General features: G+C 47.3%; 1 protein-coding gene across 3 annotated transcripts; it reads left to right on the top strand.

Annotated features, from left to right (window-relative positions):
• The first annotated feature begins 45,942 nt into the window (after positions 1–45,942).
• On the top strand, positions 45,943–68,972 carry LOC134965030 (pleckstrin homology-like domain family A member 2). Of its 3 annotated transcripts, XR_010188271.1 has the most exons (3): positions 45,944–47,006; positions 62,747–62,903; positions 68,404–68,972. XR_010188271.1 is itself a non-coding variant. In XM_063941618.1 (2 exons), exon 1 carries the CDS (start codon positions 46,579–46,581, stop codon positions 46,984–46,986), a length of 408 nt encoding a protein of 135 aa, XP_063797688.1. In that variant the 5' UTR covers positions 45,943–46,578; the 3' UTR covers positions 46,987–47,018; positions 68,404–68,972. The 3 variants fall into 3 exon arrangements, 2 of the variants coding, with proteins under 2 accessions (XP_063797688.1, XP_063797687.1); XM_063941618.1 differs by lacking the exon at positions 62,747–62,903 and having other exon boundaries at positions 45,943–47,018; XM_063941617.1 differs by lacking the exon at positions 62,747–62,903 and having other exon boundaries at positions 45,948–47,006.
• Positions 68,973–72,089: the final 3,117 nt, after the last annotated feature.

The following is a 72,089-nucleotide window of genomic DNA, read 5'->3' as shown; positions in this document are numbered from 1 at the left end:
GGTACGCTCGTTGCGTAACAATCGCTTAGCCGTGGTCGAGACGCTCAAGCGTCACGTTCGCTCACGGCCAAGAGATCACAGGCAGGCACGCTATTGGCTGCCGACTAACGTAATGGTTCACTATAGCGTAACGGACGCTGTATCGGGAGCGGGCTGCTCGAGCGATACAGACGCTCACGAGAATACGCTGTTGGTATCGGGCACACTTATAGGTGAGCGACTACCGTAATGCTACGCTATCAGCGCAGCGGACGCTCGAGACCACGAGGAGATCACGAGCGGCGCAGACGCTCACAATGTTAAACCTTTATATCTAAACCATAAACAATGTAATATGCTGTAAAACCTTTGTGTAGAGATAGGGTGTAGATGCAACCTAGTGTAACCTTATTAACTTAAAAGCTGTTTGAGCGTCACCGACGCTCTGAGAATACTTAACACTATAAGAAATACACAGATACCGTGCTTAGGGTCCAACGCCTAATATATATATTATGAATGTTATACTTGCAAAAGAATTAATACAATACAAGTCATACACTACAATATAACATAGACTACCTAACCAGATAACTACACAGGAAATACAATACAATACTATTACGTTTAAGAGACTACGAGAGTAAGAGGAGAAGAGAGAGAGAGAGAGATATGGCCCATAACAACAAGGAAAGACAATATGATTGCGGAGAAAACTTACGCACAAAGGAAACGATCGCATGCGCCTCTGGACATCCAGCTCCCGATTTTCAGCAATGATAACCGTTGAAGAGTGAGAGCTGGATGTGGTCGGCTTGTCTATTTATGCCCCACACACAATACAATTCAATGGTCCCTACAATCTCATTGTTCATTGGACACAGGAATTCCTCCTCGCATTATAACAAAAGGTCATAGGTTGATTCATACAGGTGGGCTGTGACTATTTCCAACAGCTCAGGTGGGAGGGAAACTGGGTTTCCCGCCGCATGGATAATTAAGTGCAAATAATAGTAAATGGACATAAACTTCTTATGTCCATAATTATTCGCACGAGCGATTAATCCGCTTCAAACCAACACCGGAATATTGCTAATTAGATACTCTTCCGATGGATACTAAACACCACTGTATTACTCCTGTCTGACCCTTCGTATCAAACAAAGGGGGATTTCTCTATCCATGAACATGCTACATTAACCAAACTTTCAGATTCTATCAAAGGGACCATGATCTACAAAATACATTATATAGTGAAAATATGTAACGATTGAGTCGCACGCTACGAACACATGAACTCTACCGTAAATGCACATACCGCGCGCCCGCGGGTGCCCGCAACAGCGAGTATGTGCACGCACGGGAGAGCGCACGCATGCGCAGCGCAGACCTGTGTGAGGTGCAAATATGGCAGTGTGCATTGTGATATTTTCTGACTTTGACAGTCCACCCTTTGGCAGTCAACAATAACTGCCACTTCCTAAAACATTTCAAAAAGAGAAAAATATATGTCAGGGGTTAATACATTTACATGGTTGGGTAGGGGAGGAGAGGAGAAGGTAGGAAAAGGGTATGACCTAGTGAGATAGCAGAAGCATGTGTGTATGAATCCGTGCTTGGGGGTCATGTATCATCGTGCCGTACGTGTTTTAAATCAAGCTTCGAGGTATTGCGAAGTATACATTTGAATTCCTTCTTATCCCGTGGTACGGGTCTGTGGATGGGCTGTCAAACTTTACCGAGCTCTTTTCGGATTTTAGTTGTAACAAAATGGGGAGCACATTTTAGTTGATGATACATGAATGGGGGAATATGTGATTGCTGATATCTGTGCCTGTATTCCCTATACTATGTGTGTAATTACCTGAAGGTTGTAGAGATGAAGAAAAGACATAATTACGGTAAATGCAGTGGTATTCTATGTCAGGTAAATGAACATTTGTCGGTTGAAGTCTTGTTCGGTGTCTGTTGAATGCAGTCTTCTTTGTGCTTTTGCCCATAAGGTGCGAGCAAAAGCTTTGTCAATGTCCATAGATTTACAAAAGTGTTGGGCTAGCGTAATTTTAAAATTTCTAGGGAAACTGGGGATCTATGGCAAAGTTCATCAAAAATCTGTGTATAAGGTTGTCAAAACTTCTTCTTTAATCCATCTGTTGTCTGTATATCGGCTCATCAAATTCCTCGTCCAAGTGGGTCTTTTTACCTTGGAGAAAACGGAAAAACAGGTGAAAGAAACGGACCGTAGAAATCGCATTTTCATCACATCATAGTTTCTACATTTGGGTCATAAATCAAATCCATTGGAATTACAGTTTCCTCACTCCTTAAACCCATCACCCTGGTACTTCGTTTGCACTTCGTTAAAGCCTGACCGCATCTAAATATCAAGCCAATCGTTATGATAACACCTAAGATACATAGGAGAAACTTCCCTACATCCATTATGATTCCTTGAGCCCATTCCCCTAAACCGGAGAACCAATTTCGCGGGTTCAACCATGACACCCAACCAGTCAGCTCATTACTCACAGCAGCAAGGGTGAGATTGTGTCTCCTGCGAAATTCCCACTTCAGTTGGAGAATATCGTCCATCTTTTGGTCTATGACCTCGACCGGGTCCTCTGTACTATTCGTTATATATGTGCAACATTTCACGCCGTACTGCGTTGCCAGTGTGACACAATATCCACCTGTTACTGCCGTGAGATAATTGAGAATCATTCTATGCTGAACTAGTTCTGTTTTATAAGCTTGAAGTTCTCTTCCAGTATACCTAAACGTGTCATCATACATTTCTGTGATATTGTCTAACAAATTTGCGAGCGCAGATATGTATTTATAATTCAACACTCCTCTGGCGGTGCGAGTGAAATCTAACGCGATTAGAACCTGAATCCCGGTGGATTCATGGATCATGTCAGAGGCCGGATGCTCTGTTCTTTCTATCAGGTGCCGTTTAACTACGTGCTCGTAATGGGTGTGAGTATAAGGAGCTTGGGCAACACGGTGTATATCTTTCATTTTGGCATGTGATACAGTCATTACTTCAGGCAATACTTTTCCAATATAACACAATCCTTCAGAGTTTGGGGCAAGCCACTTATACGCCTTCCTCCCGCATATGAAATATGCATCATCGGGGAGAACATATGGGACGGAGTAGGATATAACCATATTACACATCTTCCATGTGAAATCTCCTAACCCTAATTCTCCCATCTGTCTAGTACACGTATCAGCTTGTACGATATGTGCACAGTATCCTGGTGATACCTCTCCAACTCTCGTAATCCTATTTCCTAGGGTATACCTATATCGGAAAGATTTTCCTCTACTGGCTATGTGGCGTATAAGCTCTGTATCTGTCGGCATTCTATCTGCTCTATATGAAAAGGTCATGGTTTGGTTACTCCATGACACCTCCCAATTTCCCGGCTTTCGGGGATTGGAAATGTTAAAACATATGAGGGATCTATCCACATGATATTGGTGGAGCTTCAAACTAGGAGGACTGGAGATATTAAACCTCCTGTCCACCGGCCTCCCACCACTTAGCTCAAGTACCTCCCCTATCGTTAAAGGAAATGGTACTAGTCCTGATTTGCTATGACCTTGAGGTACTTGAGAGCATACCCAACAATCTGTTTGATTTAACACACTACCCACTAAAGAGTGATAGTCACTCAAGGGATGCCGGTCCATGTGGATATTAAAACTGGATTGGCATTTCTTGATGCACCCATCCTCAACTACGTTGTCACAGAGCCTACAGATACAGTTTTCCTCAGCTAACAATCCTTCACAATTCCTTCTATGGTCAATGCTATCGGATCGTTTTCTGATACTCGCCTTTGCTTGTTGGTTAAGTTGTTCTTGGAAAACTACGCCTCCATCTCTGTCATCAGAACCCATTCCAGAACCTCTCTCGAACTCCATGGTACTCTTGCCGGAACAGACTGCTCTGGTCAACATCATGGTCAACAGGAAAATCCGGATCACAGTCTCTTGAGGCAAGTCCATCTTAGGAGGAAACGAAGAAGAATGAGGAGGGGGAAAAATAATTTGAGGGAGAGGGGATGGGAAGTGGAGAAAAACAATAAAAGGGAACAGGGAATCGACAACTGCTTTTGATCTTGTGATTTTCAATGCTCAGGTGCTGCCTCAGTCCTCCTGGAACAGACACTCCAGTGATACAACGTCCTCTACCGTCTGTTCCTTATCACGGGACCTCTCTGGATCAGCAACCTTCTTACAGTGGGACGAATGAACCCAAGTCTCTCTCTCGGCAACCTTCAATGCTGTAGTGCTAGTCAATAAGACTTGGTATGGTCCTTCCCATCTGTCAATAAGGCAACCTGAGCGTAGAAAATTCCGTATCATTACATAATCCCCAGGTTCAATGTCATGACAATTACTATCTGGTAAATCAGGAACCACCAACTTCAAATTATCATTTTGATTCCTTAGCTGTTTACTCATGTTAATCAAGTACTTTACAGTCACTTCATTGTTACACTTCAAATCATCCTGAGGGTTAATCATAACATGCGGTTGTCGACCAAACAAGATTTCAAAGGGAGACAGATTAAGAGGGGACCTGGGAGTGGTTCTGATGCTGTACAGTACAATGGGTAAAGCTTCTGGCCATGTCAATCCTGTTTCTGCCATAACTTTGCTCAGTTTATTTTTAATAGTGCTGTTCACTCTTTCCACTTTCGCACTCGCCTGTGGACGGTATGGAGTGTGCAGCTTGCTATCAATTCCCATCAACTTACACATTCCTTGAAAGACATCACCTGTATAATGGGTACCCCTATCACTTTCAATTATTCTAGGGATACCATATCTACATACAAATTCCTGCACAATTTTCTTAGCAGTAAACATAGCGGTATTTGTGGCCGCAGGAAATGCTTCGACCCAATTTGAGAAAACATCTATACAAACAAGTACATATTTCAAATTTCGACAAGGGGGTAATTGAATGAAGTCAATCTGTATTACCTGGAAAGGGCCGCCTGCAGGTGGGATATGAGATGGTTCTGTTGGTATTGCCTTTCCGATGTTCTTTCTCAAACAGGTAAGGCATGACATTGCTCTCTTACCTGCATGAGATGAAAATCCTGGGGCGCACCAATATGCTCTTACCAATTTGCACATTCCTTCCTTGCCCAGATGAGTCAGCCCGTGAGCTGCCTCAGCTAAACATGGAAGATATGCTCTGGGGGCCACCGGTTTACCTTGTCCATCCGTCCAGAGTCCTGAGGACTCCTGGCCATATCCCTTTGCCTTCCAGACTGCCTTTTCCTGTGTGGAACACAAATTTTGCATCTCACACAACTTCTGTGTGTTGATGGTATTAAATACCATCAGTTGTGTGGTGTCTGTCTGTCTGGGGGTACCAGCTGCTAACTTAGCAGCTTCATCTGCTCGGCTGTTCCCAAGTGATACTGGGTCTTGGCTATATGTGTGTGCTTTACACTTGATAACAGCCACTCTGTTGGGTTCCTGTATCGCTGTTAGAAGCCTTTTGATGTGAGCTGCATGCGCTATCGGTGTACCAGCTGCCGTCATGAAATTTCTGAGGCGCCATAGGGCTCCGAAATCATGGACTACCCCGAATGCGTATCTAGAGTCGGTGTAGATATTGGCTGATTTGCCCTTAGCCAATTCACATGCTCTGGTTAGGGCGACCAGTTCAGCAACCTGGGCTGAGTGAGGTGGGCCTAGCAGTTCCGCTTCTATGGTGCCTTGGTCATCTACGACTGCGTATCCAGTACACAAGTCTCCCGAGTCTGACTGTCTGTGACAACTACGGTCCGTGTAGAAAGTTAGATCTACATCTTCCAGTGGGTTGTCACTGATGTCAGGCCTTGCGGTAAAATTTTGGGTCAAATATTCCATACAATCATGTGTGTCTTCCTTTGTGTTAAATTCTCCTTCCCCACCACTCTCATCCTCCACCCTTTGTGCCTGTCCAGGCACACCTGGGAGATATGTTGCAGGATTTAATGCACTGCATCTCCTTATGGTGATGTTTACGGGGGCCATTAGTGCCAATTCCCATCTTGTAAACCGCGCTGATGAGACGTGCCTGGTTTGGGCAGAATTTAGCAAGGCTGACACTGCATGAGGTGTATGAATTGTGAGGTTGTGGCCTAGCACTACATCTTCGCTTTTCGTTACTAGCAATGCTATCGCAGCAACGCTTCGCAAGCATGTGGGGAGGGATCGCGCTACCGTGTCTAGCTGAGCGCTGTAGTATGCTATTGGCCTGCTGGCATCACCGTGCTTTTGGGTTAAGACGCCTGCCGCGCAACCAGCACTTTCTGTTCCGTACAGCTCAAAGGGTTTCCCATAGTCTGGCATACCTAATGCTGGTGCCTGCGTTAGGCACTGTTTAAGTCTCTCAAATGCCATCTCGGACTCGTCTGTATGCGAAATCCGATCAGGTTTGTTTGAGGAAACCATCTCCTGCAAAGGTAACGCTAGAATGGAAAACCCTGGGATCCAGTTACGGCAATACCCACACATTCCTAAAAATGTTCTGATCTGTTGCTGGGTTTGTGGCAGAGTCATGTCTCTAATTGCTTGAATTCTATCAGCGGTCAGGTGTCTCAGTCCTTGTGTTAGACAGTGTCCCAAATATTTTACCTTAGTTTGGCATAATTGCAACTTGTCTTTGGAAACCTTGTGTCCTGTGTCTGAAAGATGAAACAGGAGCTGTTTGGTATCCTTCAGGGATGCTTCCAATGAATCAGAACACAGTAGTAGATCATCCACGTACTGTATTAATACTGATCCACTCTCTGGTTGGAAAGACTGTAAACAATCATGCAAAGCCTGGGAAAAGATACTTGGACTGTCTATGAAACCTTGTGGTAATCGAGTCCATGTGTATTGGACTCCTCTGTATGTGAATGCAAACAAATATTGGCTGTCAGGGTGCAGAGGTACCGAAAAGAAAGCGGAGCAGAGGTCAATAACAGTGAAAAATTTCGCAGTGGGAGGGATTTGCATAAGGATGACAGCTGGATTTGGCACTACGGGGAACTGACTCTCAACTATTTTGTTAATCCCCCTTAGATCCTGCACTAGCCGGTAACCCCTCCCCCCACTCTTTTTCACAGGGAAGATGGGACTATTGGCAGTGCTGGACGTTCTTACCAGAATGCCCTGTTGTAGCAAGCGCTCTATTACGGGATACACTCCTAACTCCACCTCTGGCTTCAGAGGGTACTGTGGGATTTTTGGAGCTATCCTACCATCTTTTACTTGTACAATTACCGGAGCTACGTTTGCCATTAATCCAGTGTCCTGTCCGTCTTTAGTCCAAAGTGACTCTGGTATCTGGGATGTAATTTCCTCTACTTGGGATGGAGTCCTATTTGTCATAATGGTATGTGACATTAATTTTGACGGGGAGTCTAACATGTCTCGCACTTCCTAAGCGTGATTCTCAGGTATGTCCAAGAATACACCTTCAGGAGTACAATAAATGACGCACCCCATTTTGCACAATAAGTCTCTTCCCAGGAGATTAGTCGGTGCCGATGCAGCCAGCAAAAAGGAATGCTTGGTATGTAACGGCCCTACTGTAATCTCGGCTGGTTTGCTAACAGGGTAGTGCTGGACTACTCCTGTTACTCCTATGGCTGGAATTGTCTTACCAGTGGTTCTCATGCCCACTGTCGAATTTATCACTGATTTGGCCGCCCCTGTGTCTACAAGAAAGTTTAATGATTTACCAGCTACATTGATTGCAATTTCTGGTTCACTCCCAAGACTTGCAATCAATTTTACTGGCTGCAGATTACAGGTATGGCCACACCCCTATTGGGTATGGTGACCTCCCTGAATCCCGCTGGCAGCAACTACTTGTGAAGGGGTTAAATGGGAACTACCAGTGGCTTGCCAGTCTCTGTTCGGGGGGTATCTTTTTGTTTCCCCTGTATGTGGCTCATAACTCCGTCTCTGCGGACCTTGCTCCCAATGTCGTGTGTCGTGTCGTTGTCTAGGGGGTTGGTATGATCTTTGCGAATTTTTCGCTCTACAGTCTCGTGCTATGTGTCCCTGTTTATGACAAAAATAACATGTTACCACCTTTGACTTACCCACAGGGTTTGGTGATATAAACACAGGCTGTTTTGTGGTCAGGGCCTGTATACTTACTGACATTAACTTATCACCTTGCGACTCCCTGTGTCTGGTGATATTCCGGTCGTGATCAATAGCAGCCTCTCTCAAAGTAGCCACCGACAGACCTCGCCAACATGGTTGTGTGGTCTGTACCCTGGTCTTTAATGCCTCTTTTAAACCATCCATTAGCACAGATACTGCTACTTCTTGATGATTTGCATTGGTCCTAATGTCCTCTATGCCAGTGTACTTTGCCATTGCTAATAATGCCCGGTGAAAATAATCAGCAGCTGTTTCTGACTCTTTTTGTTTAATGGAAAAAATTCTATTCCATTTGGCTACAGCTGGGAAATACTCCTTTAACTGTAAATTTATTCTTTTTACGTTATCTTTGTTGTACACATCTGTAAGAGGTACATCTTGATCCAGTCCACAGTCAGCTAAAAATTGAGCTGCGTCGACATTGGAGGGTAAACATGCCCTCAGCAATACCTGCCAATCTTTGTTATTGGGCTCTAAAGTGTTTCCTAGGTCTCTGATGTATTTTTGGCTAGCAACTAAGTCTTTTCTGGGGTCAGGGAATTCAGACACTATGGTCCTTAATTCCATTCGGGAAAACGGGCTGTACATGGCAATGTTCCTAACAGGAGTGACTCCTGAAGTGTCCGTTTTCCCATTTGGCACTACTATTACCTTAACAGGATTAATTCTAACAACATCATTCTGTGTAGATTCTACAGCCTGTGGTGAAATGGTTTCAGCATAGTGTATGGTGCCGTACTTACCCGTTGATACGACCTCACCTGTCCCTCCGCTAGGGGGCTTTGTTACTAATCTTATGGGTTGGGCCGTGCCTACTGTCGTTTCTGATATGGTGGCTGCTAGAGAGAGCGCCGATATTGTTGCCGATTCGTCTTCCTGATCACACTCCTGGGGAAAGTTCAAAACAGGGTACAACTTGCACGGGTTAATACTTGCATGGGTTAACTTATCAACATTATCCTTAACATTTATACAGTTGCTAAGTGCCTGTTTGTTACCCCCTGATGCGTCATTCTCCGCAACCAATTTCTCTCCTGATATGTATGGTGGCGGCGGGGCCGTGGCTATCAGTTTTCTGATAGGGCCAGATCCCGCCGCCTGAGCCAATCCTCTCTGTATTTCACCCTCCTGTTGCCATAGCTGCAAATAATCATAATGTTGGATTCGCCTCTTTGCTGATTTAATGAGACATATCCTTCTCCTTAAATTCGTTAACACTTCTGGGCTGAAGCTACCTACTCTTGGGAATTTCTCCCCGTCATGTACAGTCATTTTCTCCCATTCATCACATAAAATTTCTGTGTGCCTTCCGTATTTTTCACACATTACGTACCTTGCCGACCCGACTGGTCGGTTTACAGAATCAACCCGAACCGAGGTTGATTGCCCCCTTCTTGAACAACTGGCCCCCATAATTTGCAGGTGTTGCTAACCCTTACAAAAAACCAAAATATTCAAAGATAGGTTGACGGTGAAGTTTACCGAGCACCTCACTCACTCGCCCACGCCGACCAATATGCCCACACACTGATATAGTGCTGGCGTACTCGACCCAGGGCCCCTATTAACCTGAGTTTACTGGAACATGTGGGTGTGATCCGAAGAGCATTAACCCTTTCCAGTAAAGGTGGGGTTGTCGGATAATTCCTGAGTGACCAGAGAATTTCCCTTTTTGGTTAAAATAAAAAATTACACAAATCACGTTAGAATGTACAAATAGCGTTTATGACCGGGTTTGTACACAAATGGTACTGGTCAGGTTACTAACTAATGCACACAATTACGTGCGGTACAATCGTTCAGTACATAAGCAACTAATCTTATGTACGGAGCGACCAGTGGAATCGACATTCAGCAGCTGCGAATTCCTTCAGCCTGAGCTTTATTTTCCTATATGGGTGTCGCACCAACCCTTCTTTGGTGTTGTGCCTTGTCTCTATAGCGGACTTCCTTGTCTGCTGTACCTGGACCTCCTGGTCTGTTATGTGACCTCCTGGTCTGACCTCCTGGTCTGTTACAGTATGACCTCCTGGTCTGCTACACTCTAATGCTCAAATTTTATATATGTTTAACCAGAGATGCCTCCCTAGCCACCATGTATGTCACTTACACGTATGTACCTTCACGAGAACTCGATGATTTCTGTGGTTCAATCCCCAAAATTGTAAAAACAAAAACACTCACTCATCACATGTACACTTTTGTTTCTATTTCTATTTCTGCGCAGAAATTTTTCTTTAGACCAGATGTGTTGTAAATTTGGAGAAGGATCTGTTAATTTAAATTTCGGATTTAAAATAGATTTGCGCTATTTATCGCCTGATGCGCTATTTATCGCTTGTTGCGTTACTTATCTCCTGTTGCGTTACTTATCGCCTGTTGCGTTACTTAAAAATCAACACTATCGTGTGACTTGAGTTACATGGGCGTACCCAGACGCTCCGTTGCGTAATTTACGCTGCGTGCGTCGGCCTTTGCGTACGCGAGTCTCAGCCCTTTGTTAGAGACACGTATACACAAAGCCAATGTCCACCGTAACACAACTAACACGTTTATCAATGTAGATGATCCTCGATCGTCTACCGCGCAACACACCAATCTCTCCTTTTACCTTTAGGTAGAGCTGCGTGTATTTTACACTTTATCCCTTAACGCATTACTTTTATACTTTAACTATGAAATAGCGACAAATCTCTCTTAGCACGTTTTATCAATTATAAAATGGCAAACAGGAGAGTGATATATGAAAATACACGAATGAAAAGAAATGCAGATATGCGTGCGTGTGTACGCAAGACAGAAATAAACAGTTTTAAAAAGACACTATCGTTTTGTTCTTACCTCCGGTCCCGGATTCCTTCAGCACCCTTTACTAAGCGAAGCAGACGCTTATCCAAACAGCACTACGAGGAATATGACCTCCCGCCCTTTGCTGCTGGATAATGTCTGCTGAAATTACCTAGTGCAGATATGTGAAGGACGGGCGAGCCGCCAATTGATAAAGCTAAATATTTATCTTATATAAAACCCTTTATGAGGTCTAAGAACACTGTACGCTATTTACGTATGGAGTACCGTAAGGGTACGCTCGTTGCGTAACAATCGCTTAGCCGTGGTCGAGACGCTCAAGCGTCACGTTCGCTCACGGCCAAGAGATCACAGGCAGGCACGCTATTGGCTGCCGACTAACGTAATGGTTCACTATAGCGTAACGGACGCTGTATCGGGAGCGGGCTGCTCGAGCGATACAGACGCTCACGAGAATACGCTGTTGGTATCGGGCACACTTATAGGTGAGCGACTACCGTAATGCTACGCTATCAGCGCAGCGGACGCTCGAGACCACGAGGAGATCACGAGCGGCGCAGACGCTCACAATGTTAAACCTTTATATCTAAACCATAAACAATGTAATATGCTGTAAAACCTTTGTGTAGAGATAGGGTGTAGATGCAACCTAGTGTAACCTTATTAACTTAAAAGCTGTTTGAGCGTCACCGACGCTCTGAGAATACTTAACACTATAAGAAATACACAGATACCGTGCTTAGGGTCCAACGCCTAATATATATATTATGAATGTTATACTTGCAAAAGAATTAATACAATACAAGTCATACACTACAATATAACATAGACTACCTAACCAGATAACTACACAGGAAATACAATACTATTACGTTTAAGAGACTACGAGAGTAAGAGGAGAAGAGAGAGAGAGATATGGCCCATAACAACAAGGAAAGACAATATGATTGCGGAGAAAACTTACGCACAAAGGAAACGATCGCATGCGCCTCTGGACATCCAGCTCCCGATTTTCAGCAATGATAACCGTTGAAGAGTGAGAGCTGGATGTGGTCGGCTTGTCTATTTATGCCCCACACACAATACAATTCAATGGTCCCTACAATCTCATTGTTCATTGGACACAGGAATTCCTCCTCGCATTATAACAAAAGGTCATAGGTTGATTCATACAGGTGGGCTGTGACTATTTCCAACAGCTCAGGTGGGAGGGAAACTGGGTTTCCCGCCGCATGGATAATTAAGTGCAAATAATAGTAAATGGACATAAACTTCTTATGTCCATAATTATTCGCACGAGCGATTAATCCGCTTCAAACCAACACCGGAATATTGCTAATTAGATACTCTTCCGATGGATACTAAACACCACTGTATTACTCCTGTCTGACCCTTCGTATCAAACAAAGGGGGATTTCTCTGTCCATGAACATGCTACATTAACCAAACTTTCAGATTCTATCAAAGGGACCATGATCTACAAAATACATTATATAGTGAAAATATGTAACGATTGAGTCGCACGCTACGAACACATGAACTCTACCGTAAATGCACATACCGCGCGCCCGCGGGTGCCCGCAACAGCGAGTATGCGCACGCACGGGAGAGCGCACGCATGCGCAGCGCAGACCTGTGTGAGGTGCAAATATGGCAGTGTGCATCGTGATATTTTTCTGACTTTGACAATAGATAGATAGATAGATAGATAGATAGATAGATAGATAGATAGATAGATATGGGTTGTGTATGAGACCCTGGAGAACGGGAATGCTGCTGGCGGTCAGGATACAGACGACAGCATCCTGATGTTGAAGAGCCCAGCAGGGGTGAGTTAAGGCTTCTAACTCCCCTCCCTACTCCCCTAACCCTAACTCACCAGTTACCACAGCCTAACTCTAACTGTCCTTCCTTAGTGCCTAAACCTAACCCCCCCCCCCCAGTGGTGCCTAACCCTAACCCCTTCATCCCTGCAGCCTAACCCTAACCCCCCAGGTGGCGGATGAAGCTAGCCCCCCATTAGCCTCACCTTATCCGTTCCTGCTATACTTACCTTCGGGATTCCCGATGTCGGGATTATGTCGGCGGGATCCTAACCCTCTCTGAATTCCGGCGTCAGTGTTCTGACGGCAGTCAGAATTCCGGCATCTTTATTTCAGCTGCCAGGATTCCGACAGTCTTGAATGTAACATATATATAAATATACTATAAATATATATATATATATATATATATAAATATAAATACTAGTTAGTGTACATGGCAGGGACAAAACAGGTGAGGTTGTGAGAGTGTGCGGGCGCAGCGTAGTACGGAATGGGGCGCCGAGCGCTGTATGCGGTACGGGAATGTAGAGGAGCGGGGGGGCGTGCGGGCGGTTGATTTGGGGCGGACCGGATTTGCTAGGGTTACCAGAGTGATGCCACAGCCAATAATAAAAATCCAAGATGACAGGACGGACGCATGCCTTGGTGCTCCCTCCCCAAGCCGCCCCTGCCCAATCATAACATCCACAGTGACAGGGGCGTGCTTTCATTTGGGCTGAAAGCACGCCCCTGTGAAAGAGGCACTAATACCAGTGTCGCTTTCAGTGATTTTTTGAATGGGCTTCTACTGCCCGATGTTTGGCACCGCCCCCCGCTTCCACTCCTTTAGCATTGACAGCTGGAGGCACCGAGAGCGGTGCCTCCAAAACACTATTACAACCTGTTTTTGCAAAGGTAAAAACTATTAGAATAATATAAAGGATAAAACAGATACTTATGACACAGAATATGTGTCATAAATATCTTCTTTATATTATTTTAATCGTTAATGACAGGGGAGGTACTGCCTCCCCTGACTGCACGTCCCTGATATATATATATATATATATATATATACTGTAGATATATATTTGTATTGTGAACATCTCATTCATGGAGTCACTAATTATCAAACCACACCCGCCAACATCATTAAACAAAAAACTGGTACAATTTCTGAAAAGGCGTGGTCATGGTCAAAGGGGCGTGGCTGCACAGCACTGCCATAGGAAGCTATGGGACAAGGGAGACGCAGAAATCAGTGCAGTGCCCCTTTTGACGGGTACAGATCATAAAAAAACGGTACTGTACCGGCCAAAAAGGTACAGTTGGGGGGTATGTCATACCCAATGTTACAGGTTTTTTTTCCATCTTTCCATAATTGTCCCCCTGGATCTGTTTATCTCTCTTTTTGTCCTTTCTGTCCACACAGCCTGTTTCTCTCTGTCTCCCCCATCCCCCTTCCCCCGCTTGTCTCTCATCTCTCATCCCCACTTGTCTCACACTGATCAGGGCCAGATTAACAATGGTGCGAATGGAGCTACAGGTCCAGGACGCTACATAAAAATAGGCCCATCATCATGACGGTGTGATGATAACAAGAAAAATGCTGTTATTAAAAAAACGGTCTGTAACAAGGCAGTTAGGAGCTGATATGCTAGTACTTTATCTCTCTCCATGGCTTAGTAAATTAACCCCTTTATCTCTCTTATCTTTATATCTCTCCACAGGGGCAAATGCAGGATTTCCAAGGGGGGTTTCCGTATATATAAGTTCCCTGACAAAAATTATAATAAAACAGTTGAAACATTGGAAACCTAAAAGCTAGGGCTATATTACTTACAAGCCTGATGAATACCACCCTTACTATATGAAAGCTGTCTCCAGTTCTCCAGGAGGGCACTCAGGTAAGTAAGTAAGTAAGTAAGACTGTATGAATAGTGTATATATAATAGGATTTTAATTACCTACCGGAAAATCCTTTTCTCGTAGTCCATAGAGGATACTGGGGTCCATTTAGTAACATGGGGTATAGACGGGTCTACTAGAAGCCATGGGCACTTTAAGAATTTGATAGTGTGGGCTGGCTCTTCCCTCTATGCCCCTCCGACCAGACTCAGTATAGGAAACTGTGTCCGAGGAGACGGACATACTTCGTGAGAAGAATAGATAAGGATAGTGGTGAGATTTCGAACCAGCACACACAACAATAACAAAGCCAAGCTAACCAAACTTGAAACAGGAACAGCAATGGCTGAACCAACATTACTTAACCAAGTAACAGTGCAGAACGAAAATTAAACACTGGGCGGGCACCCAGTATCATCTATGGACTACGAGAAAAGGATTTACTGGTAGGTAATTAAAATCCCATTTTCTCTTACGTCCTAGAGGATACTGGGGTCCATTTAGTACCATGGGGATGTACCAAAGCTCCCAAACCGGGTGGGGGAGTGCTAAGGTTCCTGCAGAACTGATTGACTAAACTGAAGGTCCTCAGAGGGCAAAGTATCGAACTTGTAGAACTTAGCAAATGTGTTCGAAAATGACCAAGTAGCAGCTCGGCAGAGCTGTAAAGCCGAGACACCCCGGGCAGCAGCCCAGGAAAACCCACCGACCTGGTAGAGTGGGCCTGTACAGATTTTGGACATGGCAAACTTGCCGTGGAATAAGCATGCTGGATAGTAAGTCTGATCCAGCGTGCAATAGTCTGCTTTGAAGCAAGACACCCAATCTTATTGGGATCACAAAGAACAAACAGCGAGTCCATCTTTCTGTGACAAGCTGTTCTTTTCACATACGTCTTCAAAGCAGTCACAACATCCAAAGACTTTGAAGTAGCAGAGGTGTTGATGACAACCAGGCCCACAATAGGTTGGTTGATGTGAAACACAGACACCACCTTAGGAAGAAATTGCTGGCGAGTTCTGAGTTCAGTTCTGTTCTCATGGAAAATTAAATAGGGACTTTTGTGAGATAAAGCCCCCAGCTCCGACACACGCCTTGCTGAAGCCAAGGCCAATAGTGTGACGGTCTTCCACGTAAGATATTTTCTGCTCTCACACCAAGAGACGTATTTCTTTCAAATATGATGGTAATGCTTAGACGTTACCCCCTTTATGGCTTGGATCATAGTCGGGATAACCTTGTTAGGGATCCCTCTACTGGCTAGAATCAGCCGTTCAACTTCCATGCCGTCAAACGTAGCCGCGGTAAATTCTGATAGACGAACGGGCCCTGTTGCAGAAGATCCTTGTGAAGAGGTAGAGGCCACGGATCTTTGAGGAGCATCTCCAGAAGGTTCGTGTACCAGGCCCTTCTTGTCTATTCTGGAGCAATTAGAATTGCTTGAACCTTTTCCCTTTTTATTCTCTTTAGAATTCTTGGGATCAGAGGAAGTGGAGGAAACATGTACACCATCTGATAGACCCATGGAGTCGTCAGGGCGTCTACCGCCACCGCCTGTGGGTCTCTCGACCTGGAACAATACCGCCTGAGCTTCTTGTTGAGACGAGAGGCCATCATGTCGATCTGTGGATATTCCCATCGACTTGTTAAGCACCTGAACACTTCCGGGTGAAGGCCCCACTCCCTCGGATGCAGGTCATGTCTGCTGAGGAAGTCTGCTTCCCAGCTGTCTACTCCCGGAATAAAGACCACTGACAATGCCACAGCGTGTTTTTCTGCCCAGAGGAGAATTCTTGACACCTCTGACATTGCTGCTCTGCTTTTCGTTCCGCCCTGTTGGTTTATGTACGTTACTGCCTTCACATTGTCCGACTGGACCTGAATGGCCCGAGTTTGAAGAAGATGTGAGGCCTGCAGAAGGGCGTTGTATATGGCCCTGAGTTCCAGAATGTTGATTGGAAGGACGACTTCCTGACTGGACCATCTTCCTTGAAACTGCACCCGCTGAGTGACTGCTTCCCAACCTCTGAGGCTTGCATCTGTGGTTAGCGGAATCCAGTTCTGAATTCCGAACCTCGACGAGGTGGAAGTCTGTAGCCACCACAGAAGGGAGATCCTGGCTTTTGGTGACAGACGGATCCTCTTGTGCATGTGAAGATGCGATCTGGACCATTTGTCCAACAGATCTAGGTGGAAGGGTCTTGCATGAAACCTTCCGTATTGAAGAGCCTCATAAGAGGCCACCATTTTCCCCAGAAGGCGAATGCATAGATGCACCGATATCCGGGTTGGCTTCAGGACATCTCGAACCATCGACTAGATTACTAATGCCTTTTCCAACGGAAGGAACACCTTTTGCGACTCCGTATCCAGTGGCTCTAGGTGAGATTTCGGAAGTTTCAGAATCCACCCATGATCCTGGAGAAGTTTGGTTGAGAAAGCAATGCTGTCCAGTAACCTTTCCCTGGATGGTGCTTTTATCAGGAGATCTTCCAGGTATGAAATTATGTTCACTCCCTGTTTGCGGAGTAAAAGCATAATCTCTGCCATCACACCCTCAGTGCCGTGGAGAGGCCAAATGGCAGGGCCTGGAACTGGTAGTTACAGTCCTGCAGTGCAAACCGTAGATAAGCCTGATGAGGCGGCCAGATCGGAATGTGAAGGTATGCATCCTTGATATCCAGAGACACTAGGAATTCCCCTTCCTCCAGACCTGATATCACCGCTCTTAGAGACTCCATCTTGAATTTGAACACTCGTAAGTACGGGTTCAAAGGACTTGAGGTTCAAAATTGGTCTTACCGAACCGTCCGGTTTCGGTACTACAAACAAGTTGGAATAGTACCCCTTGTTCAGCTGATGAGGTGGAACTGGAACAATGACCTGAGTCTGTACAAGTTTTTGGATGGCATGTTGTAAAGTTACACTTGCCTCTTCTGAAACTAGCAAGCCTTATTTGAAGAATCTGTGAGGTGGGAGCTCTTGGAACTCCACTCTGTAGCACTGGGAAATAAGATTTATGACCCAGGGATCCTGGCACGAATTTGACAAGATTTGACTGAAGAATTGTAGGCGTGCTCCCATCGGACAGCCTTCCAGGCACTGCGGTCCACCGTCATGCTGAAGTCTTTGAGGAAGCAGAGCCTAAGCTCTGTTCCTGAGTACCTGCTGTTGCTCGTTTTCATGGTTTACCTCTTGCGCCGCTGGATTTGCCCTTGAACTTGGCCTCCGAAAGGACTGTTACTTAGAAGCTGAATAAGTCTTCTTGGTTAGGAGTGCTGCATAATGAAGATACGTAGACTTACCCGCAGTAGCTGTGGAGATCCATTTGTCTAATTCATCTCCGAACAAGGCCTCTCCTGTGAATGGTAGGCCTTCCACGCCTTTCCTGGAATCCGCGTCAGCAGTTCACTGGCGTAGCCACAAGCCCCTGCGTGCCGACACTGCCATAGCGGTGGTGCATGCGTTAAGAACGCCTATTTCCTTTATGGCTTCCACCATAAAGTTCGCAGAGTCCTGTATATGCTGCAGGAGTAAGACAACATCCCCCCTAGATAAGGAATCTAACCCCTCAATTAGGTTACCTGACCATTTAGCAATGGCTTTAGTGCTCCACGCACATGCAATAGTGGGTCTTTGGGCCACCCCAGCAGCTGTGTACAATGATTTGAGTGTAGTCTCAATTTTACGATCAGCCGTGTCTATCAGGGAGGCAGCACCAGGAACAGGCAATACAATTTTACGTGATAGCCTAGAGACTGATGCGTCCACTATCGGTGGATTTTCCCCATTTTTTCCTACCCTCCAGAGGAAAAGGAAAAGATGAGAGCAACCTTTTAGGGATCTGAAACTTCTTATCAGGATTAACCCATGATTCTTCAAACAGGGTATTCCATTCCTTTGATTCAGGAAAAGTGACTGAGGACTTCTTTTTTACATTAAAATAAGATTCCTCACACTCCTCTGACACCTTATCAGGAATATGCAGAACATCTCTGAGAGCTTCTGAGTCCACCTCCCCCTTTTCCATGTCTGACTTGTCAGAGTCAGACTGGGCCAGAGATTGCTTTTGCGGACAACTGGGAGGGGATTGAGACGCTGTCTTGGGGACTGAGTCTCTGTTCATAAACTCATCCACAGTCTGTTTTAAGTATTGCATCTCTTTCTCATTGCGGTACAATTTTGTAGAAAGAGTTGAGATCATTCCCTTAAGAGAATTAACCCATTCCGGTTCAGCCCCGCTAGCCTGTGAACCCTGAGTACCCAGTAGTGAGCCCCCTGGTGAAGAGGAACACTCTGCAGTACAAGAAACACACTCTTTGCCTGACATAATGTAAAAGTGACAGCACACACAGACACAGGAAAGGTTAAGCACAATTAACCCACAAAGAGCCCTTCAGGGAGACACAGAGTTGTTTGGAGTCAGCCCCCACTGCGCCCTTACCGCTAATGCCAAGCTTAGCCGGGTCACAGACTAAGTTCCCTGATAGGGGACTTAGTACACTAATAGTTGCTCCCCCCCTGCTATGACCCCCTGGTACCGCTGAGGTAATCTGGAGTCACACTGGAGTAGCTGCGTGTCCCTGTCCTGTCAGCGTCTGTGTCCACTGCAGAGGGAAATGGCGCTGGTGAGCTGCTGGATCCTCTCATAGTGAAGCCCCGCCCCTGCAATGGAGCGTGATCTTCCCGCTTTTTTTCTACTGGCTGAGGAATCTGGTGCTTAAAATGGAGAAAACCGTTTTAAGGCTGTTGTGCCAGTATGGGTACTGTGTACAGTGTACGGCTGTGTTTTTCAACCACTGTGCCGTGGCACACTAGTGTGCCCTGAGCAGTCTCCAGGTGTGCCGCCATAAAAACACAGCCAGGCCCGTCAGTGTTTTGCTGCTACTGAGGCCCTGGAACGATCAATACTGGTGGGTTTAGTGGTTGCAGAGCAAGTTCTAATTTTAGGCCAGCACAGTTTTGGGCTCTTCTGACTTACTCAGATGTGACTCAGGCTTTACCTATGGAGAGGCTGCGACATGACATCCTAGAACATGCAACTGCACCATTCATCACCATTATATTTGAATGTGCCATGGCAATATTAAAATCTTGTTCAGTGTGCCACAAGCTGTAAAAGGTTGAGAATCTCTGGTGTACGGGGACGCAGTTGTGTACTGTGTCCGGAGACGCATTCCACCCCGTGTAGAAGCCATGCATCTCCGTACCCTCATGCTGCCGTAATGTCCAGCGCCCTGCTAGCCGGGATGCCGGCGCAGTACTCACCACTCTTCAGTCTTCTGGCTCTGTTAGGGGTGGCGGCGTGCTGCGGGAATGTACGCTTGCCGTGGTGGGGCTTGCGAATAGTTCCCTCAGGAGCTCAGTGTCCCGTCAGCGGGGAATGGGACCATTAACCCTTCAAGAGGTTGGGCCATTCCCACCCCTAAGTCCCACGAAGCAGGCAAGCTGGTGCCACCCAGACCTGCCTGAAAATCACAAACATATAAAATAAATGCAGAAAACTCTTCAGTGCTCCCCCTGGGCACATTTTCTAAACTGAGTCTGGTAGGAGGGGCGTAGAGGGAGGAGCCAGCCCATACTATCAAATTCTTAAAGTGCCCATGGCTCCCAGTGGATCCGTCTATACCCCATGGTACTAAATGGACTTCAGTATCCTCTAGGACGTGAGAAATATATATATTTATATATATATATATATGTATATACATACACGTACTGCACATACACACACACATACAATATATATATATATATATATATATATGTGACACATACAACATATACCGACACACACACACACACACACACACACACACACACACACACACACACACACACACACACACACACACACACAGTGTCACATACACTTCCCCTTTGAAGAAGTCAGCTGTGACGAAACGCGTTGGGCTCCCTGTGGTGACCCCCCTGTGCCTATTTTAAAAGTTAAGTTATAATTCCATATTATTATTTTTACTGAGATTTTTTACTGAGACATTTGTAACCTCCGGATTTTACTAGTAGTTTTATGGTGTAAACCTACCTTTATGTGATTAATAAAACTTGTTTGTATCATTTTATAGTTTTTTGGCTTTTAAATCAATCTTTTAACAATTGCATTTTAAATTACACCAGTCGCCGGTACCCTTATTCCCCCCTTTTTATATATATATATATATATATATATATGTATATACATACACGTACTGCACATACACACACACATACAATATATATATATATATATATATATATGTGACACATACAACATATACCGACACACACACACACACACACACACACACACACACACACACACACACACACACACACACAGTGTCACATACACATAGCATACTTGCACACAGCATACATACACACACAGAGCAAATTCATGCAGCTTACATACACAGCACTCTTACAAACACAGGGTATACAAACAAATTATACATACACACAGAGCTTCCATCCTCCCTGACACTGCGGTGGTGCAGAACCTCCCGCTCTCTCCTTGCTCATAGTTGTGATCGCAGCGCACCGCCGTGCCACTGCCGTGTTCAGCTGTCAGTGCTCCCTCCGCATTAGACAGCATTGATATCGAAGCGACTTGATGCGGAATCGCTGAGAGATGAGCCGGCAGTGACCAGGAACCACTGATTGCGGCTGCGGGTCCGCGGCTTATGCAGAGACGTAGACAAGGCTGTCTCAGTCTCTGGAAAAAAAATTGATCCATCATGGGGGGTTTCTGGTACTCAGAAACCCCCCATGTGTGTGCTACTGCTCCAAGTGTTGACACATAAGCCCCTGTGTCTGGTTGTCAGACAGACAGTAAGAGTTGTGAGGGGGAGTGGGGGGCTCCCTCCGGCTCTCACAGTGCTTGTGCAAGACAGACACAGTTTCTGATTAGATAATCTCCTATATAATAGCCCAGATCTGTGACTTTGTGACTCATTTGCTAACGCTGGGCGGAGTCACAACACTGGGCGGAGTTAGTCAAATGAGTCACAGATCTGGGCAAATCTATAGGAGACTAGGAGCAGAAGCAGATAGTATGGGCATGGCACAGGCAGGGGTGCATACCTCCCAGCTTTCTTCGGGCAGACAGGGGTGCATACCTCCCAGCTTTCTTCAGGCAGAAGGAGGGACACACGCGTGGCAAAAAGGGGGAGTGGCCAACGAAAAAGGGCGTGGCTTCACGGGAGGGACCCCGTTTTTGTCAGTGAGGGGGCATGCCCAGCGCTCTGTGAGCTGCTGGCATGCCTCCGGGGCCGGATTATGAGTCCGGGGGCCCAGGGCACTTGAGACAGGGGAGCCCTATCTCATTGCTGTGCCTGCTGTGGGACTAGGGGCGTGGCCTAATCGCTGTCCGTGTGACCACACCCCCTTATGCAAATTCCGGGATTATTATTTTTTTATGGAATTTTGGCCCCTCAGCTAGGGCTAAATCCAGAGGAGGTGGTCGCTTTCCCCTACACACCCGCACAGGCAGAAGAAAGCAGGGAGACTGCTGCCTCCCTGCAACACCACAGACCTGCCAACACGCAGCAGCGTGTGCTGACTGTAGCACAATGCTGCCGCTGTTGCTGGCAGGACGGGGGAGCTTCTGAGCTTGGACAGAGCTACTCCAGCCGGGGGCCCCCTAAAACTGTGGGGCCCACGGTATGTACCCCCTGGCTCTCCCCCTTAATCCGGCTCTGCTGCCGGAACCTCGGGACAGTTGGGAGGTATGGGGGTGTGTGAGGGGGTATGCCGTACAGACAGATGGGCACCGGCTCACTGTGTGCTTGACCCCCCACATCAGCATACTCAGCAGGGTCTCTCTGGCGCGGAGGAGCATCACTTTCTAGCACGCTCCACACTACTTAGCTGCAGTTTTGTGGGGCACCTGCTGCTGTGCAGGTTCCATACTGCCTCTGTTATCCCCAGCCCCGGCAACCCCACCGCTAGCTGCAGCGCTGCCGCCCGCAGTGAGGTACGCTCCTTCACACACTTTAGCCAGCAGGGTAGCGCTGCAGAAGTCCGAGCTGCTTGCAGGCTCCGACCCCCTCCTCCCTCCAGCCGCAGCGTCTCCTGGGAGCTAACCAGTCACTCCCAGACTCCCCTTACCACAGTGCCCAGCAGCCGCGAGGTCTGCGCCGTGTGCATGCTATGCCCCCTCCTCCCTCCAGTCGCAGCATCTCCTGGGGGCTAACCAGTCACTCCCAGTCTCCCCTTACCACAGTGCCCGCCAGCTGCGCGAGGTCTGCGGTGTGTGACTGAGGAGGGGGGAGGGATGCTGACGGGCAGAGGAAGCAGGACTCCAGCCTGAGAGAGTCAGCCATGCCAAGTCTCCACCAGCAGCAGATCCCAACAGGTTGGAGTAGAACAACAGCAGCCAGCAGCAGTGACTCCGGTAAGATACATCTGTATGTCAACACTGTTTTGTCCCTAATACCAATCTCTCCCGTGCCCTGTGTTCTGTCATGTCCCTGTCACCACTGGCCTTGCCCTGTCACCCTTATCCTGGCCCTTTCACCCTTATGCTGGCCCTGTTACCCCTATCCTGGCCCTGTCACCCCTGTGCTTGCCCTGTCAACCCTATACTGGCCCTGTCACCCCTGTCCTGGTCCTGCCACCCCTACCCTGGCCCTGTCATCCCTATCCTGTCCATGTCATTTCTGTCCTAGCCCCGTCGCCCCTGTCCTGGCCCCGTCATCCCTGTCCTGGCCCCGTCATCCCTGTCCTGACCCTGTCACCCCTGTCCTGGCCCCGTCACCCCTGTCCTGGCCCCGTCACCCCTGTCCTGGCCCCGTCACCCCTGTTCTAACCCTGTCACTCCTGTCCTGGCCCTGTTACTGCATGCCCTCCAACTACATTTTTGGCAGGTACGGTACCCGCAGCGCCTCCAGACCCCTCCTCAATGCACCACACCTCCGCACCTTCCCCTCCACCACATGCGGCACTCCATCCCTCCCCCACACGCTGTGCCTCCAGACTCCCTACACCACCCGTGGCTCCCACTCCTCCGCCCCTCCACCACCCACAGCACCTCCAGACCCCCTCCACCATCCACCCCCATAAATGTCTCCCCCGACACCTGCCCCCCTCCACCCGCAGCATCTGCAGACACCCTCCTCCATCTGCAGTCCCCCCCCTCACCCAACCCTCCCCCACCCATGGCACACCCGCACCTGCCCCTTCACCACCTGCAGCGCCTCCGGACCCCCTTCCCCATCCGCCGCACCACCTGTACCTGCCCCTCCCCTAGCCACGGTGCTTCCGGACCCCCTACCCCACCCCGGCACCCCCGCCCCATTTCATCCCACAGCACCTACGGAACCCTTCACCCATCCGCAACATCCCCGCACCTGCCCCTCTGCCACTCCCCCACCTACAGTGCCTCCGGACCCCTCCCCCATCTGCAGCCCCCACTCCTCTGCCCCTCCCCCACCCGCAGCACCTCCCGACCCCGCTTCCACCCCCCCTCCACCCGCAGCATCTACAGACACCCTCCCCCATCCACAGTCCCCCCCCGCACCCGCTACATTCTGTACATCGTGCCCTGCAGGTGCTGTTCACGCCGTCGCAAGGGGCTTTGCCTCCTTCACCATCGCACGCCCTTTCATTGTGCAATATTTAACCACTAACAAAGGAATGCAGGTAATACTCCATATAATACAAATATTGAACCCCAGAAAGGCATGCAAGGGTTGAGGGGGCGTAGCCCCTTGCGACGGTGTGAAGAGCGCCCGCAGGGCGCGATGAAGCACCTAGTATATAATATGAGCACACACACCCTTCAATAGTAATATAGTAATCTACAGTACCAGAAACACAAAATAAATGTTGTATAATGGTTGCTCCATTTTTCAAATGGTCAGAACGAGCACTGAACCCAAACGGAATAGTCTTGTATTTAACAAAAATTAGCCCTTAGTGTATTACTATATGCTAACTTTATAATGACAGGTTTTAGATTTAATGGTGATAAAATTCACATAAAGCACCAAATGGATGACCTTTTAAGTAATCATCAATCTTGTTGAAACCCTAAAGAGGGGGTACACACGGAGAGATCCGTGCTGAATTTCTAAGCAATCAGGGGGAGAGATGTGTGCTAGATCGCTCAGCACACATCTCCCCGTGTGTACGGGGCTTAGGCAGCTTGCGATACAGATTCAGTCCCGAATGGCGCTCCCGTGGGTCGGTATTGTAAGCCTAGATAGACTGTGCAGGCAATTCAATATTGACTATCTAGTTTACTATCTAGTACAAAATGGAGTCTAAAGTGGCACTTGGTCAAAATCGTATATAGACAAAATCTCAAGCACAGATAGTCAAAATCTGTACAATCTGTGCTATCTGGGCTGTGGGGGAGTTCAAGGGAAATCGCATAGTCAAAATCGGGCATAGCAAGAATCTCACTGTGTGTATGCACCTTAAGAAAGATCTTCCCTCTGCAGAGACAGTAAAATAAATCACAAGCAAACATAGGCCAATATACTGTAGTAATTTTCATCAAATTATTCTGAATTAAAACAACAACTGTTCACAAATTAAAGTGAGGAAAAATGTTTATCTTACCAGTCCAAGGGCAGCTGGAGATCTGGTGCCATATTGGTTTCAGCAAGCTCTGGGATTTTCCAAACGCAGAATCAAATCCCCTATGATTCTACAAACAAGACACACAACATGGAAAGGTTTCCTATGCGTTTCGTTGCATGGATTTCTGATGTCTATTAAATACTGATTACAAAATTATTGTTATATGGCCTATTTTCACATATACCCATTTGCACAAATTACACTTATTGAAATTGCACTTTACCTTACAAGTCTGTATCCCAGCACACCGGTTGGAAAGCACTGACTGACTGACTGACTGACTGACTGAACACAGACTAAGGGCCGAATTCAAATTCAAAACGTGTTTTTGCAGTAAAAAAACATGAAATTACTGTGATTGGTGAAACGCACCTTTTCAATTGTCCGCGAAAATGGATTCATGGTAATTTTACCACAAATTTCAATTCACCAACTCTGAGCAGATGATAAACTTTTAAAAAATCTGTATTTTAAGTTAAAAATGTTAGGATTTGGGGGGTAATTCAGATCTGATCGTAGCAGCAAATTTGTTAGCTAATGGGCAAAACCATGTGCACTGCAGGGGGGGGCAGATATAACATTTGCAGAGAGAGTTAGATGTGGGTGGGTTATAGTGTTTCTGTGCAGGATAAATACTTTATTTTTACACCCCACCCAAATCTAACTCTCTCTGCACATGTTACATCTGACCCCCCCTGCAGTGCACATGGTTTTGCCCATTAGCTAACAAATTTGCTAATGCGATCAGATCTGTATTAGGCTCTTGGTTCAGAACCCCTGGGACACACCCCTGAATTACTAATTAGGCACTTAAAGGTATTTAATTATTTTTAACTGGCCAATAATGACATTTCATTTTGGGGTAAAAAGTGCAAAATTATGGCTATTGGGGTACAAGGTATGGGACAGCTATATTGGGTTGCTTTATGAGTGGGGCAAGTGTTTTAAGACTTGCAGGTGGGAGTAATCGGTCTGATTCCATTTTTTTTTTAAGTTCCCTAAAATGACCCAAATATATACTTATGTCTTATACCCATTTTTATGCACCCCAAATGTAATGAGAGTACTTATTTTGCTGGAAAAAAAATAGCTTTCCATAATTTTTTACATTTAAACAAAAGATGCATATAACAGCCATTTTACTCAAGTTAAGTATCATAAATACTTTTCTTTTAACCAATAATAAACTTCTATACTGTTATCCGATGTTAGTTTAGCTTTTTTGGGGGGGTTACAGGCACATTTACAAATTATTCACTTTTCTCTTTCGGCACCAATTTTTGAGGTAATCCCGTTTTCGCTATTTTTCAATTGAATATGGAAATTGCGGGAGCGGGCATGCAGATTTTTTTGCGGCAAAAAAAGATGTGAATGTGGTCTGGAACTCTCATGGTCTATGGGTTACAAGAGATAGACCATTCTAATTTACTGGATTTCTTCTCTCTTTGTTCCTCAATGGGTAGTTAATTAGAAAATCCTAGGTGGAGCTTTGGTAAATATTGGAACTGTTCCTGTGGTGACACAGCACCGTTTCACCAGATTCCCTCAGGGCTTCAGATACAGTATGTTCTCTGTTGTAGGATGAAAAATGAAATTAATTGTCATGTATGCTATAATTTACTAAATGTCATTGCAAATGACACCGGTTCCTTCAAATGACAAAATGCCAAGCGCTTTGATGCGGGATTATGTGGGAAGCCTGGGAAAGTAGCTCTTATTTTTAGAGGGTTAACCACAGAAGGAAGTTAAGATCTTCTCTAAAGCCCTACATACTTGTAAAACGTGACTACATGACACCACACCTAAACTACTCTTCACTGGTACATACCACATCATACAGTCATTATCCTCCTAAGGAGAAATGTCAGATTATTGCAATAATACAGAAATAACAACAAATAAAAAAACATGAAGAATAAAAAGTAATAGAAGAAAGTTAAATAAAACCTATAACTACAGTAATAAATAATATAAAGAGCACGAAGAAGAGTATGATATATGAAGCACACATGGATGCAATTATGTTGCTGGCGGAATAAGCATTCGGGAGAAAACTGGCAATACATTTACCAGTAACTGTAATATATTTATAATGTGTGTTTTATATTTCTATCAATCTATCTATATAAAAAAAGTTCAAAAAGTCCCTCCGCAATTACTGTTTGCTAAGCAAGTCCCCCTGCAGACAATGTGTGCCAATTAATATGACAGTATAATTGTTTTTAAACACTTTAGTTACACTATATAAAAGAGAAATGCTCATTCTGCAGGGTCTCTGGTTGCTCTGCAATTTCTGCCCCTCTCTGACCTCCCACAGCTGCTGAGGAGATCGCAAGCCAGGGACAGCGCTCACTGTGGAGGGACTTTTTGAACTCCCTGTATATTGTCAATGGCAAAGACTAACAAGTCAGAAAGAAAAATCACTTTTTTTTTCTTCTTAAACAAATCAGCTGGGAAAAGACTCCCTGACTGCTTCTTTCAATTTATCAACCTTCATTTATTTACTGGCATTTACCATCTTCCATAAAAGTCTATGGGACAGCAAAATCAGCCAATTTAAGTGCACGCTTGCTAACACCATCCTAAATTGCCATTAGGGATTCAGCAATGGGTACAGGAATCCAGAGAGGCTGCCAGAAAACGAGAAAAGGAGTTCTGTCTTCAAATAATATTTGTGGGATATCCACATACTGTATATTAAGGATCCTCTGGATGTACTATGGAGGGACAGCAGCAGATATCTCTAATATCTCCAGCGGCATACCCTCCAACTCTACCTTTTTGGCCGGTACAGTACTATTTTGTATGGTCTATACCGGCCATAAGGGGCCTTATACCGATTTCAGCGTCTCCCTTGTCCTATAGATTCCTCTGACAGCGTCACATGGCCACACACCCTTTACCAGTGGCCATGCCCCTTTTCGAATTTGTACCAATTTTTTGTTTTAGGATGTTGGAGGGTGTGCAGTGGCCCCTCAATTTCTAACAGCAAAAGCAGCCCCTGTCTGTCAGATTTACCAATCTTTGGAAAGCAAGACTTTCTGGACCTTGGCCCTATTAGCTTACACCATCTTTACATGGCATTAGTCCCTTACAGCCCCTGGGCTACATTCGCAGAATTTTTCGGGTGAGGGCCCAGGAGCATGACTTCCCATTGCTGCCTGTTCGCACACAGTGGTGTCGAGAGAGGGAGGGGGAAAGGGTACAAATTAGGGAGGCCAATCCCGGGGTATTTTTTCAATCCCGGGATTCGGGATTGAAAAATGCTCAATCCCGGGATTCCCGGGATTGCAGTAGGGATCAGTGTAGGGAGCAGAGAGAGTAAATGTGGAGGGCAGCGAGGGAGGGAGGGTGGATGTAGGGAGCAAGGCAGGGTGGGTGTAGGGAGAATGTAAGGAGCAGGAAGGGAGGATGGGTGTAGGGAGCAGCGGGACAGTGGGTGTGTAGGGAGCATGTGAGGAGCAGGAAGGGAAGGTGGGTGTAGCGAGCAGGGAGGATGTCAGGAGTAGAGAGAGAGAGGGAGGATGTCTGGAGCAGTGAGGGAGTGTGGCTGTAGGTAGCGATAGTACTTACTAATTGGGCGGGCCGCGGGCAGCAGCCATGGACACACACACTGACCGCGCTGGCCGCATTTCAAATGTAGCGCTGGCCGCCAGCCAGTCAGAACTGGAAGTCCGGCAGCCAATCAGGAGCCACGGTTGCTGCCGCGGCCCTGATTGGCTGCCGGTCTGCCAGCTCTGATTGGCTGGCAGCCGGCGCTACATTTGAAATGCAGCCAGCGCGGTTAGTGTGTGTGTGGAACTACCTTGCTGACAGCCGGGCAGCGCTGAGCTATAGTGCTCAGTGCTGTCCGGTAAAAACTGCGCATGCGCACTCTAATCCCGTGAATCCCGGGATTGGAGGCTCCAATCCCGGGATTCAAATCCCGGCATTTTTGGGCCCAAATCCCGGGATCCCGCTGATCCCAATCCCGGATTGGCCTCCCTAGTACAAATTACCCGGGCCCAGGTTTGATGGAGGGGCCCAAAGAGGGCCCAGTGGGGGCCTCTGGCCCCCTCCCCCTTACATGGCAGCAGTAGCTGCAGCTCTTATCCTCAGTCCAGCACAAGCTGCTGTGTGCTGGGCTGCAGTGTGGCCATTGAGGCACTTAAAATACATTTTTTTTCTGTACTTTCTCTAAGGGTGCATGACCACGCCTGCTGTAATTAGGCAACACCCCCTGAAAAGTAACTGGGCCCGGCCAGGCTCTCTACTGCCCTGCTCGCACATGCACCACCGGGCGTCAGCTCATGCGATCACTTTACATCAACTGTAATAATACATTCAGGCGAATAAGTATTCCTTACAATTGGGGGCTGCATACATTAATAAATATGTCCCTATAAGAGAGAGGAGGTTGCTGAAAGAGGTGCAGATGTGTAACATGTGGTAGAGGAGGGATACAGTCAGGATCCTGGTGGTTGGGTTCCCGCCTGTCAAAAAAAATGACGCCGGAATCCCAGCACTGATCAGAATACCGGCGCCGGCATCCCGAATAGGATCACAATGCCAGCACCAGCATCCTGACAGCCGGGATCCCGATCGAGTGACTGCCGGGACGTAAGGTGTGTGTGTGTGTGTGTGTGTGTGTGTGTGTGTGTGTGTGTGTGGGGGGGGGGTTATGCTGCTCGGGGAGGGTTAGGTTTAGGCTACGTGGAAGGGAAGGGAGAGTTAGGGTTAGGCTGCGCAAGGGGAATAGGTTTAAGCTGCGGGGTGGGGGGTTAAGGTCAGGCACCACCGGGGAGGGTTAGGGTCAGGCACCCCCAGGGAGAGTTAGGGTTAGGCTGCATGGGGGGTTAGGTTTAGGCTGTGGGGAGGGGCTTAAGGTTAGGCACCACTGAGGAGGGTTAGGGTCGGGCACCCCCAGGGAGAGTTAGGGTTCGGCTGCATGAGAGGGTTAGGTTTAGGCTGCGGGGAGGGGGGAGAGTTAAGGTTAGGCACCACCGGGGAGGGTTAGGCTGTGGTGGGGTGGTGGTGGTGGTGGTGGGGGGGGGGGTTAGGCTGCAGTAAGGGAGGGTTAGGGGGTGAGAGGCAGCTTACTTCCCGACCACTGTTGGGATTCTAAACAGTGGGATGAGACAGTCAAAATTCTGACTGCCGATATTATCCCTCCTGCCGACAGTTCAGCCCCAAAGAGAGAGTTCTGTTTATGGTAGCTTACATATTGTACTTATATTACAAAGATCCTTTAATTAACAGTTAATATTACTGACCCTTAATTATTTACTTTTAGGTGAAATAAAGCTATTAACCTATCAATTATAACAAAAAAATATTTGAAATAGATGACTTTTTTTTTTTAGAATAGTTTAGCTAAACTAAATGATCTTTACTGCCCACAAATAGTTAATTAAAAAGTCCTAATAGCACATTTCCAAACACCTCAATAAAAATGTAATGATTTCTGTGATCAGCCTGTGCTGACGAAGGAGTACAGTAATTGTGAAATGCGTTTCTGGTAATGCTGCCTTGAGGAATTTCCCATTATATGACATACGTTATTAAGACTATCTTTATATTGTGCTCCCCAGGGAAGGATCCGGTATGATTTATTGTCAGCTTGCGAGCAGGGCCTTCCTACCTCTATGTCTGTCTGTTTTTACCCAGTTTGGTTCTATTACTGTTGTTCTAATTGTAAAGCGCAACGGAATATGCTGCACTATATTATTAACTGTTAATAAATAAATAATAAATAATTTACTGGCAGTCAGGAGACCGGCGCCAGAATCCCGACAGCTGGAATGCCGGCAGCGAGCGCAGCGAGTCCCCTCACTGGCTCACTGCGCTCGCCATGCATCAGGCCACACTATTATATTCCCCCTCGCGTGGTGTGGACCACCACCCAAGTAGGAATTCCAGGCTTCATCGGGATTCCGACTGCTGACATTTCACTGGCTGTCGGGATTCCGCCATTGGTATCCTCAAAGCCAGGATCCCGACACCCGGTAAATTAACCGCATCCCCTGGGAATTATTGGGTCTGTAAGCAAAACCATCTGAATCATATAAATTTTGGGAAAGTATATAAAAATACAGTAGATGAGATCAATTGATTGTAAGAACACTGAATCGATTGTGAACTTCCTTTTTATGAATTGATTGAAATTATGTTTATCTTTAACCTTTGCATGCAGAATATATTAAATTGCATTGACATTGTTATATGCCATATAAGGCTTTAAATATTTTTATTAAATACAACATTTATGAATAAGAATCTCATTTCTATTTTAGCAATTGTTTAATTTGTGAAAATTTGTCCAGCATACATTTAATGAGTTTCCATTTGTTTTTACTTTACTTTTTTATTTTACATACACTATACATCATACGACACTGTTTTATTCACTGAGGAACAGTACTAAGTGTGAATTTACTTGCTCCGTATTCTGGAATGAGGATACATCAGTCGTTGCAGCTGCTTCCTAGTCACCAAGTGTGGTTATACTATATTACATTTATTTGTAACTGTAATATTTTGGCGGCTTTCCCGAGAGCATGATCTGCATCGGATACCGGGAAGTAAATAGAATCTCCTGGCAGGATACAAATCTCTGCATTGTTGTAAAGAGGTCCTTTGATCTGCCAGGGGAATTCAGAGGCATGAGTACCCCAGAACTGCATGAACAAATACCTAAATCCTCAGAATATCACTATGTGTTATGCGGTGTGTACATCGTAGGTTTAAATAAATACCCCCCAAAAAAAGTAATAAACTGATAACACCAGTGAGTTTTCTATGAAACATTGGGGTAAATGTATGACCCTCTGTTATAGGGGAGAAGCGGTATTAGCACACGTTATGTGCACCGATACGGCTTCTCCCCCATGTATGACTCTGGCGAGGTGCGCTGTATGTCAGGGGCGTTGTGCTCTCCTGTCTATACCTGAACTGCTATCTATAATATAGCACACCAATATGCAGGGACAATGGGGCTAATTCAGATCTGATCGCTGGGCTGCGTTTTCTGCTGTCCTGCGATCAGATAGTCGCCACCTACAGTGGGCGTGTATTTTCGCCGTGCAAGTGTGCAATGCTACATGTACGCCGAGCTGCTAAACTTCTGTGTGTGCAGTCTCTGCGCAGCCCAGGACTTACTCTTCCAGTGCGATTGAATTCTGCTGATCGGGGCCAGAGCTGACGTCAAGACACCCTTCCTGAAAACGCTTGAGCCCGCCTGCGTTTTTCCGAACACTCCCTGTAAATGCTCAGTTGCCACCCATAAACAGCCTCTTCCTGTCAATCACCTTGCGAACGCCCATGCTATCGGATTTTTCGCACCATCCCGTCGCTGACTGACGATGCCCGTTGTTGTTGTCCGACACGCGTGCGCATTGCGGTACATACTAATGTGCTGTTATCACCTGATCGCCTGCTGTGCGAAAACGCACAGCAGCGATCAGATGTGAATTACCCCCAATGTATGAACGGCCAGTTGGACTGAGGTTCAGACACCTGCAGCTATATAGTTATGCAGCTGCAGGTGTCGTGGCCTATACACCACAGCAGGGACAGCGGTGTCCCTGGTTGTGGCGGCTGCAGGCTGCACAGGAGATCTTGCGAGACTTGCGAGATCTCACTCATGCCCACTGAGCCGGCCAGAGGAAAGACACAGCTTATCAGCAATACGCTGATCCACCACAGATGACAATTTGTACCGCTTTGAAGGTCTGATTCTCTTTGGACCATTATAGAAGCATCTGGATGGAAGGCGATTCTCAACCAAAGGTAAAGTTCAGCAAGCTGTCTTGTCCTGGCTTCATGCACTTGAGACTGGTTTCTTCTATGCTACGATAGATGCCTTGGTGTACCGTTGGAACAAATGCGTAGACAATTATGGGGACTATGTGGAAAAATAAGTATTCTTGTAACTGTCGATTCATCAGGAGAATATGCGCCTGATACATCTGGTCAGTAAAAAAAAAAAATACATTTAGGCTTCTTTAAATGGGTGGCAAATTAATTACTCAGTGTTCTCAATTTCCCTACTATATTGTGGCACTGAATGGGAAATGCATCAAGGATCTTAGGGGGCAGTTCTGAGTTGATCGCAGCAGCAACTTTATTAGCGGTTGGGTAAAACCATGTACACTGCAGGTGGGGGGGGGGGGGGGGGGGGGGCAGATATAACATGTGCAGAGCATACTTACCTACTCTCCCAGAAGCTGCGGGAGGCTCCCGTTTTTTGGGGTAGCCCCCCGCTCCCCCGGAAGAGTGGGCAGGTCTCCCGCATCCTGCTCGCACCCTAGTGATGCGGGCAGGATGGAGAGATAACCTCCCGCATTTGCGGGTCCGTCGGGTGGAGAAGGGGTTAAAATGACGCAAATCGCGGCATTTTAGCCCGCCCCCTTCCCGCGGACCCGCGAATTGCGGCATTTCCCGATGCGGGGGCGGGGATTAGTGATGTCACAGCCCCCCCCCCCCACCCCCCCCTGGTGCAGAGAGAGTTAGATTTGGGTGGGGTGTGTTCAAACTGAAATCTAAATTGCAGTGTAAAAATAAAGCAGCCAGTATTTACCCTGCACAGAAACAAAATAACCCACCCAAATCTAGCTCTCTCTGCAAATGTTATATCTGCACCCCCTGCAGTGCACATGGTCAGGGGAGTATCTAGGGGTCCAGGCGCCCCTGGCAAAGTAAGGGACTGGCGCCTCTCCATATCTGAAATATGGAAGGTGCATGTGCAAAAAAGGGACATGATCTTGTGGGAAAGGGGCATGACCGTACAATAGTTCCCCCAATTAAAATTATGCTACACAGTAGTAACTTTTATACACATCATGCCCACAAAGTAGCAGTTCCCTTTACACATTATGCCCACACAGTGATTCCTATAACACTGAGGAGACATCAGCAGTGCCTGGCCTGGCTGAGGAGGCAATGCCACCCAAGGCCAGGTAGTATAATCAAATAGTAGTGCAAAGAAGTGGAGCGCAGTGCACTACCAAGTGGTGCAAGCAGAAAAAAAATCTTAGTGGTACTATGTGCGTGTGCCAAAAAATGGGTGTGGCCACATGTCACATGAGGCATGGCCAATGAAAATGGGGGCGTGATACACATATGACCAATAGTGCAGTGCCAGATACACATATGCCCCCAATAGTGCCAGATACACATATGCCCCCACAGTGCCAGATACACACATGCCCCCACAGTGCCAGATACACATATGCCCCCACAGTGCCAGATATGCCACCACGGTGCTAGATATGACCCACAGTGCCAGATACACATATGCCCCTACAGTGCCAGATATGGGCTCACATTGCCAGATACACATGCCCCCACAGTGGTAGATATGCCCCCACAGTGCCAGATACACATATTCCCCCACGGTGCCAGATATGCCCTCACAGTGCCAGATACACATATTCCCCCACGGTGCCAGATATGCCCTCACAGTGCCAGATATGCCCCCAGCAGTACAACACACCATTGTTGATGCTGCTGCTGCCTGGGGCCAGCACTGTCTGCTGCTGCTATCGGCGTCGGCATCCTGTAGCTCAGATTCTGGCACCGGTTTGAGAGCCATTCAGAGCTCGCGGTCTGGCAGCAGGGGTTCCAGATTGCATGCCGGTCTGCAAGCTCTGATTGGCTCACGAACCGGTGTTTGAGTACACGCCGCCGCAGCCACCAGACTCAATGGGGGGAAAAAACCACCGGTCTACGGACTGCAGGGGGCAGGAGAGGAGAGGCGCATGCTGCGCTCTCCTCTCTCCATGGTGTCTGCAAGGTGGCGGCCTGGCGATACTGCGTAACGGCTGGAAATTTCTTACCAGTATGCAGTACCGCCATACTTGCAGCACTGGCATTACCTAACTCTCCTATTCAAATGTACATAGCTGTAGTACCCCCTCAGCACATAGCCATAGCCCCCACCAGAACACAGCACGTCATTATTTCCCCCCTCCCAGCACAGTCATAGTCCCCATCCCCCTCCCAGCACATAACCCTAGTCGCCGCCCAGTAAATAGCCATAGCCCCCACCTCTCTAAGCAATAGCCGTAGTCCCCCCAGCACATAGCCATAGTCTCCACTTCTCCCAACACAGTCATACAGTAGTCCCCACCCCCCACCCATCACATAACAATAGTTCCCTGCCAGCATAGATAGCCATAGTCCCTCATCCTTGCACATAGCCCCTCACCTTCCCAAGCACATAGCCATAGTACCCATCCCCCTTCCAGCACATAGATGTAGTCTGCCCTAAGCACATACTGTAGCAGTAGTCTCCCCCACTCCCAGCACATACATAGCCTCCCCACACAGCACATAGCCCTAGTCCCTACTTCACAACATCCCAGGAGATAGCCGTAGTGTCTGGCAATACCTGCTGTGCCGGGCTGCCTGGGATGGAGGACCGAGGATCACTCTGCAGACAGGAGCTGGCGCCAGTGTCCAGCACCGCACCAAACTACGTGAAGAAACTGAAAATAAACTACAGCTCCCAGCAGCCCTTGCCACAGGAGCTCCCAATAGCAAGGATTGCTGGGAGTTGTAGTTTATTTTCAGCAGGTATTTGCCCTCATTCCGAGTTGTTCGCTCGCTAGCTGCTTTTAGCAGCAGTGCACACGCTCTGGGAGTGTATCTTAGCTTAGCATAATTGCAAACAAAAGATTAGCAGTTCTGCTATTAAATATTTCCCTGCAGTTTCTGAGTAGCTCCAGACATACTCCCAGATTGCGATCACCTCAGTCCGTTTAGTTCCTGGTTTAACGTCACAAACCCGCCCTACGTTCGACCAGCCACTCCTGCGTTTTAGCCTGACACGCCTGCGTTTTTTAGCACACTCCCGGAAAACGCTCAGTTACCACCCAGAAACAACCACTTCCTGTCAATCACTCACCGATCAGCAACGCGACTGAAAAGCTTCGCTCGGACCTGTGTAAAATTGCATAGTTTTGTGTGAAAATACTTAGCGCGTGCGCCCTGCGGCCCATACGCATGTGCAGATTCGCCCATTTTTAGCCTCATCGCTATTCTGCTAAAAACGGCAGCGAGCAAACAACTCGGAATGACCACCATTGTCAGACACTACGGCTGAAGGGATTCCATCCATTGGCCGAGGGTGGTATCGTCGGGCGGCGCCCCCTGCTCGGCTGGTGCCCCTGACGAGTGCCATCCTGGCCAATGGGTAGATACGCCCCTGCACATGGGCCCTCATTCCGAGTTGTTCGCTCGGTATTTTTCATCGCATCGCAGTGAAAATCCGCTTAGTACGCATGCGCAATGTTCGCACTGCGACTGCGCCAAGTAACTTTACTATGAAGAAAGTAATTTTACTCACGGCTTTTTCTTCGCTCCGGCGATCGTAATGTGATTGACAGGAAATGGGTGTTACTGGGCGGAAACACGGCGTTTCAGGGGCGTGTGGCTGAAAACGCTACCGTTTCCGGAAAAAACGCAGGAGTGGCCGGGGAAACGGTGGGAGTGCCTGGCCGAACGCTGGGTGTGTTTGTGACGTCAACCAGGAACGACAAGCACTGAACTGATCGCACAGGCAGAGTAAGTCTGGAGCTACTCTGAAACTGCTAAGTAGTTAGTAATCGCAATATTGCGAATACATCGGTCGCAATTTTAAGAAGCTAAGATTCACTCCCAGTAGGCGGCGGCTTAGCGTGTGTAACTCTGCTAAATTCGCCTTGCGACCGATCAACTCGGAATGAGGGCCATGGTTTTGCCCAACTGCTAACAAATTTGCTGCTGCGATCAACTCTGAATTACCCCCTTTAGTGCTGTGTGCAAGAAATGACATCGGAGCCTCTATGTAAAACAGGGGCAGTGCGCGCCGTAGGCGCGCTCAAAAAATATAGGGGCTTGGCCACAAAATAATACCAATTCATATAACGGTGCACAGTAGTCTCCATTATTCAAATGACGCCGCACAGTAGCACCACTACACCAGGTAGAGCCCCTTTTACACATTACGGCGGACAGATTCCCCTTTTTACATATTACGGCAGACAGCGTCCCCTTTTTTACACATAACGGCAGACAGCGTCCCCATTTTTACACATTACGGCAGACAGCGTCCCCTTTTTACACATTACGGCAGACAGCGTCCCCTTTTTACACATTACGGCAGACAGCGTCCCCTTTTTACACATTACGGCAGACAGCGTCCCCTTTTTACACATTACGGCAGACAGCGTCCCCTTTTGTACACATTACGGCAGACAGTCCCTCTTTTTTTACACTTTACGGCAGACAGCGTCCCCTTTTTTACACATACGGCAGACAGCGCCCCCCCCCCTTTTTTACACATTACGGCAGACAGCGTCCCCCTTTTTTACACATTACGGCAGACAGCGTCCCCTTTTTTACACATAACGGCAGACAGCGTCCCCATTTTTACACATTACGGCAGACAGCGTCCCCTTTTTACACATTACGGCAGACAGCGTCCCCTTTTTACACATTACGGCAGACAGCGTCCCCTTTTGTACACATTACGGCAGACAGTCCCTCTTTTTTTACACTTTACGGCAGACAGCGTCCCCTTTTTTACACATTACGGCAGACAGCGTCCCCTTTTTTACACATTACGGCAGACAGCGTCCCCTTTTTACACATTACGGCAGACAGCGCCCCCCTTTTTTTACACATTACGGCAGACAGCGTCCCCCTTTTTTACACATTACGGCAGACAGCGTCCCCTTTTTTACACATAACGGCAGACAGCGTCCCCATTTTTACACATTACGGCAGACAGCGTCCCCTTTTACACATTAAGGCAGCCAGTCCCCCTTTTTACACATTGTGGCAGACAGACAGACAGACAGAATGAATGAATTATACTTACTGTCTCCGCTGGCAGTCAGGCTCCTCGGTGCAGCTTGATGGCGGAAGATGATCCCGGGCAGGGGAGAAGAAGGAGGAGGGAGCCGCAGCAGCGCAGTGTAATTGGTGAAGGCGCTACTGCTGCTGTCCCTCTCCTTCACCATAGGCTGCCCTTCGCCGCTGTGAATGCTGGGATGCGCTCACCCAGTGCAGTCACGCAGAGTGCCAAGAATAACGCAATGGCATCGTGACGCAACTGCGTCATTCTGTGGGAGACTCCAGGGTGATCACGGTAAGACCTACCACCTCTGCACCAATGCCCATATTGAGGAACACAAGCAGGGGTGCTAAGAGGGGGTTCCGGTATGAATGGTCAACCATGTTATGGTTGACAGTCATTAGGTCGACCACTATTGGTCGACAGTGGCATGGTTGACATGAACAAATGGTCGACACATGAAAATGGCCGACACATGAAAGGTCGACACATGAAAAGCTAGTCATGAGTTTTTTAACTTTTTTTGGTGTCTTTTTTTGCGTAAAGTGACGAGGAACCCCAATTAGTGCACCGCATCCCCTCGCATGGCTCGCTTCGCTCGCCATGCATCGGGCAAGGTGCCTCGCTCCGCTACCGTTGTGCTCAGCACAGATTACCGTTCCCAATTGTAGTCTACTTATTATCTGTCAGTGGCAGCATTCTCTTTCCCCAGCCCAGCAGTGGGTTCAGCAGTAGCTTCCTATGTCTGCATGATGTCAGTAGGGGGAGAAGGGGAGCGATCAGTGTGAACCCCCTAGATCTGCCCCTGCAGCATGTGCCACATAAGCCACCTTGTACTCTGCATTCTCATCAATACTGGCTCAGAACTGCGGTACTATAATCCTGCCACCTCTGCTTGCCCTGCACATATTGTTTCAAAAAATTTTTTTTATTGAAGCATTGCAGAAAGTGTGGGGGGGGGGGGTCCTCCTCTAGGGATCAGGTTCTAGACTGTGCACTTGAATTATATATTATACATATGTTACCTTATACTGCACAGGATTATGATGTATTCTCTACAGGGGTTGTCTTCAGTATGCCGAATGTCGGGATCCCGGCGCACAGTATACCGGCGCCGGGATCCCGACACCCGGCATACCGACAGCTATTCTCCCTCGAGGGGGTCCACGACCCCCCTGGAGGGAGAATAAATAGCGTGGCGAGCGCAGCGTGCCCGCAAGAGGCTCCTTTGCGCTCGCCACACTGTCGGTATGCCGGCGGTCGGGCTCCCAGCGCCGGTATGCTGGTCTCCAGGAGCCCGGCCGCCGGCACACCATACTACACCCCTCTACAGCACACTGCTGTCATTAATCTGGCACATTATCATGCATGCACTAGCATTAATTACTAGATAAACTAGGTGCTTCATCGCGCCCTACGGGCGCTCTTCACACCGTCGCAAGGGGCTACGCCCCCTTAACCCTTGCATGCCTTTCTGGGGTTCAATATTTGTATTATATCAAGTATTACCTGCATTCCTTTGTTAGTGGTTAAACATTGCACAATGAAAGGGCGTGCAATGGTGAAGGAGGCGCAGCCCCTTGCGACGGCGTGAACAGCACCTGCAGGGCACGATGTACAGAATGTAGCGGGTGCGGGGGGGACTGCGGATGGTGTCTGTAGATGCTGCAGGTGGAGGGGGGGCAGAAGTGGGGGTGGGGCCCGGATGGGGAAGAGTCGGGAGGTGCTGCGGGTGGGGGAGGGGCAGAGGAGTGGGGGATGCAGATTGGGGAGGGGTCCGGAGGCACTGCAGGTGGGGGAGGGGCAGGGGTGCCATGGGTGGGAGAGGGGCAGGTGTGGGGATGTTGTGGATGGGTGAAGGGTTCCGGAGGTGCTGTGGGATGGGAAGGGGCGGGAGTGCCGGGGGTGGGGTAGGGGTCCGCAGGCGCCATGGGTAGGGGAGGGGCAGGTACGGGTGGTGCGGCGCATAGGGAAGGAGGTCCGGAGATGCTGCTGATGGTGGAGGGGCAGGTGCGGTGGTGCCATTGGTGGGGGAGGGGTTGGTGAGGGGGGGACCACGGATGGAGGAGGGTGTCTGCAGATGCTGCGGGTGGAGGGGGGCAGGTGTGGGGAGAGACATATAAAGGGGGTGGATGGTGGAGGGGGCCTGGAGGTGCTGTGGGTGGTGAAGGGGCGGAGGAGTGGGAGCCGCGGGTGGTGTAGGGGGTCTGGAGGCACAGCGTGTGGGGGAGGGGTGGAGGGGAAGGTGCGGAGGTGTGGTGCATTGGGGAGAGGTCTGGAGGCGCTGCGGGTACTGTACCTGCCAAAAAGGTAGTTGGAGGGTATGCAGTAACAGGGCCAGGACAGGGGTGACAGGGTCAGAACAGGGTTGACGGGGCCAGGACAGGGGTGACAGGGTCAGAAAAGGGGTGACGGGGCCAGGACAGGGGCGACGGGGCCAGGACAGAAATGACAGGGACAGGATAGGGGTGACAGGCCAGGGTAGGGGTGGCAGGAACAGGACAGGGGTGACAGGGCCAGTATAGGGTTGACAGTGCAAGCACAGGGGTAACAGGGCCAGGATAGGAGTAACCGGGCCAGCATAAGGGTAACAGGGCCAGCATAAGGGTGACAGGGCCAGCATAAGGGTGACAGGGCCAGGATAAGGGTGACAGGGCCAAGATAAGGGTGACAGGGCAAGGCCAGGGGTGACAGGGACATGACAGAACACAGGGCACGGGAGAGATTGGTATTAGGGACAAAACAGTGGTGACAGACAGATGTGTCTTACCGGACTGCTGCTGTTCCACTCCAACCTGTTGGGATCTGCTGCTGGTGGAGACTTGGCATGGCTGACTCTCTTAGGCTGGAGTCCTGCTTCCTCTGCCCGTCCGCATCCCTCCCCCCCTCCTCAGTCACACACCGCAGACCTCGCGCAGCTGCCGGGCACTGTGGTAAGGGGAGACTGGGAGTGACTGGTTAGCCCCCAGGAGATGCTGCAGCTGGAGGGAGGAGGGGGTCGGAGCCTGCAAGCAGCTCGGACTTCTGCAGCGTTACCCGCCGGCTAAAGTGTGTGAAGGAGCTGGGCGCACCTCACTGTGGGTGGCAGCGCTGCAGCTAGCGGTGGGGTTGCTGGGGCTGGAGATAACAGAGGCAGTACGGAACCTGCACAGCGGCAGGTGCCCCACAAAACTGCAGCTAAGAAGCGTGGAGTGTGCCAGAAAGTGACGCTCCTCCGCGCCAGAGAGGGGGGGGGGGGTCAAGCACACAGTGAGACGATGCCCGTCTGTCTGTACGGCATACCCCCTCACACACCCCCATACCTCCTAAATGTCCCGATTTTCGCGGGACAGTCCCATTTTTTGGGGTCTGTCCCGCTGTCCCACCCGCGGGTCGCAGTGTCCCGCGGTAACGGGGGGGTCAGTTGGAAAGCTCCTGTACTCGCTGTTCTGCTTAGCAGAGCAGCGGTGAATAGTGGAGACAGAGGGAGAGGGGGCATCAGGGGGTATGGATTAAGGGGGGGGGTTCCAGCAGCAGAGCCGGATTAAGGGGGGGGGGCAGGGGGTACGTACCGTTGGCCCCACAGTTTTAGGGGGCCCCCCGGCTCTGTCCCAGCTTGTAAGCCCCCCCCCCCCCCCCGTCCTGCCAGCAACAACGGCAGCATTGTGCTACTGTCAGCACACGCTGCTGCGTGTTGGCAGGTCTGTGGTGTTGCAGGGAGGCAGCAGTCTCCCTGCTTTCTTCTGCCTGTGTGGGTGTGTAGGTGGGAGCGACCACCTCCTCTAAATTTACCCCTAGCCGAGTGGCCAAAATTCCATTAAAAAAAACACGGAATTTGCGTAAGGGGCGTGGCCTCACGTCCCGTGATTAGGCCACGCCCCCAACCCACAGCAGGCACAGCAATGAGATAGGGCTTCCCTGTCTCAAGTGCCCTGGCCCCCCCGGACTCATAATCAGCCCCTGGCAGTGGCGCACCCAGGGGGGGGGTTCCGAGTACCCAGAAACCCCCCTCCACTAAAAATAAAAAATATTTTTTTTTATTTTTTTTTGCTGTATGAGTATTATTAATGGCTGTCTAGCGTCCTCTGCAGCCTGCTGTCTTCCTGGTGGCACTTGTAAGTGCTTAATAAAAGTTTACTTTATTTTAATTATAGTACATATATGTCCATGTGCATACATATATACACATGTATATACATACATACATATAAACACGCACACATATGAGATATAAATATATATATATATATATATACATGTATATATACATGTACTGTATGTGTATGTATATATATATATATATATATACATATATATATATATATGTGTATGCATGTTTAATATGCTATGTATATGTGTATATATATATATATATATTTGTGTGTATATACAGTATATATATGTGTGGATATGTATACAGGTTGAGTATCCCTTATCCAAAATCCCACATTTTTGGTTGCCCTACTGAGAAAATGACACATATACATATATATTATATATCTATATAATACATCTATATATACACACAATATATAATATATATGTTATTTTCTCAGTAGGGGACCCAAAAATGGGGGATTTTGAATTTTGTATAAGGGATACTCAACCTGTGTCAATATGTGTGTATATATATATATATACACATATACACACACACACACACACACACACACACACACACACACACACACACTAGTTTTACGGACCCAGCATATACTGGGTCACCTCAGTCCCCACCCCTGTGATTTGCTCCACCCAGTTCTGGAAAAACCCCCATGCAAATCCTGCGTTTGCCACTGCCTAGGGGCATGCCAGCAGCTCACAGAGCACTGGGCATGCCCCCTCATTGACAAAAACAAGGCCCTCCCGTGAAGCCACGCCCCCTTTTCGCCGAGTGTGTGTCCCTCCTTCTGTCTGAAGAAAGCTCCTGCAGAAAGCTGGGAGGTATGCACCCCTGCCTGTGCCATGCCCATACTATCTGCTTCTGCTCCTAGTCTCCTGTAGATTTGGCCAGATCTGTGACTCATTTGACTAACTCCGCCCACTGTTGTGACTCCGCCCAGCGTTAGCAAATGAATCACAAAGTCACAGATCTGGGCTATTATATAGGAGATTATCAAGGAGTCCAGACCAGGTACTCCTTTGGAGGCTGTCCACACGTCTAATCATGGGCCCCTACCACTGCATACCCCCGGTGAGCCCTTCATGCTCCAGTCCGAAACTGGTTACATACAAATATAAAATTGAGCAGTACAACCAAAAACATGCTTATAAAAAAGAGGTTGTAAGCAGGATACTTAGCTATGGACATCAAAATAATTAAGCAAATAGTTAAATGAAATGAATTAATCAAGAAGTCAAGCCAAGATAAATAAAAGCAGAGAAACAAAAAAAAAAAAGAAAAGAAAGAAAAACGAAAAAGCAAATCCCCCCCCACACCCTAAATAAACCCAACTATTCCCACCACTCAGAGATGACTTTGGAGTCAAGAGCAATAGGCAGCTCATTATCTATCATGTGTAATAGGTACCAGGAGGTATTATGTAGACAGTGGTGGACTTGACGTGTCATCTCAATGGACAGTGTGATGATATTACTCTCCCACATACTAAAAAAATCGTTCCACCTCCGACTCCCTTTCCAAAGTCACTTCTACCCAGTCCATGCGGAACAAATACAAAAGCTTGGACCTAAGCAAGGACAATGATTGGAAAATCCATTCCTTTAGTATTGTTTTGCGTGAAACTACACTAATGGCCAGAAGTAATCACTTGCTCCATTTGCTTATTGGGGCAGTAGCAGATAGAAGACCAAACACCGCCTATTCTGCAGTGAAAGGAAGATAATTAATGAGGTGGTCTTCAGCATAGTGCTTGACCTGGAACCAGAACCATTTAACCAATGGACAGAGCCAAAAACAATTAAATAAATTCACATTGTCGCTCCACACCTATAGCATGTGATTGGAGGAGCGTCCCATGATGAAACTCCTATGTGGAGAAAGATACGCATGGTGGAAAATATTCAAAAACATTTCGGTATACATGGCAATGGGATTGTCTTACGGGAAACCTTCAGTGCAGCCAGCAAATCTTTAGGCAAATGTGAGGGAAACTGTGGTAACCATTAATCATCCCCTAGTATATCCACAGGGTTTTGCCAGTCATTAACCGAAAACTTAAGGACCACGGTATTAATATAGACCCAAATGTATTAAGCCTTATAAGTGATAAAGTGAAGAGTGATAAAGTACCAACAATCAGCTCTTAACGGTAATTTTTTAAACGCAATGGGGGAGATTCAAATGTTTGAAAAGTCAGTTGGTAGTCTGTTTTTTTCCTATCTAATAGACAGGAAAAAACAGACACCCAACCGACTTTTCAAACATTTGAATCTCCCACATTATGTAACTTGTTAGTTAGGAAGCTGATTGGCTAGTACTTTATCACTCTCCACTTCATCACTTTTTAAGGCTTAATACTTTTGGGTCATAGGGCCTAATTCAGACCTGTTCGCTCGCTAGGTTTTTTTTGCAGTCCTGCGTTCGCATAGTCGCCGCCCATAGGGGAGTGTATTTTAGCTTTGCAAGTGTGCAATCGCATGTGTAGCAGAGCTGTACAGACAGATCTTGTGCAATCTCTGCACAGCCCAGGACTTACTCAGCTGCTGCGATCACATCAGCCTGTCCGGGACGGGAATTGACGTCAGGAACCCTCCCTGCTGCAAACGCATGGACACGCCTGAGTTTTTCCAACCACTCCCTGAAAACGGTCATTTGCCACCCACAAATGCCCCTCTTCCTGTCAATCTCCTTGCGATCGCCCGTGCGAATGGATTCTTCGCACAAACCCATCGCTGAGCGTCGATCCGCTTTGTACCCGTGTGACGCGCCTGCGCATTGCAGTGCATACGCATGCGCCGTTTAGACCTGATCGCCCGCTGTATGAAAATGCAGCCTAGCGATCAGGCCTGAATTACCCCCATAGTGCTTAGCCACCCCGTACATTTTAATGTGTGAACGCAGTGCAAGCGATGCATTAAGATTACAGATATTTTCTTTCCAAATCATATTGTAGCAATGTTATTGACATGGTTCGCTCATTGGCCCTCATTCCGAGTTGTTCGCTCGCTAGCCGCTTTTCGCAGCAGTGCACATGCTAAGCCGCCGCCCTCTGGGAGTGAATCTTAGCTTAGCAGAATTGCGAACTAAGTATTCGCAATATTGCAAAAAGATTTTTCTTTGCAGTTTCTGAGTAGCTCGAGACTTACTCTTCCAGTGCGATCAGTTCAGTCAGTTTCGTTCCTGGTTTGACGTCACAAACACACCCAGCGTTCGCCCAGACACTCCCCCGTTTCTCCAGCCACTCCCGCGTTTTTCCCAGAAACGGCAGCGTTTTTTCACACACTCCCATAAAACGGCCAGTTTCCGCCCAGAAACACCCACTTCCTATCAATCACACTACGATCACCAGAACGAAGAAAAAACCTCGTAATGCCGTGAGTAAAATACCAAACTTCTTTGCAAATTTACTTGGCGCAGTCGCAGTGCGAACATTGCGCATGCGCAATTTAGCGGAAAATCGCTGCGATGCGAAGAAAATTAATGAGCGAACAACTCGGAATGAGGGCCATTGTCTTTTTCATATTAACCCTGATGCACAAAGTAATTAGAAAGAAATGAAAACCATTACCTAGAAGACACATGTACTTCTCTGTAAGTAGCATCTCCCACCTGTACAGATAATTGCTTATACACGGATCTGTTTCACAGCCTATGCTAAGACTACTTGTCAGTAGGCTCTAATAGAGTTAATCCTCTCTGTATTTTTTCTGCAGCCTGTGCCTTCCAAAAAGGAGGAGCCAGCAATCTCCCAGTCAGGGAATAGCTACAGTCATCCTATTAGACTCACCGGCCAGAGTGATTCTTGCAGCTGCATTTGTGTGAGCGTCTACCTAGCGAGTATTCAGTTCCACCCAAAAGCCTGGGGCATGTATGGGGAGAGAGGAGTCTCAGATCTATCCTGCATACAGCTGCCTCTCTGTGCACACAAGCAGCTCCGCAGTTTGCCCTGACAAGGGAAGATCTGCAAACTTCATTGCTTGCACTCCTGGGCTGTCACAGGATTGGTGCCCTGAGATATTGTCACTGGAATACTGTACATCCATTGTCACAGTCCTTTCACAAGCAGTGATGAAGAGGAGGCTGTGATATTATCTGCAACAGAACTGCTTTAAAGGTCGGTGCTCAGTCCAGTAAAGACATCTGCGAAAGAAAAGTCTAATCGGCGCAGTGGCGACATTTTAATTTCATTGAAAAAAGGACTTTTTAAAAAATTATTTTGTGGCCAATTTCCCAAGTTCTAAGCGCAGTGTTAAAGAATAATAAGTCGTGGCTTCTAAATCTATTTTTTTTTTGTTTTGTTGATTCTTTTTGGGACCTATGACTTATTTAAGTCAATTTTTTAGAGAAGCGGGTGGTTCTTTTTGAAGAGAACGCCTCGAATATAGAGACTCATGAATCGGTCTGGGATGGCATCGCCTGTGGCAATGAAAGAAGGCGACCTAGAGAAGCGCAGCGACAGCTTTCTTCAGCTATGGAAGAAGCGAAGGTGTGTGCTGACCGCCGATGCGTTGCATCTGTACGCAGACTCTCGGAAGCGAGGGAAGGCCAAAATCCTCCGCTTTGACTCGCTGGTCAAACTGGAGTGTGTGGAGAGGAAAGGGGAGCGGGTATATTTTACCCTGGTCACAATGGAAGGACAGGAGATAGACTTCCGCTGCAGGGAACGCAGCCGCTGGAATGCAGAAATCACCCTGGCCTTGGTGGGCTTCCAGAACAGTAGAGCGGTGCAAGAGCTCAGAGCGCGCAAGGAACACCAAGCCCGGGATTCAGGGGATCGTTTAAGAAGTTGGGGTCCATGATTGATCGACTGTTGAAAAAAGTGAGTTCTGTGGTAAGACGTGGGCAGTTTTCATTGGTTTTCGATTTGCATATCACATTTATAATGCTATTTAAAAACATCTACCACACTCTAATGAAAGGGTTTCAAACTTTAGTACTCACAAAATGGACTTACTATTTAGAGGTTCCCCCCCCAAAAAAAAAATATATATATATGAAAAGTGCCATTAGCATGCAACTTCTGTGTGCAGGCGGTGTACAGGAAACCATCCCTGGACCTTGGCGGGCATGGGTTGACTCTCGAGACTGGGGGCAGTCAATGCGATCCCCCTGGATCTGCCTCTGCAGCAGTATCCAGTCTCTAGGTCGACAGTAACTAGGTTGACAGTGTCTAGGTCGACCACTATTGGTTGACAGTAACTAGGTCAACATGTTCTAGGTCAACAGGTCAAAAGGTTGACATGAGTTTTCTTATTTTGAACTTTTTCATACTTAACGATCCACGCGGACTACGACTGGGAATAGTAACCTGTGCCGAGCGCAGCGGTAGCGGAGCGAGGCACCTGGCCCGAAGCATGGCAAACGAAGCAAGCCATGCGAGGGGACACGGTGCACTAATTGGGGTTCCCGGTCACTGTAGAGAAGACGACATCAAAAAAACATTTAAAAAACTCATGTCGACCATTTGACCTGTCGACATAGATCATGTTGACCTACAACCCCGGTCGACCTAGTTACTGTCGAACAATAGTGGTTGACCTAGACACTGTTGACCTTCCATACCACACCCCTCTGCAGCATGTGCCACATAAGGTAAGTAGTATACAGAATTAGTATTTGCACTACGGAACGCCCCGTAAAACTGACTTTTCCGTTTTTGGAGGACTTTTATGTTAATTGTATCCTTGTAATGCTTTGATTTGCACAAATACATTTTTATTTTAAGTTCTACATTATTTTTGTCACGTCTAGATAAGCCTAGCGTATAAAAGAAAACTTTTTACGTTTCACTTTATATTGATGCTGCACTTGAATGCCAGTAGCCTCCATGTCAATGATGAAATGAGAGCTGCATTATGTCACAGTGCAAAGTATGTTGTTATGTACTCGCAGTTGAGTTCTTAGGATGAGATACAGTAATCTGTTTTAATCTTCTGTACTATTTATCCCGGTCAGAGGGGTTAGCGATGTGTGGCTTTGTTCTGTAGGCTTAGCATTGCTCAATCAGCTATGGGGCAGCATCTTCCTGTCACTGGTATTTGGAGCCTTTTTCTTCTCACATGTGATTTCACAATTACGGTTTGAGCTTTGGAGATTTATTTGACATAATTGATAGGGAACGGAAAGTCAGGCCAAACCGGATCACAAGACTACAGCAGGGGGTGCAGTGTCTCAGTGTATTTCTCATTACAAGGTTTTAAAACATTCAACATGTTTCATCTCTATTGTTTTTGCTTTTCCAAGGTTTTCCTTAAATTCCATGTCAACGTCGGTTGCCAAGGCGACTAAAACTAGTGGCTTCTGGGTATAGTTTCATGCCATTAAGCTATTTTCTACAACAAAGGTTCTGGCACTTTGTCAGAGATGTTAAAATGAACCATAGTGTCTAAAAGATTTGTTTATTGTTTTAGGATTTAAAAAAAAATAATTTTAGGATGTTTTTTTAATTTCTTTTTTTACTTAAATTGAAACAAACTTAAAAATGTAAAAGCCAGGGGGGGCTCAAGTATGATTATATAAGTGTGTACAACACGACAAGTAGCGTGGTGGCCATTTTCCTGGCATTCCGTGCATGCGCGATGAGAAACTCACCGGGAAAATGTCCACTGTGCGATTTCCCTGGAGACCTGCGCATGCGCACTAGACTCGGGTACAGCGCAAGGGTCTCCTAGTGACTCTAGTGCTCACAGTGTACTGAGCTGCTGGCTTGAGGGGGGGGGGGGGGGGGGTCAGCGGTTCAGGCAAGCCTCCCCTATTTTTTGGGTAATCCCCCGCACTCTTGGAAGATTGGGTACTCTTCCTGCATCCCGCCCGCTTCAAGAATGGGTAGACTATTGCTAGAATTGCCCGTCAGTGTGGATGGGGCTAAATGAAGCTAAATGAATCTGCCCGGGACCCAGCTCACCATCCCCAGCCTGAAATCAGGCTCCAGAGATGGGCAGCCTAGATCCCCTGCCAGGGTTTCCTGCCCACCGAAGGTGATCCCTATGGAGCTCCAGAAAACCCTTCAGCTTGTTGGGAAGCTGAGCTGCTCCTCTCTTCCCATGCTAGTTCCATGTGGGAGGCTAGAGGGGAAGGCATTCCATTTTTGGGGAAAAGGACTGGAGGAATCCAACAGCCTGCCCAGCAATAGATTCCCCCCTCCTGGGACACAACCAAGTAAGTGCATTTCACTTTAAAATACATTTAGATACACTTTGTACATGTCTCTGTTTAAATACACTGAGCCTGTGCCCTGCACAGCTTTCACATACTTAGGCACTGCAGTGCCTCACAGCGCAATATATATTATTACATTTAAATACATTTTTTTTTTACAGACCGTGCCCAGCACTCAGCGCTGGGCTCCCTTATGCACAGCCAGCAGCCTCCGGAGCTTATCTGGGGCTGTGGCTCATCTCCCAGCGCCCTGATGCAGCCTGGCACTGGGATCCAGGGAGCGCCCCCCTCTAGTGCGGCACTTAAATCTTTGGCCTTGCCGCAGCATGCGGCGCACCCCCCTTCTGCAGCCTGGCAAACCGGGCCGTAGCTCTGTGCCTCTGAGGCGCCGGGACCCCAGTGCCCCACACCCTACACACACCTCCTCCACATAGGGAGCCGGCTAGCCCGGTCCCCCGTGAGTGGGGCACCCCGCTGTAGCCCAGGACACTCGTCGCTGAGGCAGGGGGAGCTGATCTCCCGGCTGCAGAGGATCTCCTCCCCACTGCAGACACTGGGAGCAGAGCTCCCGGACCCCGGCAGTCAGCACTGAGCGCTGCAGCGGGAGCTGATCTCCCAGCTGCAGCAGCTCCCCCTTCTACCCCGGCGCACACATATGCCAGCGTGCCGGGGGGCTATCACACACTGCCGCGGCCGCCGGAGAGGTCCGGGACTGCGGCGCAGCAAATAAAGTAAATTTTTTTCCATACTAAATAACCAGCGCCTAGCGCCCCAATACAATTAAAGATGGCGCCTAGCGCCAAGGTTCTTTTTAAAGGTGGCGCCAATCGCCTGTTGTCCAGTACAATGGCTATGGGCACTGAGGGTTAACCCCTTCGGTGCTGCGGCGGCCATTATCCATGTGGCCGATGGGGTCTCCGGCCACAGCGGCCTGTTGAGATATAACACTGAGCTCATTATGTTAATTACAATTTTGACAACCAATTAAGGCTGGTTTAGACTAAAGTGTATGCACCCTAAAGATAGTCAAACCAATCAATACCTGGATGAGAACCACATCTGAATTTATATGCTGTTGTCCAGTCTATAGCCAGATTAAGGCATTTATTTATTAATTATTGGGTCTGAGACCCGATAGTTATAATTTCTTTACCGTTATTCACAGTAATAAGAAATTATGATGACCCAAATGTATTAAAATACTACTTACACAGCCTAGGGATGGACTTCTGTCGGAATCTCTATCCCTGGGCTGTGTAAGTAGTGAAGGGATCGCATTCGACCATGCATGTGCCAGTTGTGATTGCTGGGGAAGGATCTCTCAGGTACTTTTTGCGAACGGTAGCCCATAGGCTACAACGGGCTAATACCATATTTTGATGGCGTTAGTGTTGGAAGAGAGGTTCACTATTGTGCGGACTCCAGTCTTACTGTTCTCCAGGAAGGCTTGAAGCCATAGCCCAAGATAGCCACCAAGATTACAGAGCATGTGTATAGTGACATGGGGCCGGATGTAATGGCTTACGAGACGTCCAAAGCTCCGAGACTCCGGCCAAACTTGTAAAAAAAAATTAAAGCGCCAAATGTTTCCAAGGCAAAACCAAACCATGTTTTGCCTTGTAAATGTTTGCTGCTTTAAAAAAACGTATGAGTTCGGCCGGAGTCTCGGAGCTCCAGACGTCTCGCAATCCATTACATCCAGCCCATGGTGAGAGACAGAAGTCTCCTTCTTAGCTCCTGAGAGGCCTGGTTAATACCTGCCATAAAGCAGTTCCAGCATTCCTGCACAGCTACCCGTTTGCAGTATACACTCAATGGCTGGTAATCTCTATGAAACCCAACTCCTCTCAATCACTGCTCCATCGCCACTGTACATGTAACAGGGAGTACGGCTGTACCTGCAATCTATCAGTAAACCAACACCACTGGTTAAGTAACTGGGCTGTTCATAGTTTGAGTTATCCATTGGAGGGGATGCGGTCAATATGCCGCCGGCCGGAATCCCGGCGGTCGAAATACCGACGCCGGAATCCTGACCGCCACAATCCCGACATATTCTCCCTCCGTGGGTGTCCACGACACCCATAGAGGGAGAATATAATAGTGTGCCGAGCGTAGCGAGGCACCGTGCCCGTAGCGTGGCGAGCGAAGCGAGCCCGCAAGGGGCTGCGTTCCGCTCGCCACCCCTGTCGGGATTGTGTGGTCGGGATTCCGGCGTCGGTATTTCGACCGCCGGGATTCCGTCCGGCGGCATTTAGTACTGATCCCCATTGGAGGGTGCCTATATAATGCTGCAATATTAACACCTGCACACACATCATTTCCAACAGTTGTTGATTTTGCGAGCGAAAACAGGAGACTGCAGCAGATATTTTTATTATCTGCTGCAGTCCCCGGCTACATTCATTCAGGAGATATTTTTTATTATTTGTGGGTACCCCCCCAAAAATTAAAAAAAATAAAATAAAATATTAAAATAAAAACAAAAACAAAAAACCCCCACACACCTGCAAATTATAAATGATAGATTCCTATGTATCTAGGTCTAGGGTGTTTTTAGAGCACACAGTGGTCATGTCACCTGACACACTGGATTAGACAGTGCATAGTGAACAGCTGGGATGAGGTTGGTGTGCTGTGTGGTGTCTTTAGGCCTGATTCTGAATTGGAAGCAATGCCAATGTTCACATAGTTGAGCAATATTTTTGAACTGCACTGCGTGAAATGGTATGTGCATACAGAGTCCTAGGATCGACTGAGGCACAGGACTCAGAAATGTATTGAAAATGTAAGCTGCGCAAAATTAGTGGGCATAGTCTAATAGGAAGTGACGCGATCATGACTCTTGCCCAATTTTTGTCACTGTGCGGGCATGCACTGGGTTCTGTGAGCTGCCGGCCATGGTCCCAGTTTCTGACTCCCAGTGGATAGATGCTGCACGCATGCACACAGCAAGCAAGAGGGGTCCTCCCAAACCTTCAACACCACAGCAGGACAGTGCCTGAAAAACAGGACTGTCCCGTCAAAATCGGGACAGTTGGAAGATATGGTAATGGTTGCAGACTCAGGCACACAGTAACGTATAGTGGAGGCCATACTCCAATTGAGAAGCTGCACCCAGCATGGAGACGGTGCAAGTTTTGATGATGTGACAGTACGGATGGTGAAATGGTAATCATTACTGCCTCACAGCACTGAGGTCATGGGTTCACTTCCTACCATGGCACTAACTGTGTGGAGTTTGTATATTCTCCCTGTACTTGCGTGGGTTTCCTCCGGGTGCTCCGGTTTCCTCCCACAATCCAAAAATATACTGGTAGGTTAATTGGCTCCTAAGAAAATTAACCCTAGTGTGTATGTGTGTGCGTGTATATGAGATAGGGAATATAGACTGTAAGCTCCACTGGGGCAGGGACTGATGTGAATGGCCAAATATTCTCTGTAAAGCGCTGCGGAATATGTGTGCGCTATATAAATAACTGGTAATAAATAATAATAAATAAATAAATGTGACCGATACGCCTTCCCGCCCTCTCTGGTCAGCCAATGACCGTCGCCTCCCATTCCACCATGGTCACTGCATCTCACGCTCGAATCCAAGATTCTGCCCATGTGCCCCCCTTAACTGGAACGAGCTCCATCAGGCTGTCCCTGACACTGTATAGCTTCAAATGCGCATCAATAACCCACCTGTTCATCAAAGGGTACCCTTATACCACACAACCTAAGGTCACTCGTTACACCCTCCTTCCTCAGTCATCTCTACCTCACCTACCTCCTGGCCTCAGGTCCCCATCCACTTGCTCGCCCCTCATGTCATCTGTCAGTCTCTCCTCTCCCCTAAATTGTAAGCTCCTAGGAGCAGGGTCCTCCTCCCTCTTGTTCTCACTGCCATCTTCTCTAACACTTCAATGACAGCCTTCACCTACTCAGTGCCGTAATCATTGGAGCCTGGTTCCACCCTTCACTGATTACTCCCTCACTCACCTTGCTTCCCAGCTGCATTGTGTACTGAGAATTGTGCTGCTAATTGTTACCTGTGCTCTGTTTATGTTTTGGTTACTGTTATGATATGCATTGTTCAGTTTACCCTGTACTGTCCTACTGTTGTCGTATGTACAGCGCTGCGGCCCACATGTGGCGCCTTATACATGAAATGTTATAACAATAATAAAAATAATAATAGATGCACCAAGAGTCTAAGCACAGAGTCACAGACACCACTACAGCACAAATGGATGCCGCTGCATCTGACTCAGAATAAGCCCCGTCCTGTTTACTTGGTGTTATTAGGATTGGTGCTTGTAGGCAGTGGAAACTGGGAGTTTTGGGTGCACAGAATGAACAATGGCGGTCATTCCGAGTTGATCACACGTAGCAACTTTTTGCTGCTCGTGCGATCAACTTGACGCCGCCTATGGGGGAGTGTATTTTAGCATAGCAGGGCTGCGATCGCTTGTGCAGCCCTGCTATGCTAAAAAAGCTTCCTGCCAAACAAGACCAGGGTCCGACCTACTCACCCTGTGCGACGGATCCAGCGATGAAGGTCCCGGGATTGATGTCAGACATCTGCCCTCCGGAAAACGGTGAGTAGACGCCCCGGAACGCCTCCCCGCTGTCAATCTTCTTGCGATCTTGCTAGCCGCTGCCGTCACCGTGCAACGACGCGCGTGCGCATAGCGTCCGCCACGCATGTGCAGTTCCAACCCGTTCGCACCGCAGTGAAGAACCGCTGCGTGCGAATGGGTCGGAATGACCCCCACTGAGTTGCCGTTTGCAACTTATTTAAATTATTTGCAGCAGATGCAATCTCTCTCTGAGTTACTGGCACAATAAAAGCTCTCATGCACAATCTCTTACTGATCTGGGGCGTTTTGTTAGCAGAGCGTTGTGGCTTCTCTTTGTACTTAGCATAATCAGCATCCGCACTACGTGCCAAGGTGTTTGTAGGATGGAAGAAATTGACACATTACTGCTAATGGGCAAGAAACATGTTGCTCAGTGATGCAAACAACAAGGCTTCACAGGCGTAAATTGTCATTCTTTAAAATGAATGTGTAGGGTGGTTTAGTGCTTTAATTTGTATGCCGCGGGGTTCTTGCTTTTTGATAAAGCTGGAGCCTGTTTTTATTTTGCGTTAAAAGGTTTGGAATCCATTAACGTGGGAGTGCATCACCAAGTATGTTTTCCTTTCTATGCAAAACACTTACAAAGGAACCATTAACATTAGGATGAGATGGGTTTAAATAACAGTAATCTTATAGCCTTTATGGAAAAAGAAGATGCTATTCATACATCGGTTTGGGACGCAGAATTCTAACCGCAGCATCCCAACTTGCAGAATCCCAACAGTGGAAGGTAAGTATAGTATACTTACCTTCTCCCGATGGTCCCCTAACTCTCCTTTCTTGCAGCCGAAACCTAACCCTCCTCCCTCCCCCGCAGCCTAACCCTAACCACCCCCACAGCCTAACCCTAAACCTCCCCCCCACCACCACCATGGCTATCCTGTTAGTCTGGTCGGCTGACGCTTGTTCGGGATCCCAGCGGTTGGGATACTGGCACCGGGCTTGTGACCCTATTCGGGATTTCGGCGTTCAGTATTTTGACTGCCAAGATTCTGACCGCCGGGATCCTGATCGCCATACATCTGCTATAAAACTTACCTAAAATGTAAAGATATATAATAAGATTTGGGCACAAGCCCCAAAGGTTTACTTTCCTTATTGCTGCATATTGATAGTTTTTTCAAGACAATATATCATGTGGCAGATTCTAGAACTTGGACTCCGATTGGAGCCCATTGAAGAGCCAGGTAAAGAGTAAAGTTAAATGTGACGCAACCACATGAATTCCTGTTATGGACTCAGTATATTTTATGCGCATGTGTAGCCATTGGGCCGCGCATGAGCAAGTGCAAAATACTGGAGAGAGATCCCTTTCTGAATAATAATGCAGAGATGTAACCTACAGGTAACAACAGCTAACACTCTCTAAGAATGGCTTTAGCTAACGAGGCCAAGCACTGAAACACTAAGCTTTCGGAGTTGTAACATAATATGGGGACGGCTTTGAAAGGGAACGCAGCATATATCACCAATACCCCTTTGTTATATTGGCCATACAGTAATATAGAGTAGTATCATAAGGGACCCTCCAGCATGCAGCCATCCCCAATTAAGAGACTCAGGGGGAGATGCATCAAACTTTGGAGAGAGAAAAAATGGAGAAAGAAAAAGTACCAGCTAATCAGCTTCTAATGGTCATTTTTTCAAACACAGCCTGTAACATGACAGAAGCTGGTTGGTGCTTTATCTCCTTCAAAAGTTTGATATATCTCCCCCTTAAACAGATAGCAGGATCAGTGTGCCCACTCTGGCTCCTTTCATTTCTGACATATCTGGGAACGTATTTTTATACGTCAATGTACCTGGATACTTATGCATATTGAATCTGGGTTTTAAAGTCTTATGCACCCCATACACTTGTGAGATATCAGGTACAATTCTTCGATTTCGACCGTGTCTGTGAGATAAATCGCAGGATTGTATGCACATTTTAGGTACCATGCGACGCGATGCGCGGGCACGCTGGTCGAATGTCGCGTCTCAAGATATTAAGTGCTGCACTTAATATTTATCGCATCGCAGTGTGATTGCATGTGTTTTTAAAAACAAATGCGATATATCGCACTGTGATGCGCAATGGACACCCACTCGGCAGTGACGTGCCCACCACGTGATTAACATGCGATCTATCGCATGGTGATCACTTTGGCAGTGAACTGCCGGTGTGATGCCCCGCAATGTCACATCGCGGGGCATCGCACAAGTGTATGGGCACCATTAGAAGCATATTCAATTATCCGCTGCACACATCAAGGATAAATATGGGAGAGCAACATCGGTCATTTTATGACGCGCCCCTGTGGCCATGTGAGGTAGAGTGATGTTGCGGTTGCCAAGTGCTTCCGTTACAAGCATTTTCATGGCGATATAACGGCACAGCACGCCAAACTGAAGCAGCTCATTAGTCACCTTGTAAAGAGATGAATAAAATGGTGGACATCAATACTGCCAGTACTTTGCTTTGGTTATCTGCCTTACATCACATGTCCACTTGGATGGTAACAATGAATGTTCCATATAAAGTCAGTATAAGTTGAAAGTAAACAATCTATTTATGAGTAATGGCGACAGGGCAACATTCTGTCTCCATAGCAACAGACTCTTCCCTGCGCCCTACACAGATGGAGCATGAGTGCTGTCCCTGGACTCCATCTTATCCATGGCTGCCTAACACCTGCTGTTGAAACACAATGTAATCATTTTATTATGGTGCCATAAACGGTGCACTAAATCCTCTGCAGCTCTGTCTATACTATAGAGATGCAGCACAAGATAAGTTGCCAGAAGTCTGTTTTATTCTAGTACAATTTGTCTGAAACTCCGGGTATTTGCAGCATGTTGGCCTGATGTTTAACCACAGCAGAGGCAGCCATTTTGTGTACTGAGCCAGTACAGCCTGTTTCCTAGCAGCAATGCCTTCTAAAGCGTTGCAAACAGTAACATGCGGTGAGGAAAAGCTGGGGAGGCACATATCGGGATGGGTCTGAATGCTGGGAGCCTGTCTCACCCTTTACTCACTGTAACTCTCCTCTCACTACACTTACAGTATACCCCTTTCAGACTAGCAAAAATTTCCCGGGTTATTGCATGTGAATGCGCATCAACAAGGGATTTTCCTTAGTCTGAATTGGTCCTAAAGCAATATCCCGGGTCTAGCGTCCCGGCATTTCATCCTAGGTTGCGACCCGGGATGCATGCAGTGTGAACGGGTAAGCCTGCATAATCTCCAAGTGCCGCCTCCGATAGCGTCAGCGGTGACGTCACCAACCCGGCTATGTAAGTATGAAAGGGGTATAAGCTACAGTGTCCATTGAGTCTCCTACCTGCAGCCCTGTGTCTTCTCTTGCTGCTGCTGACTGAGCTCCAAATACTTCCGAACACTACTTGAGCTCCAAGTGCACTTCCTGGTCACATGATACATCCGTGTCCATCAGAGCACAAATCCCGCCCCCACACTCAGAAGCATGCCTCTATTAGCTCCCCGTCTGTGCAGCGTTACTTGCCGTGGTATGGCCCCGTCCCCAGTCCTTCAAAGCAGTGTCTGACTGTAGGGATGGCCATCGGTGGCTTACCCATCAATGCTGTAAAACCATCTGCAAGGGAACCATCAAGGGTTTCACCCACCGATAGTCACCCCTGCTTTACAATTCAGTAAGCTGCGGACCAATGAGAGCCCAGGGGCGGAGCTTCGCAATGGCAAAAGTATTCAACATTGGTCATAAACCATCAATGTTTTTGAATCATCAGTGGTCGATGGTCATCCTTAATCTCTCATCTCCCTGCAGCTCCAGGGATCTCCATAAAGCTGGTGAGTGTAAAAGCCTGTACACACGGGGAGATGCGTGCTGAGCGACGTAGCACAGGCCGCTCAGCACACATCTCTCCCCCGCTCAGCACACAGGGCAATGTATGCTGAACAAGGTAGGGAGGGCGGGGGACGACAGGGGGGACGCTCACTTCACACAGCGGTGAAGTGAGCGATCGAGTGAGCAATCTAGTACCGGCGATAGTGCCGCGCATCACTATCACTATGGGGCTGTACCCGCCTTTAGCTAGAAAAAGGATTACAATCAACAAAGACAATGTTTATGTTATAAATATCTTATTTGTATTATTCTCATTATTTGTATATAAAATCTCAGGAGTTTAACAGGGGATGCGCAGCCTATCCTGACTGCATGTCCCTGTGGACAAATGGCGAAGTTACTTATAGCTACCAATCAACTTATAGTTAGCATGTATCAAGTGCATTCTATAAAATGATAGGTCAAAGCTTATTGGTTGCTATGGGCAACGTCTTAATTTCCCCACTCTTTAGAGATTTTGATACATCTTCCTCTGAGACATGCAACATGGATTGCATCATTTCCCCCGGTGAGATCTCCATCCAATTAGTAAATAGACCCCTTAATCTCTGTCCACCTTATTTCTCTCCAAGGCTTAGTAAATAGACCCCATTATATCTGCAGTTGCTTTCCAGCAGCTTATGTAACAAAGTTCTGTTACCATGACAATATGGGTGACATTTCCTCCTTTCTTACCTGTCTGCTGGAAAAACATACTGTATACTGTATATGGGTTGTTGTTTTTTTTGTTTTTTTTTATGGAATTGCATGTTGGTTCTGGATAGATTTCTAGTTACAGATTATAGATTTCTACCTTTTCAGAAGGTTTTCAAATTTGCACAATTTTGAAATGATACTTCACACTTCCAAGTTACCGCGAGGAGCTCTGCTAAACTATTTACAGAGTAATGGGATGGGATACGGTCGTTAGGTCGACCACTATGGGTCGACATGCAGAAGGTCGACAGGGTTGCTAGGTCGACATGGTCTATAGGTCGACATGAAAAAAGGTTGACATGAGTTTTTCACAATTTTTTCAACTTTTTCATACTTTACGATCCTCGTGGACTACAATTGGGAACGATAACCTGTGCCGAGCGCTGCGCTTGCTCGAAGCATGGTGAGAAAAGTGAGCCATGCGAGGGGACACGGTGCACTAATTGGGGTTCCAGTCACTCTACAAAGAAAACGACACAAAAAAAAGAAGACCGCATGTTGACATTTCATGTCGACTTATCACATGTCAACCTATAGACCATGTCGACCTAGCAACCCTGTCAACCAATAGTGATCGACCTAATGACTGTCGACCGATACCCAATGGGATGCAAGCAGTAATGTGGGAGAAGCCAAAAGTGACTTTTAAACATTATTCAGCATATTTTAGGCAGGGTGCTCCCTATATCAAAAAAATAAACCATTCTACTATAGAAAAATGAGCAAAGCAAAACACTGAAGGCTTCATCACGGGGGCACAGGAAAAGGGCCATTCCAACTGCAGGGCACAAAGACCTAAAAACGTACAAGGATCACTCATACCTGTAAATAAATACACACAAGGGGCCAGAATCAGAGTGGATACAGAAGCACTCACAGCACTTTTCCACAACATTCCTGATACTGTGAGTCTCGAACGCAACAGCGCCTGTATAACGCAGGCACCGTAGGTGTTTTTAGGGATTTTTGCGCATGAGCAGCTGCAAAATTTGTTTGACAACGTTAAATTGGTATTGCATATGGCTCTAAATCAGGCCCAAGGTATTTTTATGTACGTATAATAAAAGGAACAAAATGCTATATGCATGGTTAGACACAAGTAAGGGCAATACACACACATGACGTTTGCAGGTGCTTGTAAGAAAGGGATAAATTGACCAAAACATTGTGTATGTTCTATCACTGACATACAACGTAGGTGACAGATATCGGTATTTCGTCTCCCTCTGCCCTGTCCGATATGGAGAAATAAACATATTTGTTCTATATGTGAATGCCCAAAACAGCATTGGGCAAGGCAAAGTACATGTTGGTCATATGGAAGGGACCCCACTCTGTTGATTTCAGGTGTCAAATCTGTGGCCCAAGACTCATTAACCCTTGCAAAACTGAATGATCTGAATAAGAAGCTGGAGCTCGAATAAGAAGTGAATAAGAAGCTAGAGCTCGAATAAGAAGTGAATAAGAAGCTGGCCGAATAAGAAGCTAACTTCAGCCTCGTATGGACGGATCAGTGGCAAACTAGCATCCAGCAACCTGGGAAAAGTTATATAGGCTTTAATATATTACACACTGTGACATACATTAAGTGTTACGATGTTTCAAGTGAATAGTAAGAGCTATTTACATTACATTTTATTTCTTTATTTGAGAAAAAGCCTAAACTGGTGAATACTAGCAAGTCAGGCTCAGGTGGAGCATAGCAACATAGGGCAGAATCTGCCGGGATACAGAGGCATTTCCTCAGGAATGTCAGCTAATCAGCAGCTAGAGGCAGAGCAGGGAGCAGGATCAGTGTCTGGCTCCGGAGGCAGGACAGGCCCGGACATGCTGTGCACCGAAGCCAATACATCCAGTAATAGATGCCATCGGAGCTCTTACACATTTTACTAGCACATTTGTCTTTTTTGGCCATTGTTAGGGCATGTGTAATCTATTCCACTGGTGACTGGTGGTGACAGGAGCCACGTTATAATAACTGTGGGAAAGCAGCAAGATAGGTAGCACTTGTTACTTATTTTTCTAGGGAAACAACACACAGGGTGGGCGGCAGCTCCAAAAATGTGCAGCAATCCGGGGACAAATAATAAAGAGCTACAGCAACCAGCTATGGGCCTAGGGGGTCATTCCGTACCCGTTCGCACGCTGCAGTCTTTCACAGCCGTGCGAACGGGTCAGAACTGCGCAGGCGGCAATGCGCAGGTGCATCGCTGCCTGGCAACGGGCATCGCCGGGCAGCGTCAAGGGTAACGAAGAAAGCGTTCGCAGCGGCGAATGCAAGAAGATTGACAGGAAGAGGCCGGCCGGGGATGGCAACTCACTGGGAGTGCCGAAGAAATGGCAGGCGTGTCCAGCCGACATCAGCTCCAGGAAGGATCGTCGCAGTGGGGGAGTAAGTCTTGAGCTGTGCAGAGACTGCACAAACTTTTTGCTTGTGCGGTCACTGCACAGCGGATCGCAGCCCTGCAAAGCCCTAACTCCCTCCCCTGTAGGCGGCGACTACCTGATTGCAGCAGTGCTAAAGGTAGCCTGCTAGCGATCAGGTTGGAATGACCCCCCCTAATTCAGACATGATCGCTGTGCTGCAAATTTGCAGAGGACTGTGATCACTTAGTCGCCGCCCAGGGAGAGTGAAAACCCGCCCCGTGTAAGTGTGCGAATGCATGTGTACGCCGTGCGAAATCTTCGCCAGACAGCGGACAGCTGCAAATCCGTTCACAATTCACCATCGAATGATTTTCCAGTCTGTGCATAGCCCAGGACTTACTTCTACTGTGCGATACAAACTGGCTGATCGGGCCGGAGCTGACGTCACACACCCTCCCAGAAAACGCTTGGGAATGCCTGCGTTTTTCCTGACACTCCCAGAAAGCGGCCAGTTACCACCCATAAACATCCGCTTCCTGTCAATCACCCTGTGTACGCCTAGCAATCTTCATTTTTGCACCATTCTGTTGCTGTTTGGCGTTGTGTCTGCGCATTGCGGTGCATACGCATGCGCAGTCATTCAATAATCGGCCGCTGTGCGAATTCGCACAGCAGCGATCAGGTCTGAATCGGGCCCTGTATACAGTAGAATTAAATACTATAACAATATGATAATGATACAATTAACCATCACATAACCACACAGAGGGGCCTCATTCTAAATTGGAATGCAGACATATCTTATGGAAATTTGCAAACTACACATCTGCCATACAAAGAAATAGCGCACGCGCTGGACAATGCATTCGCAGATTGACGCAGATTGAAAGCATTCTTTCAGTAAAATGGGCGTTTCTGGGTGGTAACTGCGACAAAGCGAACTGATGCATTTTGTGGGTGCATCAGCCAACATCCGCGCTTGTTTGTAGTGTTTGGGCGCATCTTTTGCACACAACATTGGGTGGGCACAAGTCTCCATACCAAGGATCACGACTGCAGACGTAAAAACAGTTGGGGTAATTCAGAGTTGATCGCAGCAGCAAATTTGTTTTTCATCGCTCGAGTGATCGTAGTGTGATTGACAGGAAGTGGGTGTTTTTCTGGGCGGAAACTGGCCGTTTTCAGGGAGTGTGCTAAAAAAAGCAGGCGTGCCAGGTAAAAACGCAGGAGTGGCTGGAGAAACGGGGGAATGGCTGGCCGAACGCAGGGCGTGTTTGTGACGTCAAACCAGGAACTAAACGGACTGAGCTGATCGCAATCTGTGAGTAGGTCTGGAGCTACTCAGAAACTGCAAGGAATTATTTAGTAGCAGTTCTGCTAATCTTTCGTTCGCTATACTGCTAAACTTAGATACACTCCCAGAGGGCGGCGGCCTAGCGTGTGCAATGCTGCTAAAAGCAGCTAGCGAGCGAACAACTCGGAGTGAGGGCACATGTGCACTGCACTAATCTAACTCTCTCTGCACATGTTATATCTGCCCCCCCCCCCCTGCAGTGCACATGGTTTTGCCCAACTGCTATCAAATTTGCTGCTGCGATCAACTCTGAATTAGGCCCAGTGGGCGGGGCGTACTGCCACATGCAGACACGCGGATGTTCGTCATGCACGGACATATTCTTACTGTATATTGGCGTAATCTAGTATGCAGGCTGCCGCAGCCACACAGAGGCGCAGCCACACATGCATCTTACACTGAATGTATTTAATATGTTTATTGTGTGTGTTATATTAGGTACTGTAGTTTGTTTCTTTTTTAAGATGATCCTCATGTCTCTTTCATTTAGACTTAAGGAGCTCATGCATCAGCAATTAATAGGGGCCATTTCCTGTTCTGCCTTTGCCTGGGTCAGCAACTCTGCAAAATAAAACATGTTGGACAATTTTGATTCACGATTCCGAACCCAAATATGATTGGATCCAGCAAGTCTGGATTTTTAACAGGTAATATTTTCCTGGTCCCCTGAGAAATCAGAGTCTGCCAATCAGCATTGGGGGATTTGCCGCTTAAATGTATTTGCCACATTATTTGAATCCTAGCACAATTCCTTTCTACTTTGTGCTCTATAGTCACATTTAGAGCAGCATTGAAATATAGGCTTCATTTCATCATTATATCACACACTATGGGGGTAATTCTGAGTTGATCGCAGCAGCAAGTTTGTTAGCAATTGGGCAAAACCATGTGCACTGCAGGGGGGGCAGATATATCATTTGCAGAGAGAGTAAGATTTGGGTGGGTTATTTTGTTTCTGTGCAGGGTAAATACTGACTGCTTTATATTTACACTGCAATTTAGATTTCAGTTTGAATACACCCCACCCAAATCAAACTCTCTCTGCACATGTTATATCTGCCCCTCCTGCAGTGCACATGGTTTTGCCCAACTGCTAACAAAATTGCTGCTGCGATCAACTCAGAATTAGGCCCTATATTAACTCCGCATAAAAGAGAATGTAACTTTTCCTACCTGGGAGTGAGGTTGTACATTAATAATCTGTGTGTTGTAACATTGGAGTAGACAATAACACAGCTTCCGGACAGACTGAGAACGTACTGCGTTCCCTGCTAACCGTTGCGTTTTGGCTGTCTTCCTGCAGCTCAAAATACCGAAGCCGGAATCCCGACAACACTCAAAATGCCGGCGATCGGTATTTCCACTAGGGTGGTGGTCCACGCCACCACCTGATGGGGAATATAATAGCGTTACCAAGCCCGCAAGGGAACACGGCTGCGCGCGATGTCAGGATTTTGACTGTCGGGATTCTGGCATCGGTATTTCGATCGCTGGGATCCTGACTATTGGGAAATCCTACTGAATACCTACTGACGCCAGTGGCACTACCTACCGCAATTGTTCCCAAGACACCCTAACAGACCAGGTTTTAAGGATATCCATGCGTAAGCACAGGTCACCGCAGTCAGTTTGATTATACCATCTGTGCTTTAGCATGGGTGGTCTTCTGTTTGCCGGCGGTCGGGCTCCCGGCGCTCAGTATACCGGCGCCGGGAGCCCGACAGCCGGCATACCGACAATTATTTTCCCTCGTGGGGGTCCACGACCCCCATAGAGGGAGAATAAAATAGTGTGGCGCGCGTAGCGCGCCACCGTGCCCGTAGCGTGGCGAGCCCGCAAGGGGCTCATTTGCGCTCGCCAAGCTGTCGGTAAGCCGGCGGTCGGGCTCCCGGCGCCGGGATGCTGGTCGCCGGCCGGCCGTAGTGAACCCCTTTAGCATGGATATCCTTAAAACCTGGAAATTCAGGGTACCCTGAGTACGAAGTTTGGGCAACCCTGACTTAATGTTTATGCAATTGTATAAATGAGGAATATCACATTATTCCACCTGATGACAAGCACCTGTGTCAGCCTCGCCTATTACTCCTCTACATGTTGCGTTTTCTGTGGGTAGCATCAGTAGTTGATGCTTGACCTTGGAGTACTGGTATGGACAACATAGGGTTAATAATCTCGTGTAGGCTGCTTGCTTAATAGATCTGGTTTTGTTAACACTAATCCAGATGTAATACATTCCGACCAGCCCTCAGTAATCATTCCGTCCTTAAATCAGACACAACTTACAGATACAATCAACAGTCCTTGGCAGTATTTATATATAAATCCAGGATAATGACTCGGACAGGCCGATGAAGCAAATTGAGGAGGAACAGATTCAGATTAAAGCCAGGACTCAAATTCCAAACCAACATCTCAGATGAATGATTTCTATACAAATATATGAATATTTGAATTCCTGTTTAACACTTGGGGCCTGTTTAACCTCCACGTCTGCACGGTGCTAGGGATCATTGCACAAGGTGGCTACAGACTTTCAGCATGACTGAGGCCTGTTTGTGTGGTCAGGCGATAGCTGTAGACACCAGCTGATAGCGGTCATCTATGCCCTTATCTGACCACATTTACCAACCTGCCTGATAATGATCAGATACTGCAGATCCTGCACTGCAGGGAGACGGTGACACATGGTGCAGCTGTTCCACTGTGTGAATATTTGACCAGGGTGTGATGAATGGGGCTGTGTGGAACAGCTGCAGGGCTGGGGCCTTCTGCCATGAAAGGTGAAACTATTCAGGAAGACTACAGGGGCTGATAACCTAACTGGTGCCTATCAAATGGTACTTGTAACTCTCCATGTGGCACTTGTAGCAGCAGCTCTATAGAACGGCATATGGTAGCACTTGCGCAATTTTCAGCCACAAATACCAGAGTAAGCTTCGGAAATTAGGGTTTGTCACTGATGGTCAATGGTTTTGCACTGGATGACAGAGGTCTGATAATTCTCCACAATTGATGACAAAGACGCAGCTATGTTTATTTTATTTATTTTCCCCCCTGCCAAACTGACCTTAGCCCCACTCTCTTCCCTGATTGGCTCCTTGCCTTCATGCAACCCCCAGTGGTGATTTAAACCAGAGGTTCTCAAACTCTGTCCTCAGGACCCCACACAGTGCATGTTTTGCAGGTAACCCAGCAGGTGCACAGGTGTATTAATTACTCACTGACACATTTTAAAAGGTCCACAGGTGGAGCTAATTATTTCACTTGCGATTCTGTGAGGAGACCTGCAAAACATGCACTGTGTGGGCCCCCGAGGACCGAGTTTGAGAACCTCTGGTTTAAACCATCCAATCTCTGGCTCAATCTTGACGATTCCAGCTACGCAGCATCGCTCGCATCAGGCCATTCCTCTCCCAGAGTGCGACTAAATATATTATCCACTCACTGGTCATCTCGTGGCTTGACTATTACAACATTCTCCTCACTGGCCTCCCACCCTCCCATCTGTTCCCAACTCCGAAGCTAGACTTATCTTCCTTTTCCGACGATCCACATCTGCCACTCGCCTTCAACAAAACCTGCACTGGCTCCCATTCCCCCACAGAATCCTTCTTCAAACTCTTCACCCTCACATACAAGGCCCTCTCTAATTCCACTGCACCATACATCTCCAACCTCATCTCCCTACATAATCCCTCCCGACCCCTTCGGTTGGCCAATGACCGTCACCTCTCATCTACCCTGGTCACTACATCCCATGCGCGAATCCAAGATTTTGCCCGTGCTGCCCCTCTTCACTGGAACAAGCTCCCTTGCTCTATTAGACTCTCCCTGACCTTGCAAAGCTTCAAACGGGCACTGAAAACTCACCTGTTCATCAAAGCCTACCCTGCCGCATAACCCAGTCTTGAGGCCGCTCTCGCATCCTCATGCCTTGGCCATCTCTGCCTCACTTACTTCCTGACACCAGGCCACCTTCCGCTTGCTTGTAACTCATGTCACCTGTCTGTCTCCCTCTTCCTCTAGATTGTAAGCTCCATGGAGCAGGGCCCTCTTCCCTCATGTTCTCACAACCCTCTTCTCTTGCACCTCAATCACAGCTCTCTCCTACTCAGTGACTGTCTATACCTGCATCTCCTCCTACTCGGTGACTGTCTATACCTGCATTTCCTCCTACTCGGTGACTGTCTATACCTGCATTTCCTCCTACTCGGTGACTGTCTATACCCGCATTTCCTCCTACTTGGTGACTGTCTATACCCGCATTTCCTCCTGCTCAGTGACTGTCTATACCCGCATTTCCTCCTGCTCAGTGACTGTCTACACCTGCATTTGCTCCTGCTCAGTGACTGTCTACACCTGCATTTCCTCCTGCTCAGTGACTGTCTACACCTGCATTTCCTCCTGCTCAGTGACTGTCTACACCTGCATTTCCTCCTACTCAGTGACTGTCTACACCTGCATTTCCTCCTACTCAGTGACTGTCTACACCTGCATTTCCTCCTACTCAGTGACTGTCTACACCTGCATTTCCTCCTACTCAGTGACTGTCTATACCTGCATTTCCTCCTACTCAGTGACTGTCTATACCCTCATTTCCTCCTACTCAGTGACTGTCTATACCTGCATTTCCTCCTGCTCAGTGACTGTCTATACCTGCATTTCCTCCTACTCAGTGACTGTCTATACCTGCATTTCCTTCATCTCTTCCAATGGCTGCCAACCACCAGTATTATGCTGATTACTTCTTTGCTTACTGACATCTCAGATGTATTGTATACCTAGAACTGTGGTGCTAATTGTTACCCGTGCTCTGTTTTTAGTTTTCTGTGATGTTAAGTTCTATATACCCTGTGTTATTCTAATGTGTGTTTATGTACAGCGCTGCAAAACACTTGTGGCGCCTTAGAAATAAATTCTAAAAATAATAATAAATTGAATTAATATTATATAATAATAAATTGATGTAATCAATATCCCGGTGGTTGGGATCTTGACAGACAGAATACCAACGCCGGGATCCTGACCGCCGAGTATGCCGACAGCAGGGCTATTCCCACTCGTGGGTGTCCACGACACCCATAGAGCGGGTATAGAACCTGTGGCGAGACCAGCAAGCCCACAAGGGGTTTCGTTGCACTCCCTCTGCTGGCATTCTGGCAGACAGGATCCCAGTGACAGTATTATGACCGCCAGGATCCAAGCCACTGGCATTCCATACCCAACCTGCACCATCGATGGAGACTATTGATAGTGAATTATTTGATGGCTCTCGCTGTAGGAAACAAGTGACATTACAGTTACTGTAATACTACAAGGCAGGCTGGGATGCTGTAGTTGGAGAAATGCAGATCCCTGAAGGTGGGATGTTTTACAAGAGCACCTGAATTTTGTGTGCATGATAGTTAAACACTTTCTAAATAGTCCACCAAAATTGGTCTGAACATTAACCAGATAAGATCTGAATTCTTATTGGCTTCATTGAAAATCTGCTGCTCAGCATGACTATGCGCACTGGTAACTGTTGATAAATATAGAGAGAACAGCAATTGCCACACCATACTGTTAGATAAATGACAGGAGGCGCTGGATAAAACATATAGGAGAAAATGTACTAAGCCTCGGGGAGAGATAAAGTACCAGCCAATCAGCTCCTGTCATTTGTCAAACACAGCCTGGAACATGGCAGTTAGGAGCTGATTGGCCAGGACTTTGTCTCCACTTTATCTCTCTCCAAGGCTTAGATCTGCAGCAGTAGTCCTCTTAACCTTAACTGTGTCATAATCTCTGTGATTGTGGCTCTTAAAATGAAGGCCCAGATTTATCAAGCCATGGAGTGATAAAAAGCACAGTGATAAAGTACCAGCCAATCAGCTCCTGTCATTTTTCAAAGGCAGTCTATAACATGGCAGTTAGGAGCTGATTGGCTGGTACTTTATCACTGTGCTATTTGTCACTCTCCAAGGCTTGATAAATTGGGGCTGAAATGCTGGCACTGCAGGACACCAGCCCCTGCAACATTCATCCATGCCATGCAAGTACCTTGAAATAAAAAAACTCAGATACAGTATAACAAATGCCAGACAATTACTCACAAACCTATAGCAAACACTTATTAATTTGATTTTCTTCTCTCATGTTTTGTAGGTTATTCTTCCATCTGATGGTATTCAGACCAATCAGCTACTTCCTTCTGGCTTTTCTTGTATTTTTGCAGTGGTCAGTCTGAAGAGGTTAGTTACCAAGACACTGAAGCTCGAGTTGACGCGACTGGCAGGTGATGACAAAGATAGCATCTTGCAGGAGACCCAGCTGTGTCCATGTTAAGACTATGTGAACTTGGGATACTGAGAAGAACAAAATGCCTTCCCTTCTCTCACTGAAAACAATGACCTTTATTTCAGAGGGGATTAAAGCATAAATAACCTGTGTTGCTGTAGCAATCAAGCCGCAACCAGAAGATGCTGCAATAGGTTTGGCTTTTCCTTCTTTCCAGTCAGCTATGTATTTAAACAAAAAAGTGGCTTTTTGTTTACTTTAGAGCGGTGGCTGAGTGAGCGCAGGTGCCCCCCCACCCAGGTGCTCCCCCAACCTAGTGGCTGCACCATAGCTCTTTTTCCCCTTTTTTAATCTTTTGGAATATGGTGAGTGAAACTTGTCTTTTATGTGACTTTGAGATAATAAAAAAATAAAATAAAAACATTAGCAAACCATCATAGTTTGTATGGAAATCAATAACATCTGCAATTTGTTCAGCAGAATATCTATGAGACCACTGTACTGTCTACCTCCAGTGATGCTACTAGCCAATTGGCAAGCATTGATTTATCAACAAATTAAGCACCTACTTAGCATTAGCAAGTGTCCATTGGGGCCTTGTAGAAATATAGGCTTCATTTCATCACACACTATGGGCCTAATTCAGAGTTGATCGCAGCAGTTAATTTGTTAACAGATGGTCAAAACCATGTGCACTGCAGGGGGCAGTTACATCACCAGCGTGGGGGCACTATGGCATGATGTGAACTAGGGGGCACTACCGTGTTTTAACACATTTGTGGTGCTGGGGTTATTTATACATGTAATTTTATTAACATGTTATAGACAGCTTCACACAAACCTTAATCCTGCCCTGAAAAAGTTCCATCGTTGAAGAAGTATTAGAGTATGTTAGACACATCATTTTATAGATAATGCATGCTAGGAAGACCCCAGGTATGCTATGGGCAACTTCGCCATTCTTTAGCTGCTTTGCTGCATCTCCCCCTTAGGTGCATGGTGTGTTCGCACCACTCAGCTATTAGGGCAGAGATTCCCAAAACTCCATTACAGCTCAGCTTTAAGGATATCTATGCTTGAGCAAAGGAGACTTAATTAGTACCTCAGTCAATTTGATTTAATCATCTGGGCTGAAGCATGGATATCCTTAAAACCTGGACTGTAATAGTGGAGTTTGGGAAACTCTGCAGTAGGGTAACCTATGGCTGTTGACTGTAGCCAGAAAGACATTGCCATACAGCAGAGGTTCCAAAACACGGTCAGCAAGGCACCCCAACTGTCCAGGTTTTAAATGTATCCATGCTTGGCCACAGTGACTTAATTAGCACCTAAGTCAATATGATTTAACCATCTGTGATGGGCCATGTATACCTAAAACCTGGACTGTTGGGGTGCCTTGAGGACCGCGTTTGGGAACTTCTGCCATACAGACATGGAAAGCCTATGGTGTAACCGCACAGAGCTCTCCGTGTAAGACCGGCATCACTCAGAGTCTCCCCCAGGTCACATGACCTAAACTTTACCAAAACTGCCATACAGTGAGGATGTATCAGCAATCTAACATAGCCGCCAATACGGATCAGACATTCCGAATAAACTCCGCATCCCTTGAATTAGAGTGTTACCTTTATAATGGTGTCAGTTTCGAATGATACTTAAGGGACAGCCCTTCTGCAGCCTATTGCTGGAAATGCCATCTATAAATACAGTAAGCACAGTTGAGATCACTCACAAAGTCGGGGGACCCTACTTAATTGGAAACGGCTGCATCCGTTCAGTTTTGGAGAGTTACACTTTAGTGACAAATGGCTACTGCTGCCCCAGACCACACACACACACCCTTTGTGATGAGCAACTGAAGAGTATCCTCAACGATAGATCACTGGCATTACTTTGCTGAGATATTTCAGCTGGCAGCATCCCAGATCTTGGGCAGGGGACAAAACCAAGCAAGGTTGCACAGTGACATGTAAAAAGTTCCAATAGATCAAGTTGTTTTTTTGATATTTTATTAGAAAACCTATAAAGATACACTATATGGATTGACAAGCATCAGCACATGGGGCCATCTTTACCAATACAAAGAATGTGCCAGGATGCCCAGATATGGAAGTATCCCTACTTTTTGTTTAAGGAGAAACACAGTATGAGGCTATACTCTTTATTTTAATAATCACTCTCATGTACAGTATAAGCTGGATAATTCCCTGATAATGTTACATCAGGCAGTAGGCACTGTGTCTCATAAGGCAAAGCTGGTGTTGGACTGATGTGGAATGGATTTTAGTGACAAACTCATAAGCGATATCACATTTACTGATCCGGTTTTACTTCATCATAAATAAAGCTGCCAATTTTCAGTTTGGTGTATCTCAGTTAACCTGCTGTGTCAGCACTACAGATAAAAGGGCTGGCACCCAGACAAGATGGAGAGCCAGTTATTACAGGCGTGACACGGATATAAAAATATCCATCCCTGGGAATTTCACATGCAGATTACACTGTATGACCCATTATTCTCCACAACAAGGAAGGCAGCAAAGTGAGCCAATAACATTCACTAGGAATAATACCCCTTTTAGACTAAAGGTGTACACACGCGAGATTCGGCACATCTACGATCTGTCACTCAGACATACAGGGGACGCCCAGCAGAGTGCTAGTCCGCCCCGCATGTCAAGTGCAACCCCCACACACGTACAAAAGCATTGCACAGCGGCGATGCTTCTATACTGAAGAGTAATTCCCTACCAGCTCAGCTACTGCACGCTGGCAGGGAGCTATTCATCGCTGTGAGCGTCACAGCACCTGCGTGTGATGTCATACCCATCCCATCTCCATCTCCCCTCCCCCCCCCCCCCCCCCATCTCCATCTCCCCCCCCCCCCCTGCACAGTCCAGGCATGCCAACACTGCCCAGACCACACCCCCTAAATGGCAGACCAATACCACCAACCACCTCTGCCTGTCAAACAGGCAGGCAGAGATGATTGCAGGGCTGAGAAGGCCGCTGGCTGGCAGACCTGATCGGCTGCTGTGCGAAAGCACACAGCAACGATCAGGTCTGAATTAGGCCCTAGGTCAGTATCACAAGCGTATAATGACTGTGCTTGAGATACTGGCTTTGTTCGATTTTGGCTAAGTGTCAATTTTGACTATCTTTTCTGCGAGATAGTCAAAATTGACTTGCCTGCCCAGTCTATCTAAACTTGCGATGCTGACCATGCAGGACCGTGCAGCGGCATCGCAAGGTGACTTTCACCCTGCAATCTACATTAACTTTCATTACGATTTTGACTATATAATCAAAATAGTAAGAAAAAAATCTCACCGTGTGTACACACCTTTACACAGCTGGGACGCACCCGGGAATGTGTACACTGGTCCGACCTGGCTTGAGACCCCTTTCAGACTTGCGGCGCAGCCCGACCCGGCATTTACGCTACAGGAGGTGGCGCTTGGAGATGATAATCTCCAAGTGCCGCCTCCTCCTATGCAGGAAACAGGTGCCAGGTCACCTTGACCCGGTATACCCGTTCACACTGCACAGATCCC

The sequence above is a fragment of the Pseudophryne corroboree genome, chromosome 10 (genome assembly GCF_028390025.1).
Source record: "Pseudophryne corroboree isolate aPseCor3 chromosome 10, aPseCor3.hap2, whole genome shotgun sequence".
Taxonomy (NCBI): domain Eukaryota; kingdom Metazoa; phylum Chordata; class Amphibia; order Anura; family Myobatrachidae; genus Pseudophryne; species Pseudophryne corroboree.
This window is presented reverse-complemented; position numbering and strand designations above follow the sequence as displayed.

What these genes read in the sequence shown, in the direction of transcription:
- LOC134965030 (XM_063941618.1), top strand. Translation starts at nt 46,579, where the DNA reads ATGAATCGGTCTGGGATGGCATCGCCTGTGGCAATGAAAGAAGGCGAC.